This window comes from Salvia splendens, chromosome 22 (genome assembly GCF_004379255.2).
Source record: "Salvia splendens isolate huo1 chromosome 22, SspV2, whole genome shotgun sequence".
Taxonomy (NCBI): domain Eukaryota; kingdom Viridiplantae; phylum Streptophyta; class Magnoliopsida; order Lamiales; family Lamiaceae; genus Salvia; species Salvia splendens.
This window is the reverse complement of record NC_056053.1, coordinates 19,925,676-19,995,720: the sequence shown is the minus strand read 5'-3', so window position 1 is coordinate 19,995,720 and position 70,045 is coordinate 19,925,676. Positions and strand designations below refer to the sequence as shown.

The 70,045-nt window shown below is 39.9% G+C and overlaps 8 protein-coding genes and 1 long non-coding RNA gene across 13 annotated transcripts; 1 reads left to right on the top strand and 8 right to left on the bottom strand.

Moving 5' to 3' along the window:
* Positions 1-662: 662 nt before the first annotated feature.
* LOC121785896 (uncharacterized protein Mb0911c) lies at positions 663-1,901 on the bottom strand. The gene is made up of 3 exons (XM_042184370.1): positions 1,461-1,901; positions 1,226-1,376; positions 663-1,158 (listed from the first exon to the last, which is right to left on the bottom strand). Exons 1-3 carry the CDS (start codon positions 1,583-1,585, stop codon positions 1,030-1,032), a joined length of 405 nt encoding a protein of 134 aa, XP_042040304.1. The 5' UTR covers positions 1,586-1,901; the 3' UTR covers positions 663-1,029.
* A 149-nt stretch (positions 1,902-2,050) lies between these two features.
* Positions 2,051-7,160, bottom strand: LOC121785895 (succinate dehydrogenase [ubiquinone] flavoprotein subunit 1, mitochondrial). The gene is made up of 16 exons (XM_042184369.1): positions 6,918-7,160; positions 6,558-6,725; positions 6,284-6,371; positions 5,576-5,722; positions 5,354-5,494; positions 5,021-5,106; positions 4,825-4,917; positions 4,642-4,705; positions 4,388-4,531; positions 3,579-3,766; positions 3,324-3,498; positions 3,063-3,233; positions 2,897-2,966; positions 2,682-2,802; positions 2,554-2,591; positions 2,051-2,405 (listed from the first exon to the last, which is right to left on the bottom strand). Exons 1-16 carry the CDS (start codon positions 7,002-7,004, stop codon positions 2,303-2,305), a joined length of 1,884 nt encoding a protein of 627 aa, XP_042040303.1. The 5' UTR covers positions 7,005-7,160; the 3' UTR covers positions 2,051-2,302.
* A 3,243-nt stretch (positions 7,161-10,403) lies between these two features.
* Positions 10,404-13,051, bottom strand: LOC121785819. Its single transcript, XR_006047051.1, has 2 exons — positions 12,558-13,051; positions 10,404-10,760 (listed from the first exon to the last, which is right to left on the bottom strand). It is a non-coding gene; the product is annotated as an uncharacterized LOC121785819 (long non-coding RNA).
* A 3,102-nt stretch (positions 13,052-16,153) lies between these two features.
* Positions 16,154-25,463, bottom strand: LOC121786890 (proline-rich receptor-like protein kinase PERK4). Its single transcript, XM_042185490.1, has 6 exons — positions 25,052-25,463; positions 24,907-24,975; positions 17,268-17,285; positions 17,096-17,166; positions 16,939-17,015; positions 16,154-16,655 (listed from the first exon to the last, which is right to left on the bottom strand). Exons 1-6 carry the CDS (start codon positions 25,461-25,463, stop codon positions 16,154-16,156), a joined length of 1,149 nt encoding a protein of 382 aa, XP_042041424.1.
* Positions 25,464-25,470: 7 nt separating this feature from the next.
* LOC121786889 (extensin-like) lies at positions 25,471-26,109 on the bottom strand. The gene has a single exon (XM_042185489.1). The coding sequence runs from the start codon at positions 26,107-26,109 to the stop codon at positions 25,471-25,473; it is 639 nt and encodes a 212-aa protein (XP_042041423.1).
* Positions 26,110-32,818: 6,709 nt separating this feature from the next.
* Positions 32,819-36,985, bottom strand: LOC121787481 (acidic leucine-rich nuclear phosphoprotein 32-related protein-like). Of its 3 annotated transcripts, none has more exons than XR_006047500.1 (3): positions 35,631-36,985; positions 33,174-33,860; positions 32,819-33,107 (listed from the first exon to the last, which is right to left on the bottom strand). XR_006047500.1 is itself a non-coding variant. In XM_042186212.1 (2 exons), the coding sequence occupies exons 1-2, from the start codon at positions 36,747-36,749 to the stop codon at positions 33,597-33,599; spliced, it is 1,383 nt and encodes a 460-aa protein (XP_042042146.1). In that variant the 5' UTR covers positions 36,750-36,985; the 3' UTR covers positions 32,819-33,596. The 3 variants fall into 3 exon arrangements, 1 of the variants encoding a protein (XP_042042146.1); XR_006047501.1 differs by having other exon boundaries at positions 33,189-33,860; XM_042186212.1 differs by having other exon boundaries at positions 32,819-33,860.
* Positions 36,986-48,668: 11,683 nt separating this feature from the next.
* On the bottom strand, positions 48,669-51,416 carry LOC121785697. 3 transcript variants are annotated; one of them, XM_042184102.1, is made up of 4 exons: positions 51,269-51,416; positions 50,049-50,285; positions 49,857-49,983; positions 48,669-49,148 (listed from the first exon to the last, which is right to left on the bottom strand). In XM_042184102.1, exons 2-4 carry the CDS (start codon positions 50,279-50,281, stop codon positions 48,831-48,833), a joined length of 678 nt encoding a protein of 225 aa, XP_042040036.1. In that variant the 5' UTR covers positions 50,282-50,285; positions 51,269-51,416; the 3' UTR covers positions 48,669-48,830. The 3 variants fall into 3 exon arrangements, with proteins under 3 accessions (XP_042040036.1, XP_042040034.1, XP_042040037.1); XM_042184100.1 differs by having other exon boundaries at positions 51,148-51,404; XM_042184103.1 differs by lacking the exon at positions 51,269-51,416 and having other exon boundaries at positions 50,049-51,141.
* An 8,818-nt stretch (positions 51,417-60,234) lies between these two features.
* LOC121787043 (biogenesis of lysosome-related organelles complex 1 subunit 2-like) lies at positions 60,235-62,064 on the bottom strand. The gene is made up of 3 exons (XM_042185644.1): positions 61,923-62,064; positions 61,018-61,125; positions 60,235-60,602 (listed from the first exon to the last, which is right to left on the bottom strand). The coding sequence occupies exons 2-3, from the start codon at positions 61,102-61,104 to the stop codon at positions 60,333-60,335; spliced, it is 357 nt and encodes a 118-aa protein (XP_042041578.1). The 5' UTR covers positions 61,105-61,125; positions 61,923-62,064; the 3' UTR covers positions 60,235-60,332.
* Positions 62,065-62,206: 142 nt separating this feature from the next.
* LOC121787042 lies at positions 62,207-64,202 on the top strand. The gene is made up of 3 exons (XM_042185643.1): positions 62,207-62,613; positions 62,834-63,058; positions 63,977-64,202. Exons 1-3 carry the CDS (start codon positions 62,341-62,343, stop codon positions 64,019-64,021), a joined length of 543 nt encoding a protein of 180 aa, XP_042041577.1. The 5' UTR covers positions 62,207-62,340; the 3' UTR covers positions 64,022-64,202.
* Positions 64,203-70,045: the final 5,843 nt, after the last annotated feature.

Below are 70,045 nucleotides of genomic sequence, written 5' to 3'. Positions count from 1 at the left end.
TCTTCTCCTCTTTCTTACACTTTACCTACTTTTATTTATTTTTTTTACTTTACCAATTTATCAATAAAATTTATTTTTTTTACTTTACCAATTTATCAATAAAACTCGATGCGGTCCACAATTAAGACTATTGACGGCGGAAGTAATTCTACTCAATTAGTACTAACCAGCACGCAGTATTTAGTCCTTTATTCATAAGGCATGAATGTTGTATATTTTTTAGTTTTTGTGACGATTTCAGTGTACTTTATTTTTGAGTTTCACTCTATTGTTTCGAATAAAATAAGTTGGAATGCATTTTTCATTTTTATTTTTCGTGGTTAACTTTAACTTCATGGAATCAATTAATCTAATTTTTTTTGGTTCAGTTTGTTACTTCAGCTTTCTTGTCTGATTGTTCCATAGAAATAGGACTCAGCGTGGCCCTCTTTTCGTGAGGCCCAAATCAAATTTAAGGTGTTATGTTAGAATGTCATTTCCCCTATTTTGTCTTATTATGCTGCTGCTTTTAAAAATACATAAATAAATAATGCAATCATATGTTCCGTAGACAGATGAAACTCTGCATCTCATATGACTTTCACCGATCATAATTGTTGTAAAGATAATGAAAATCATGTTAAAGGCTCCAGTCTTTTGCAACGGGGATATATTTTCTTCGTTCGAAAATAATAAGGAAGAGATCAATTACAGAGATTAAAGGATTAGATTAGGGATCTTTGTAAAATAAATTTACTTACTTCCATAGCTACATTCTTGATTCATGTACACACACGTATTGTGACCCATATTCAAATCTCAAGAGGGACCTCATTCTAAAGAAATCATTAACTTGCACTGATATGAACTTGGTATAGACTATAGGCAACATATTTGAGAGCGAAAGATAGGTTTTAGGCTTAATTTTTGGTATTGGAATTCCCGAATTTCCGCTCACACGTTATTATAAAACTAGTTATATACTTATTTTATTATAAAGCTATTATATAGTATACTTCTTAGCCTTACATTTCTTTGCATTATATAGGTCTAGGATGATCGAACGTGGCTTCCCAATCTGACGACGATACCATCAATATCTTTGACGTACCCCACTTTCTGGCCCCACTCTTTCTCCTCCGGCTTCGCCACCGCCTCCGCCCCATTCTCCACCGCTCTCTGCAAACACCACCACCGTCACTATCAATATTGATGATCATTAATTAGATCTAAAATATGTACATACCTTAAAGGCGACATCAACGTCGGCGTAATCAAAGCAAACCTCGACGGGATTCCTTTGGCGGTTCTTGACGCTCCCGGTGAGATCATCCGTCTCGTGTTGCTTTGCCGGTGTGAACGCTATCGTGGTCGTCCCGGTCTCCAGCTCCCCCCATCTACAGGCCATGAATATGATGAATTTTACAATTATAAGTAGAACAAATTGAGATGAAGAAATAGAGAGAGCATTTGATGATCACCGGTGAGAAGCGTCTAGGCGGCGGACGTTGTAGCCGAAGGCCTTGCAGTAGAATTCAACAGATTTGGCCACATCTTTCACGTACACAACCGTGTATGCAAACGCAGGCAGCAGGTTTGATGCCATTCCCCTCTCTCTCTCTCTTGTGCTAATTAATTAGTAATTGTTATCGGTGGATAGATGGAATTGAGGATGAGATCGGTGAAGAAGCGATGTTAGAGATATTAATATTAATAATTCTAATACGTGGGGAGTAGAATAGTGGATACAGTCTTCGAGTGTATACACGTGTACACCATAGAGGTTGCAAGCTGCGCCACGTCTTTTTCTTTACCTCCTAAATTTACACACCATACCCAAATTGCATTTATATTTGGTCAGGTATGCATGCAATGCTGTACATTTTTCAGAAAGTGAGGAGATAAGAGTGACAAACAAAGATGTGCATGTTAACTTTGTTTCGAAGGCGAATCTAGGAATAGAGACAATTCTCGAAGATAATTACTAGTACTATCATTTTGAAGATTCCTCGCAAACAGAACTTCAAATTTGACGTAGACAACCCAAAACAAGAAAGATCGAAACAAGAAAGATCGAACTATCGTTTTCATATAACTAAAAACTTCACAGGTTAAGCTTCACCACAACAAAGATATTTTCAAAATCAATCAACCTCGTATGTGAATCACGATTTTCTTAACAAATAACCTAACCACCACCAAACCACTGCAAGGCCGAGAGCTATTTATTGACAAAATTCTTGTCATTTTATTTGATTATTGCAAAGCTTAACCTTAGCTATCAGATCTAATTCCCAATATTTCTAACAAATGAGCAACCACACTAGTACACTCGAGCTTTAGGAGGGAATGTTTCAATTTCATCGTCAAGTGTATTCATATGAACTGGCCTGTAATCAAGTCGAACCTTCTCATTTTCCCAGTATCTGCACACCACATACAGACAACAATGTAGAAAGATTGTTTGGCATCAGAAAATATCATAACAAATAAAGAATGTTTTCTGTGAGCTTATCATATATTATTAGATTCCACCATCTCTTAATCCATACAATAGATGGACGGAAAGCTTACCCTAATGTATGTCTCATCCACTTCTCATCATCTCTTTTCTGCAATGGGACCATTGGAATAGTTTAGCAGAAAGATGAAATAAGAGTACATAATATCCTCATCAAAACATGTCAACCAAGGAAACTCACCGTAAAATCTTCCCTTGCATGAGCTCCTCTGCTTTCTTTCCTCGCCTCAGCAGAGTGCATGGTTATACATGCGTTAATCAGAAGGTTCTCCAACTCAATAGTCTCTATCAAGTCTGAGTTCCTAAAAGTGCAGAAATAATAATACTTATCAACCAAAAGAGGAAAAGAAAGCGAATAAACCATGCTAGAATAGTTGTTTTAGAGAAAGAAAATACCATATTAAGCTTCTGTCCTTCAATTTCACATCATGAAAACTTTCCCAGGTTTTATCAATCAGCTGACAGCCTAAAAGTCACAGAAATGGCTTGAATATTTGATGGCACGAAATACTACAGTACTAGTAAAATACTCAAATCAAGGAAGCTCGGTTCTGTCGCATACCTTCCTCCAATGTTTCTTGAGTTCGAAACACAGCAGCATTGTTTTGCATTACCCGTTGCATGTTCAACCGGATATTTGAGGTGGGAAGGGTACCATTTGAGTTACGTAGCTTGTCCAACCATGAAAGTGTCTTCTCTCCAGCATCCTTTTCCAGTGGTCTTTTTTTCTCTCCTGTGACATTAGAATTGCATGTATCAGAAAATAAAATATCATGGACCATCATATGGTGCGAAATTACCATTTCATGAAAGTTTTAGTCACCTGGCTTCTGGATCTCTGCAACCCTATTTGCACAAGCCCGACCAAAGACAACAATGTCAAGGAGTGAGTTGGCTCCAAGACGATTGGCACCATGAACAGATGCACAGGCAGCTTCCCCAGCAGCAAATAAGCCAGGAATAACAGCATCAGGATCATTCCCTTTGATGGTAACCACCTTAACAAAAAACAGAAATCAGTTGTAGAGAAATCCATATTATTCATGATATCAACTCAATGTTATGCCGCCTATTCTACCTCTCCATGATAATTTGTGGGAATACCACCCATGTTATAATGGACAGTTGGTAAAACCGGGATTGGCTCTTTTGTGACATCAACACCGGCAAAAATGGCTGCAGTTTCAGAAATACCAGGAAGTCTCTCCTTCAGAACCTCCGGAGGCAAATGATTCAGGTGAAGGTAGATATGATCTTTCAGGGGTCCTGAAGAACACAGAAGATTTGCATGAGTATTAAGGTCATATTCTTTATATATATGCTTTCACACACTTCCAATGACAACCAACATTGATTCAACGCATCAGTTCTTCTGACCTGTCAAGCAAACATTTCATACTTCATACAGTTATAGGAAAAACATAGGGCATGGTGTGGATCTTCTGGCTGTGATACCTAAAATCAAAATGTGTCTTCTTTATACCACCAATACCATTAGTTCATAAAATGCCAGGGAAACTATATTACTTATAACCCACAGCTCAGAGAGTAGGGTCTCGTGTCGCAGCAGTATATGCTGCAGAAGAGCCTTCATTTACAAAAAAAAGCCTTGAAGTAAAAAACTAGGACTAGCCTCCAAAAGACAATGGATTTTAATGGAAACATTCTATCAAAAAAGATTTACTGATAGTAACCGTAAAGAAACAGTGAGCAGTGTGAAATCAAAGATCTTTGCTTTAGAGCTCTCTTAACATAAAATGAAAAGAGGAAGCACATCTTGCCGTTCTCACAGACTTGAACATCAGATATTTGAAGATAAACATGGAAACAAACAGATAATTTTATTTGAAGTTAAAATCAACATGTCTGTCCTTTAAGTATACATACCAACACCGCGACCTTCCCGGATCTCCATAGTCATCGATCTAGATACTACATCTCTAGATGCCAGATCCTTAGCCGTCGGAGCGTACCGTTCCATAAATCTTTCACCTTCACTGTTTCTAAGAATACCACCTTCACCTCGTGAACCTAGCAGTGGCGTATCACGCGAAGAATAATAAACATAACAGGCTCAATCAAGAGAAACAAAATAAATATGAATTGTAAAGGGGCAACAGAAAGGACTTAAATAGATAAACCTTCAGTGATGAGACACCCAGCACCATATATGCCTGTGGGATGAAATTGAACAAACTCAAGGTCCTGTTAGCAGAAACCAAACATCAGTAGTCAGAGAAAATTCTGCAAACCATAAAATAACTTTGGATCCCCCTAAAACTCCCTCAATCCAACATTATGGCAGTAAATAACATAAAGCAAACCTCAAGTGGCAATCCTGCACGTGCAACCATAGCATTACCATCTCCAGTGCAAGTGTGAGCAGATGTAGCGGAAAAGTATGCTCTACCATAACCCTGAGAGATACAAGAAATTATCAACTTTTATGAGCTCATCAGGTGCAGCAACAAATATTAGAACTTCTGTGAACATAATGCATTCGAAAGATATTTTTTTTACCCCAGTAGCAAGAATTGTTGAGGCAGCACGGAAACGATGTAAGGTTCCATCCTCCATATTCAATGCAATTACACCCTGGCAGCTACCTGGTAGCATCCAGGAGAAACAATTTAGTGTTCTATTAATATATGCATGCATTTCAATATAGACGGTGACATGAGACGGTTTTTGACTCGTAAATATATGGAACAATTAAATGAGGATCTCCACTGCCCCAAGAAACAAGAAAATAATAGACACATCCAGTACTCATCTCATGAGCATTCAAAGAAACAGGTGAATGCATGAAAATGATAAATGAAGAGAGACTGAAGAAACATTGTCAAAACATACCATCGTTTCCCATTAGCAAATCGAGAGCAAAATATTCCACAAAGAACTGAGTATTGTGTTTCATAGCCTGGCCGTACAGTGTGTGCAACAAAGCATGTCCAGTTCGATCAGCGGCACAAGCACAACGGTATGCTTGCCCACCTATAAAAAAGTAGATATCACGTATTTAAATATTCCATCTAAAAACAGGGAACTGTACTTCTGCTGAATGTTACATTATACCTTTTCCAAAGTTCAAGCTTTGGCCACCAAATGCACGCTGATATATCTTCCCATCTTCTGTCCGGGAGAATGGCAGTCCATAATTCTCAAGTTCAATAACTGCTTTTGGTGCTTCCCTGCACATGTACTGAATGGCATCCTGATCCCCTGGGTAAATACAACACCCATCACATAGATTATTAAAGAGACACAAGATTTTAATCACTCGGGATGGATGTTGTATAAATTAATCCCAGATACACTGTTCATCTCAAGAGTTTGGTTAAGTATACAACAGCACCCAAGCCATTTCACAAGGTACTGACAAAATATATGGTAAGAATAGAATGTACACACAAGAAAGTAAAACTTCCTTCAGAGAAAATGTTAGGCAACAATTTCACTATAGTACAGCATTAATCCCAATTCATATAACAGCTGTGCGAGTTGATCAAATTTTGAGGATGCTACAAAAAAAAAAGAACACAAAGAGGTCTATGAATTATGATGTCAAGTTTAACTCAGAAGCTATAAAAACCTTTCAAGTATAAAAAATGTTTTGATGTAATCCAGTTAAAACTTTACATGTCTAAGATCATCATTAAGCATGAATGTCAATTCATCAGAGAAAGAGCACAAAAGAAGTCCTTTCAGAAGATAAGACCATACTAGAGCTTTCAATTAAACAAAGAAAACTTCCTGTTAGAGATAATCCAGGGACCAACATACCTAGCCAATCACTTCCCTTCACTGTGTCATACATGTGCCATCTCCAATCGTCTTCTGTCATATTTCCTAATGCAGCATTTATTCCACCCTGAAAAAAAAATGTTTAGAGATAGATTTAGAGGCAAAACAAATTCTCATAGGAAAAATACAATAAAATTCAAGAAGACAATCTAGAAGGGAGAAACTAAACAGAAGCAGAATGTTAAATCGTAATCCAAATTTTCAAAAACGAATAGCGGCAGACAAATACAGTGGCTTGAAAGTGTTGCATTACCTGAGCTGCAACGGTGTGGGAGCGAGTAGGGAACAGCTTGGTAATGCAAGCGGTGTTGAATCCATGCTCCGATAGCCCAATCGCCGCCCTCAGCCCCGCACCTCCTGCACCAACAACCACCGCATCGTAGGTGTGGTCCACAACGGTGTATGAAGGCGCTGCTCCACTCTGTTAGAAACCACAGGATCAAATACAGTTGCCAAATCCAGCAAGTTACCGTTAAGGCGAGAACAGGATAAGCTAAATTCGAACACTTCCGACTTCAAACCCCCAGCTAATTGATCGAGGGTAAAACCAAATCCAGCAATAAGAAAATGGTGAAAAGCGATGAATTGAAGAAGAGAGAGCAATGAAGCGTACAGATGTTGAGAATAGACGGCGAACGGAATCGGCGGCGGTGGATTTAGAGGAAGGAATGCGGATGCCACGGGAAACGCACCGCCACATCTCGCCTCGATATCGAATACGAAAATGAATGCTGATCTAGTGCGTTTGTGTATGTATTGTATTTGTTGGAGAGAAATGACAATGCTGCTGCCTGCTAGAGAAGACGGTGGAGTCGAATTTGCTTGGGAGTGCTAAACGACTACCATAATACTAATATACCCTTTTTTATCTTCTTAAATACATGAATGCCACTCTATTGTGTTAATTTACCCAATTATCGATCATTTAAGTGAACTCTATTTCTTTTTTTTTTTGAAGAAAACCAATCATTTACCGATGTGTTAAAGGTAGCTTATTAGCCAAATTGTATACTAAATCCAACCAAGACTTTACTTTTTTTTAAAAAAAATTGAATAGTCTGTGTGATAAAACTAAAATCACAACATGATTAAACCAAAATTATTGACTTTATTAATAGCATCCCCAACAGTGCTAGTTAGGGAGGACGTCGTCCGTGCAAATGGCGCGGCACGCTGCTGTCCGACGCTGCACTCTTGCCGACGGCACGCTGCTCGATGTATCGAGCACGTCCGTGCCGCTGAGTAGGGCGACGTGGCGCCCTCTCATTCGCCAACGGCTTAGCCGTTGCAATTTCTTTTCTTTTTTTTTAAAATCAAAAATAATACTCCCTCCGTCCCGCACTACTCGCACTTATTTCCTTTTTGGGTGTCCCAAGTTACTTGCACTTTTTCCATTTTTAGTAAAAATTTTTACCTACAGCCGTCATTTTTTACTTTCCTATACACTCATTCCTTAATCTCCGAGCCGAAAAGGAAATGAGCGAGTAGCCCGGGACGGAGGGAGTATTAAAAATAAAAAAAAATATATTTTTGGATTCCCAAAAATATAGTTGTTTTATTACCGTTTTTTTGAATTTTTTAATTTTTTAAAAAAAAATTTAATCTCAAAATCATCTATAAATACACACATTCAACATCCATTTTTCATATCAAATTATCTCTCATTCATATTTTTTATACAACTCATCTACATCTTCCTCTCTCACTCATACTCTCTCTAAATTCAAAAATGGATTTCAGTGATATCATGGCGGAAGCGAAGCGCGAAGAACAAGAATACTATGAACAATATCATGCCGTCTATGAAGCCTATGTCGCCGCCGCTACCCCCGCCCCTACTCCTCGACCAACTAGATCAAATCGCCGCTACATCCCTCGTGACCGGGAGGGAGCCCACGAAAGGCTCATTGCCGACTATTTTTCCGACGAGCCGCGGTTTCCGGAAGATTACTTACGGCGCCGTTTTCGCATGTCAAAACGGTTGTTTATGCGTATTGTCAACACATTGTCCGCCCGTGTTGAATACTTTCAATCATGTAGAGACGCAACCGGTCGGCAAAGTCTCTAGGCGTTGCAGAAGTGTACTTGTGCCATCCGACAACTTGCTACTGGGCAAATAGCTGACCTCTTCGATGAGTATTTGTATGTGGGTGAGTCAACTGGAATCGAATGCCTCAAATTTTTTTGCGACGACGTTCGTTCTGCTTTCGGTGATGAATTCCTTCGGGCACCTATCACCAAAGATTGTCAACGGTTGCTTCATCTTCACAAAACAGTCCACGGAATTTCCCAGTATGCATGGCACCATTGACTTCATGCATTGGAAGTGGAAGAATTGCCCGAATGCTTGGAGGGGGCAACACTTAAGCGACGACAAAGGCGGCGGCCCAACGCTTATCCTTGAAGCGGTCGCCGACTACCGCCTATGGATTTGGCATGCATATTTCGGTGTGGCCGGATCCAACAACGACTTGAACGTGCTCTATTCTTCACCACTCTTCAATGATGTTTTGAATGGTGTAGCATCGGCGATCGACTTCACCGTCAACGGAAATTCATACCACATGGGTTACTATCTCGCCGATGGTATCTACCCAAGGTGGTCGACTTTCATGAAGACGCTCAACAATCCGCAAGACCCGAGACGAGTTCTTTATGCGCAGCGTCAAGAGGCTGCTCAGAAAGACGTCGAAAGAGCTTTTGGGGTCCTTCAAGGCCGATTTAACATTGTGATGGCCCCGTGTCGGCTGTGGTACGTTAAGAATATTGCCGACATCATGTACACGTGTATTATCTTGCACAATATGATTATAGCTGACGAAGGACCGATGACGGCTAACTTTAACGACGAGGATGAAGCCGGAAGCTCAACCGCAAGGTCTCCCTCACGCCGAGGTATGCATACGACGGTGCGCGAGAGGATCCAAACAAGACACACAATACGCGATACCAAGACCCACACTGAGCTACAAGATGACTTAATCAAACACATTTGGGAGAAATTCGGCAACGAGTAGTGGGTTTTTTAATTTTTATGAATTTAATTATGTAATTTTAAATTTTTAGGATTTAAATTATGTAATTTTTATTTTTTAGACTTTAATTATGAAATTTTTAATTTTTTAGTAACTAGTAATAGTATTGTGGATATTTTCAATGCATTTTAATATTTTAGAAATGTTTTTATTTAAATTGAATAATAGAATGGTGGTATCCTTGAGTATGTCCTTGCGGAAGAGCATGGATGTGGTATTGTGCTCTTGGGGAAGAACAGAGAGTAAAACATTAATAAATGTGGGGTCGGGCCCACAACCATGCTCTTTGATAAGAGCATGGTTGAGGATGCTCTAATTTAGTTAAATCATAGACTATTTCATTAATAATTATAGATAAAATCATATTCTGAATATGAAATACTCCATTTGGAATGAGACGAAAGGAGTATGTACTAGAAGTGGATGATTTAATATATACTCCATCCGTCCATAAAAAATAGACAAGTTTTACTATTTTGACCTTCCACTAAATTAGATTAATTTTAAAAAAATAAAAAGTTTTAAACCAATACTAACACTAATTCCACTATATTTTCCATCCACATCTCTTATTTTCTAATTATGCATTAAAACTCATGTCGTTTACAACTTTACTTATTTTTTATGGACGGAAAGAGTATTTAACTCTAAAGTATCTTAACAAGTAACTTTTTCATTATTGTGAATGAAATAGACAACCAACAAACAACTAAATAGTGTTAATGCCAGGCCCGGCCCTGGGGGGGGTCGAGCAGTGCCCCCGCCCCGGGCCCCCAAAACGTTGGGGCCTCCAAAATCCAAATACATACATGAGTATATACATGCTACTGGACAACTTTTAAGGTAATAATATAAATTGTATGCTATAAATATTGTCTTGGATGTATTGAAGTGTTTTATTACTACTGTTGTTATTGTTACTATTAGTTTATAGTATTATTATGGGGCCCCTCTTTTAGTTCCGCCCCGGGCCAATAAAAACTCAGGACCGGGCCTGGTTAATGCCCGAATTGAAAGGAAATCCCTTCGTCACATTAAGTGAGATACTTTTTTTTAAGCATCAATTTTAGAAAAATGATACTCCATTATTAAATTATTAAAATGATACTCAATTTTAGAAAAATAATTAAATAATTAAAATGGACAGATTAAAAAAGCTGCAAAGTCTGAAGTCAAGAATCCCACTTTTGCTATAGTTATTTTGAGTCTCTCCAACTCACATGGATAGAGGCAGCATCAGTCTTCTGTCTCTCTTTCTAGCAAGTGACTGCCGCAGAATTCTCAAACGTATAGGAAGAAGGATACCGAGGCATAGTACAATGTAGGAAACCCAGTAGCGTTTTAGGTAAAGGGTAATATACGATGAAATTAGGAGGGCAATAAATAATAAGGCCCAAAAAACAGCAAGTGCAACATCACTCCTGCATAATGAGAAATATATGAGTTAGAGAAGAATCTGAATCAATATTAGACATGACAAACTCATATTAGTGACAGAAAAAGAGACATCATATTATTTCTTGCATACATGAATGGAGAAACTAATGGGGCCGTATTGCATTTTGAGATTACAGCAGTCATTATTAACTAATGGGGCTGTTGAACTCAAATATGCAGGCAACTACCTATTGAAAGACGACCTCATATGTCACAACACATTGTATAGTTATGAATCTCCAATGGTTTGCTATTTTGTAATATATAATAGTACGAGTTGGAAACAGCTCCCATCAATTTAGGACTGAAACACAAAACCTTTCGAGCAATGATGTTGGAATAATGAAAAGCAGCAGGCATGGTATGGAGATGGCTATATTCTTAGGGTATAAAATTAGGACCAAAATGCGCGAATGAAATGAAATAGACATGGCTAATTCATGACTATTTTTTCTTAAAATTTTCTTATTCCGAAGCTTTTGTTGAGACCTTGAGGAACTCAAGAAAAGTTTTTAGCCCATTATATGTCTGGGAATAACCCAAATGGAGTTCTACTCAAATATTTCGAGCATAGGTGCATAGACCTATATCTGACATATCAGCATTATACCCCAAAATAGGCTCTGAAATTCTAAATTTTATTTTCTTTACAAATTGACTTCATTTCCAGAGGATAAATAAGTAGCCTAACCTCTTGACATGAGAGTATAATATTGTTCTGTCCTATCTATATAGTTCAACTAAATCAGTTTATAGATGGACAGGTGATTAAACTTCACTAACAAAAGAGATACAGATACAGAGTAGAAGGTAGTATACATGGTTGGCTGGCTGGTTGCTATGTAAGTACTTTTTTTCCATCCTAGGCACCACAGGTCCCCCAAGTTACTGTAATTCGTCCTTCTTAGGATCTTCATTACAAACCCTTGACAATGAGTGGCCCTCTTTATCTTAGTTTTATCAAATTTGAGAAACTCTAAATTTGGAGTTCTTTGCAACCCAATTAAAGAAGCCGTCAATGTTGTCACTATAATCTCCAAATGTCAGCTCACGTACTTATCTACAGGCCAAACTAAATCATAAGGTTTGATGCCTGATAGATCCCCTGTAAAAGAAGATATGATTGCTTCTCTAGAGAAAATGTAGATTGTGTTTTTCCTCTTGATGCTATTCAAGTAATGTAAGTTTGTACATGCACTCTAATAATGTTTTAAATAGGAAAAGTTTTAGAGTGTATAGCTGTGCAAACACAGATTTTTCTAAAAGCAATAAAGCATCCTCACCAAAGTGCATAATTTAGGTAACCTAACCATTGAAACGATATGCACATATCACATTTTTATTTCTTACATTGTTGTAACAACCACAAAGCAATCAAGCCGGCTGAGCAGAAACAAAACTAAGCTTGAGTGCACTAGTTAACCTACACTTCAGGGGAAATTATTCATCCAACTATTCATGGATAGTGAGCTTGTTCTTTTACTTAGCTTCCTCTATTTCTCTTTGATAGGAAGGTATAACAATTTCCCCCTTTTCAGTCATAACCTATTTGTAACATTCAACTGAATTATCAATCATTTCGTTGATAATTGATCCACTTTTTTCATAAACAAGGCTAGCTCATCCTAGGTAAGATACTTTTGGTTACACACCAGAAACAACAAAATGGATCAGAGTAGCTACCAATGTGAAACAGACATAATAAAGCAAATTGTGAGACTGCACAACTGTTTGATCCGCGAGAGAAAGCTAACTAAATTCCGGGCAAAAAAGTAACAAACCAGGTTGAAAGAAGGGGTTTGGGGGAGAAGACGGCAAGAGGGGGACACTTGTGCTGGGATCGGACCTGGTAATCTCTGAGTTGTTCAACGAGTTTCGAGCGAGTTAGCATCGAGCACCGACTCCTGCTCGCTCACCTCACAAATTAACTGAACTGGATTTGAATCAAAATTGCTGGGAATTCTGTGAATCGGACTTACGATGCCACCTAATAACTACTTTAATTTCGAGTGCGATGTTTTGCAGATTCATTCAGCACTGAATCCTGACCTAAATTAGGGTTTTTGGGTTATAGAAAATGTTTCACCTTTGATACACAAAGGCAAAATGACACAATATTTGTTTGAACTTTTTAAATTTTGAGACACCTCAAAAATTTAAATGCTAATATAGGATTTCTCGAGGATTTATTCGATATATGATAGTAGTTAGATAAATTAGCAATTTCTCATTTAATTGAAATTATTTTTTCCTTAATATATTTGAAAGCGGAGCGGATCACCTACTGGTCCGATTTGAAAGTGCCGAGAATTATTGTTGTGGTACTAAGATATTTAACTTCTGAAATATTTTTAAATTACTAGATTGATCTATAAATACATAGAACATATACTTATATTAATTTGAGGCACTGTAGAAATAAAATGTTTTCTTATGGAGTAGAAGATTAAAGAAAAATCTAGAAACAAAAAATACCATATAATACCACTAGTCCAGAGTAATACTCAAAGTAGTTTGTTGCATTTGTAACCAAATATAAAGAAAGAGACTAACATTATTGTTCCTCACATTATTATCAAAATATCTGCAGACATATATACAAGAAAAAAAAGTCAATTCACTTCAAGAAAGACACATTATTATCAAAATATCTGCATACATATATACAAGAAAAAAAAAGTCAATTCACTTCAAGAAAGACATGCTACTCTGAAATAATCTTATGAGTTATCATAAAGATCAAAATTATGACTCAACACACTTATTTTATTTTTTTGAGTCATTTTCTTAAACCTAAAACATACTAACGCAAAAAATTCTAATTTGACTAAAGAAAAGTAAGAACTTACCTAGAACATTTGAACAATGGCGGCACGGAGACGGCGGTGGGGCCGCAGCATTTTGAACTCATGCGCCTACTTCAATCCTAGAATACTGTATTTATCACCTAAGCAGACGTCTCTCTTTCATTTTATGAAATTGTGGTATATATATCCAAGTCTTGAAGATCATAAATATAAAGATACTTCTCTTTCATTTTATAAAATTGTGGTATATATATCCAAGTCTTGAAGAGCATAAATATAAACAAACTCGGAAACATGATTCAAGACTAAAATACCTAGTATTGACAAATATCATTATATTTGCGTGTTTGGATATCAATTAATTGATTTTCTAAGTCTAATAAGAAATAGACTTACCAAACATTTATACTCTGTCTGACATTAAATGTTTCATTTTTTTTCTTTTTCGTTTATACAGTAATACATGACTCATTTCAATTTTACTATTTTTAAGCAAGTGATTCTTAGATTCCACTAATATAAAATGAATACATTAAAGTTGGACTCATATTATATTAACTTTTTCTACCATTTTCTTTTGCAAATTCAAATAATTTCTTAAAGTCTGTCAAAAGGTTTTAAACATAGGTTTTTTGTTGTAGACTAATGATAACACAATAGTCTACAATAAAGTGATATTCAATTGGCATAACTCTCCCCTCTAATTAATAAGTCAAATAAGTCGGAAATTCGAACCATTCAATATTGTAAATGTTGTGGGTGTAAATTGTGACCCAAAGATAGATTAATATTGTGTGCACATATATGTACTCGTATGTCCGTCATTAAATGTCTCATTTTTTTCTTCCGTCCACTAATAAATATCTCATTTTACTTTTACTATTTGTAGTAAATGATCTCATATTGCACTCATATTTTATTATCAACTTTTCTTCATAAAACTAATACTATAAAAGTAGGATCCACCATCCACTAACTTTTATTATCAACTTTTCTTCATAAAGTCAAATAATTTCTTAAAACCCGAGCTGATCAAATATGACACATTTAATCATGGACGGAGGGAATACTACATTTATTATGTGATGCTTGAAGTTGAAAACGGCATCGCTTAGCCTCAATTAATTAGATCATTCATACTCCATCTGTTCCATAGAAATAGGTCATTTAGGATTGGCACAGGTTTTAATTCATAATTGGTAAATTAAGAGAGAACGAGAAAAAGTTGTTGAAATTGTGTAGTGGATGGTGGGGTCCATAAATGATAAAGTAAAATAGGAGGAAACAGTTGTCATAAATAGATATTGACTATATCTATGGGACGTACGAAAAAGAAAATATGACATATTTCTATAGGACGAAGAGGGTATTAAATTTAGAAGAAAAGTTAGTCATTATCAATCTCACAATTTTCTCTTAACATAATCCTTACTCCATATTAAACTACTACCTCCATCCAAAAAAAAAATAGACAAAGTTATAAATACCACAGTTTTAATGCACAATTGGCAAATTAAGAGAGAGATGGAGAAAAAATGATGGAAATAGTGTTAATGGATTGTGGGATGTACATTTAGAGTGATGTGTATGGTTAGTACTTCATCCGTCCTACATTAGGAGTCACTTTGACTTTTCTGCACTCGTTTTATAAAAATGATACTCCCTCCGTCCCACAAAAGATGTCACACTTGTGGGACGGCACGAGATTTTAGGAGATTTTGTTTTATGTGTTAAGGGAGAGAGAAAATATAATATTTATATTAATGTGAGAGAGAATTTTTTTCAAAAATGGAAATTAATGTAATATATTTAATGAGACAAACTAAAAAGGAAAGTAGAACATCTTTTATTGGAGGAAGAGAGTAATAAATAGTTAAAGTGGAGAAATGGTAAATATGAAAAGTATTAAGCAAATACTCTCCCCATCCCATATTAGGAGTCACTTTGACTTTCCTGTACTCTTTTTTATAAAAATGATAATAAATAGTTAAAGTGGAGAAATGGTAAAGTAAGAGAGAAAATACTTTACCATTTCTCCACTTTAACTATTTATTATCATTTTTATAAAACGAGTGCAGGAAAGTCAAAGTGACTCTTACTGTGGGACGTAGGGAGTATTTGCTTAATACTTTTCATATTTAGAATTTGTCTAATTTTCGTCGCCGACCAAAAATGGTAAAATTAATTTATTTTTGGTGGACAGAGATACTCCCTCTGTCCCATAATAGTAGAGTGATTTTGCCATTTTGGTATGTTCCATAGTAGTGGAGTCATTTCCCTTTTTAGAAAAAGTCGCACATTTTTCTGACTTACTTTTCTCTCTCTTACTTTCTTCTCTCTATTTTTCTCTCTTTTATACTTTATTATCTTTTTATTTAATACATTACACATTTTTTTTTAATCTCTGTGCTGAAAAAAAATGTCTACAATACTAAAAAGAGTAAATTTGAAATTTCAAGTGGAATTTAGGTCGAACGGCTTAATATATATATGTGGTTTGGTAATCCGACATGAAGTACATATACATGTATGATACATGTGAGTGGAGGTATAAGATGATGATTTAGACATCAATGGCTATCAACATCGGGGGAGTCAGTAGCGGTGAATTCTCCAGACGCCATGACCATCTTCTTGAACTTTAACATGTCGGCATTGTAGGCGCGCGAGTCGTACACCTCAGTCCCCCCGTTGCTCTGCCCCGGCTTCACCCCCTCGTTCAAGTCCTCCAACGAGGAGTCCCCATCAAGCGCCCGCACTATCTGGCTCATTTTAGGCCGTTTTCTCGCTGAGTGTCGTATGCTTGCAGCAGCACAGCTAGCCATACAAGCTAGCTCGGTGTGGAGGAATTTACCCTCAAGCCGTGGATCCACCAGATCTTCGAAGTTGCCATCTTCCATTGCCTTTGTTAAAAGAGGCCTCGCCCAGTCTACTAGGCTGTCTTCCATCATGTTGTTTGAGAGGTCGATTGGCTTCCGCCCGGTGATGAGTTCCAGCAGCATCACCCCGAATGAGAACACGTCTGATTTCTCCGATAGTTTCCTGCTCGATGCATATTCCGGTGCTAGGTACCTACATTCATTCAAATTATCCATCAATATGTACCACATCGACTTCGTTATGTATCGAGAAAGTTGTGATCGATTGAGAACTGAGAATCATGTCAGCTAGCTGCTGATTCATTAATATCACTTATCATCATAAGATATTTCTGTTGCTAACTTTCAATGGCACATATCCCTACTTATATTAATGAATCAGCATACTCATACTGAATCAAGAACTGATATATGTTACGTAACATGATGTCAACTGATATTAATGATATGTATACTTCAGATGGCTCACTGCTCACCCAAAAGTTCCCCTTACGCGTGTGGAGACATGAGTATTGTTATCAGTAGTGAGTTTAGCCAATCCGAAATCAGCCACCTGCAAAAGTCATAACATGTAGTAATATTAATATATCTAAATTCCATTGATGAATAAGACATAGCAAGTAATTGAGGTACCATTGCTTCATAGTTGTTGTCAATAAGAATGTTTGCGGCTTTGATATCACGGTGGATAATTCGTGGTGAACCTAAATTCACAATAAGCAAAATTACATGATCAATAAATATGAGTAGAGATGGATTGAGAACAGATAGAAAAATGAAAGAAGAAGAAGAAGAAGAATCACACAATCTTCATGTAGGTGTGTGATGGTTCCGCGAAAATTTGATGTTAGTGAATGTAGGAAAATACAGATCACGACACAGAGAATTTACGTGGTTCGATTTACTGAGGTAAATCTACGTCCACGGGAAGAAAAGAAGGCAGAGTTGTATTGCTTGATCTGTTTTCTACAGCTTACAATACAGACTTGCTATTTTGTATTTTATCTCTAGAGATCGAGAGAATGTAACCCTATCTATCAGATCTAGGTTCTATTTATACAAAGGACCAAGATCGTGGCATGCAGCTATTTACTAGGTAGTGGATGTCGTGGAGATCGTGGCGATCTTGCATGGGTCCACTATCCTGCATGAGTTAATGACTGCTTGACACCACTAAATAGATCGTGGGTGTAGTGGAGGTGGAAATCCTGCATGAGTCCACTATCTCCTAGTTCGGTCAAATACTGAGACCGAACTGCTGAATTATGGCCGAGCAGCTTTTGCCGATCTGAGAGTAGAGCTTGATGCCGACCTGAGAGCAGAGTTTGATTGGTTGGCTTTTACCGAGCTGTAGGCTGGGGCCGAACTCTTTGGTTGTGTTGTGCCGAACTGAACTCTGATACTCTTTAGTCATGCCGAACTGATACTCTTTCTTGGGCTTTAGGCTGATGGGCTTTACTGCTGTTGGGCTTGTTTAGTACCTTGTTTAGTACGTACTCCATCACTACCCCCCCCGGAAAGCGAAGTGAATTACTTCGGCATTCTGGATAAAGGTACGGGGTAAGTCGATGTTTGTCCTTGGTCTTATGAAGTGAACTCTTTTTTGACCGGACTCGTCTTTGGTCTGATGAAATAAACATCTTTGACCGGACTCGTCTTTGGTCTGATGAAATAAACATCTTTGACCGGACTAAGCTTGTGTCCTAATTTGGCGAGTTTTATCGCTCGGATCGGACTTTCCGTTGTCCTAATTTGGGGATCGGACTTTCCCTTGTCCTAATTCGGCGAGTTTTATCGCGTGGATCGGACTTTCCCTTGTCCTAATTCAGGCAAGTTTTATCGCGAGAATCGGACTTTCGTTGCAGTTCGTTTCAGACGAAGTGCTTGATTTTTAAGCCGAATTGTGGTCTGGTATCCTCTTTAGAAGCTTGGACTTCACAATCGTTGGCTTATTGCAGCTCGTTTCAGACGAACTGCTTGTTTAAGCTGAATTGTGGTCTTGTATCTTCTGTAGAAGCTTTGACTCACAATCGTTGGCTTGTTGCAGCTCGTTTCAGACGAACTGCTTGTTTAAGCTGAATTGTGGTCTTGTATCTTCTGTAGAAGCTTTGACTCACAATCGTTGGCTTGTATATGTTCTAAGAAGGGGATCAGCCTTCGAAGAACAAGATACCTCAGTACCATTTGTAAGAGACGACACGCACAGAGACAGACAAAACACACAAAAACGCACAGAGACAAATAAAGACCAAGTAAACCAAATAAAGCACATTGACTGAACAGGACTCGAGACTGACTGACCGGACTGTCTCTTACAAATGGAACTTTTTGAGGTTGGAAATGTGCCATGTTCGGGGTACCTGTTCTCCTGACATGTGAGCCAATTTGTAAGACCCTTTGCCGAGGACTTCTGACACCCGATACGGACCTTCCCATGTGGGTTCGAGCTTGCCCAGCTTTTCTGCTCGGCTTACTTCGTTGTTTCTCAAGACGAGATCTCCCACTTGAAATAGCAGCTTCTTCACCCTTTGGTTGTAATACCGGGCTACTTGCTCCTTGTACTTGGCTGCTTTTATGCATGCCAATTCTCTTCTTTCTTCGGCAAGATCTAGCTCGGCTCTCAGTCCGTCGTCATTCATTTCTGAGGAGAAATTTAGAGTTCGGGGACTGGGTACGCCGATCTCCACCGGAATTACGGCTTCAGTGCCGTACACCAGACTGTACGGAGTTTCACCGTTGGAGGTTGTGGGTGTAGTTCGGTAGGACCATAGGACTTGAGGGAGATTTTCTACCCATTGTCCTTTGGCTTGTTCTAACCGAGCTTTTAACCCTTTCACCAGGATACGATTTGTTACCTCCGTTTGTCCGTTTGCTTGTGGATGAGAGACTGAAGTGAACCGCTGTTGAATATTCAGCTCTTGGCACCAATTCTTGAACGTCTTGTCGGTGAACTGAGTCCCGTTATCCGAGATGAGGATGTGGGGTATGCCAAATCGGCACACTATGTTCTTCCAGACGAAGTCCAATGCCTTTGAGCTCGTTATCGCAGCTAATGGTTCAGCTTCCACCCACTTCGTGAAGTAGTCCACGGCAACGATTAGGAATTTCATTTGCCGAGGAGCTTGAGGAAGTGGTCCCACTATGTCTATGCCCCATTGCATGAAAGGCCAAGGGCTTTGCATAGTGGATAGATCGGTCTGCGGCATCCTTGGGATATTTGCATGGATTTGGCACTTCGGGCATGTCTTGACGAGCTGCACTGCTTCTTGTACCAAGGTTGGCCAGTAATATCCCCATCTTAGAACTTTTTTAGCTAAAGCTCTAGCTCCGATGTGGCTGCCGCACGATCCTTCATGAACTTCTCTGAGGATGTAGTCCGTCTCTTCTGGTCCTACGCACCGCAATAACGGCTGGAGGTAAGACTTTCTAAAGAGGACTCCTTCATGAAGTTCGTACCGGAGTGCTCGGCACGTGATCTTCCGAGCTTCTCTCTTATCCTCGGGCAATTGTCCTTGATCCAGATACTGCAAGATTGGCGTCATCCAGTTCGGCGAGCTGGACACTGAATGTACCTCGGCTTCATCAATGCTTCGATGCATTAATTCTTCCGCCTTTGAGCTCGGATCTGAGGCCAACTTACTTAAAGTATCTGCTCGGCTATTTTCCGCCCTGGGAACGCGGATTATCCGAAAATAGGAGAAACTTCGGCTGATGCTTTGCGCTTTGTCCAAATACTTCTTCATTCTCTCGTCACGGGCTTCACTTGTACCCAACATGTGATTTACTATGACTTGTGAATCACAATGGACTTTGAGAGATTTGACGAGCAGACTTTGCGCTAACTGGAGTCCGGCAAGGAGGGCTTCGTACTCGGCTTCATTATTAGTAGTGGGGAATAGGAACCGAAGTGAGTAGGTTACCTCGTGTCCGTCGGGAGCGACGAGTAAAATACCAGCTCCACTTCCCATCTTGTTTGAAGCTCCATCTACGAATCCGCTCCAGCAGTCTGGCGGCTCTACTTCGGATTCCAAGGGCTGTGCTAGTTCGGCATTGGCAGAATTTTTCTGTTCGGCAATGACAGGGATTGCTTGATCGAACTTGGCCTCTGCAAGAAAATCTGCCAAGGCTTGTCCCTTGATGGCTTTTCGAGGTAGGTACTCGATTGAGTGTTCTCCCAGCTCTATGGCCCATTTGGCGATTCTGCCTGATGCTTCTGGCTTGGTCAAAACTTGCCGAAGAGGCAGATCGGTTAAGACGCATACCTTGTGAGCATAGAAGTATGGCCGCAGTCTCCTTGCTGCATTTACTAATGCCAGAGCAATTTTTTCCAGAGGTTGATACCTTGTTTCTGGACCTCTTAATGCTCGGCTTGTAAAGTAGATGGGAAACTGCTTTAGGCCTTCTTCTCGTACAAGCACCGCGCTAATGGTTTGATCGGATGCCGCTAAGTATAAGAATATTACTTCGGCTTCGGTTGGAGCAGAGAGAATAGGAAGCTCGGCTAGATAACTTTTGAGCTCGTCAAAGGCCTTTTTCTGCTCGGCTCCCCACTCGAACTTTGGTGCCTTTTTCAACACCTTGAAGAACGGCAGTTGCTTTTCGGCTGCTTGGGAAAGGAATCGATTCAGTGCGGCTAGACATCCGGTTAGCCTTTGCACGTCATGTATGGACTTCGGCATTGCCATGTTCTGAACGACTTGAACTTTTGAGGGGTTTGCCTTGAGTCCGTCCTTTGAAACCCAACAACCCAGAAACTTTCCCGAATCTACCAAAAAGGTACACTTTTGGGGATTAAGTTTGAGGTTGGCTTTCTTGAGCACGTTGAGAGTGGACTTAAGGTTGTGCTCGTACTCCGAAGTGCTTTTGCTTTTGACGACTATATCGTCAACATACACTTCGACCTCCTTTCCAATCAGGTGCCGAAAAAGCTTGTCTACCATCCTTTGATAAGTGGCTCCGGCATTCTTTAAACCGAATGGCATCTTTTTATAAGCGAAAATGCCGAAATCGGTAATGAAAGCTGTTTTCGGAGCGTCACTCTCATCCATCAACACTTGGTGATATCCTTTGTATAAATCAAGAAAACAGAAAATTTCGAAGCCGATCAAAGCTTCTACTTTTTTTATCTATATTCGGAAGGGGATAGCAATCTTTGGGACAATGCTTATTTAGATCGGTGAAATCTATGCACATCCGCCATCCTCCTTCCTTTTTCTTGATCATGACAGGATTGGCCACCCACGAAGGATACTTCACTTCGAATAACACATCCGCCTTCAATAATTGACGGACTTCGTCATGGATGACTTGACTTCGTTCTGCCGCAAAGAGTCTTTGCTTCTGTTTTATCGGCCGGACCGAAGGATCAATATTTAACCGATGAGTGATTACCTCGGGGGGCACTCCGGTCATGTCCAACGGAGACCATGCAAAGACGTCTTTATACTCCTTGAGGAGCTGGATGGTTTTTTCCCGAAGTAGAGGCGTTCCCGCGAAGCCGATCTTAACCGTTCTGGATGGATCGTCTTCGTACAGCTGAACTGTCATCGAGTTCGGCTCCGGTATGACTTCGGTCATCGCCTCTGACTCCGGCTGCTGTGATTGCTATGCTTGATGGTGCCGATCTGACTGCTCGGCACTTCTAAGCGCAATTTGTAGACATTCCTTTGCTCTCTTTTGGTCACCTCGGATGACCGCTATCCCTCCTTTAGTAGGGATCTTGATGGTGAGGTGATAAGTAGAGCAAACGGCCCGAACTGTGTTGAGCCAGTCTCTCCCCAGGATGATGTTGTACGGGGACCGAGCTTTCACCACAAAGAACTCGATCATCGTATTGGAGCTTGTAGGCGCTTTTCCCACCGTGATCGGAAGGCTGATAATGCCTTCAGGGCGGGTGTCCTCCTGGGCAAAACTTTTCAGAGGAAGTGGAGCCGGACTAAGCCGAGCTGGATCCACTTCCATTTTATCGAAACATTCTTTAAAAAGAATGCTGACTGATGCTCCTGTATCCACAAATACTCTGTGGATCAGTTTGTTTGCCACTCCGGCTTGAATGACAATAGCGTCTTGGTGAGGAGAGATGGCTGGGACGGGATCGGCATCTGAAAATGTAATCACTTCGTCTTTCTTCAGCCTTTTATGTGTTGGCTCCTCTTGATTGGAACCTCTGCGTTCTGCTTTTAGGGACGACTTAGTCTTCCCGGCAGGGAGAGCATCAATAGTCTGGATTACTCCATCATATTGCGGCTCGTCGTCGTCTTCGGGATCCTCATGCCTTTTCGGATCCTGAGGATTGCAGTTCGCACCTCTCTGCCTTTTGTTCTTTTTCGGCTGCTTGCTTTGGTATTTTTTTAACGTTCCTGTTTTCACAAGAACATCAATACCTGCAGCCAAATCTCGGCACTCCTCGGTATCGTGTCCGTGGGCTTGATGGAAGGAGCAATATTGATCCTGAGGTCGCCGCACGGCTGATTTCGTCATCCGCTTTGGTCTTTCGAACATATCGGAATGTAGTTCGAAAATTTCCGCTCTTGACTTGTTCAGCGGTACGAACTGAGCAGACGGCTTCTCAGGGTTGAGACGGGGTCCCAATCTGTCTCGCACCGGAGCCCTTTGAATTCTTTCAAATGGAGTCCGGCGAGGATGCCCCTGATCGCTATGATCGGGCTTCCTTCTGTCTCCTCGGGACGATGAGCTGTCTAACGACCGTTTGCGACGGTCTGCCTCATCGGCCCGGGAGTACTGGTCCACAATGTCCCACATTTCCTGAGCTGTCTGCGGACCGCACTCAACGAGCTTCCTGTAGAGAGCTCCAGGCAGGATTCCATTTTGGAATGCCGAGATGACAAGCAGATCGTTGAGATCGTCTACTTGCAGGCATTCCTTGTGGAATCTTGTCATAAAGTCGCTGATTTTTTCGTCGCGACCTTGACGAATAGAAAGCAGCTGAGCCGAAGTGATCCGGGCTTCCGCTTTCTGAAAGAACCTCCTGTGGAAAGCATCCATTAGATCTCGGTAGGATCTAATGCTGCCTTGAGGAAGGCTGTCGAACCACCTTCTGGCGTTCCCGATGAGCAGTTCGGGGAACAGCTTGCACATGTGGACCTCGTTGAGACCCTGGTTCGCCATGTTATATTGATAGCGTCCCAAGAAATCATGAGGATCCACGAGTCCGTCATAGGTTATCGACGGAGTTCGGTAGTTCCGCGGCAAAGGAGTTCGGGTGATATCGTCCGAGAACGGAGTCTTTAATGCTCCGTACATGGCGAACCCGACATCTCTTCGGTACGGAGGAGATGGAGTTCTCCTGTGGTTCCGGTACCGAGGAGGAACAGGAACATGTCGGGGTTGAGGATTCTTTCTCCTGGAAGACACGTCACTACTGCGGTAGTGACTTTCATGCCTAGATGAGGAGGGAGAATCCGTCGTTGTCTTCTCCGGCTGTTGGCTCTTCTGCAGGAAGGTTAAGAACTCCTCCTGCTTCTCGGCCAAGAACAGCTTGACAGCTTCATTTAAATCGGGCTGCTGGGAAGACTCGGTGCGATGACTCCTGGAGTGGCTTGTTCCTTCTTCGTGAGAACCGGAGGTAGATGTCTCCCGAGGCCGTTTTTCAGACCTGCGAGCTGGACTAGCTTCCTCACGGTTATCACGAACGGTATTATGGGTGTTATGTGATCTGGTATGCATTTTTTTTGGGGTGGAAAAAGGGTCAAAAATTCGCTTTATCACAAATTTGGTTCTCTGTTTCCCACAGACGGCGCCAGTGATGGTTCCGCGAAAATTTGATGTTAGTGAATGTAGGAAAATACAGATCACGACACAGAGAATTTACGTGGTTCGATTTACTGAGGTAAATCTACGTCCACGGGAAGAAAAGAAGGCAGAGTTGTATTGCTTGATCTGTTTTCTACAGCTTACAATACAGACTTGCTATTTTGTATTTTATCTCTAGAGATCGAGAGAATGTAACCCTATCTATCAGATCTAGGTTCTATTTATACAAAGGACCAAGATCGTGGCATGCAGCTATTTACTAGGTAGTGGATGTCGTGGAGATCGTGGCGATCTTGCATGGGTCCACTATCCTGCATGAGTTAATGACTGCTTGACACCACTAAATAGATCGTGGGTGTAGTGGAGGTGGAAATCCTGCATGAGTCCACTATCTCCTAGTTCGGTCAAATACTGAGACCGAACTGCTGAATTATGGCCGAGCAGCTTTTGCCGATCTGAGAGTAGAGCTTGATGCCGACCTGAGAGCAGAGTTTGATTGGTTGGCTTTTACCGAGCTGTAGGCTGGGGCCGAACTCTTTGGTTGTGCCGAACTGAACTCTGATACTCTTTAGTCATGCCGAACTGATACTCTTTCTTGGGCTTTAGGCTGATGGGCTTTACTGCTGTTGGGCTTGTTTAGTACCTTGTTTAGTACGTACTCCATCAGTGTGCAAGTCCCTTGGCCATGCCAACTGCAATACGAAGCCTCGTCGCCCAATCAAGCACAGGTTTGCCTTTCCCTGCAAGTCAACAATCAGGGAAGGGGCAGTTTGATAGGGAAGATAAGTATGAGACAAAATTGGAGGATGTAACAACCATGGAGATGGAACTCAAGCGTCTTATTAGGAACAAACTCGTAGACGAGGAGTTTGTTCCCACTAGCGATGGAGTATCCAACAAGGGGGACAAGATGGCGGTGGTGGACGCGGCTGATGATCTCAACCTCAGCCTGGAACTCTCGCTCGCCCTGGCCGCTTCCGCTCTTGAGGCTCTTGACGGCAACATCTCTCCCATCGGGCAAAACACCCTTGTGCACGGGGCCGAAGCCGCCTTGCCCCAACAGGTTGGTCTGAGAGAATCCGTTGGTGGCTGCGGCAAGCTCCTCGTACCTGAACTGGTACATACCACCCATATTTTGGCCGGAATTATAACCCAAGCTATATTCGTTGGTTGAATTCGGGGCCCACCCGCCGCCCATGAAGCTTCCGGCGGGAGGATGGAGCTTCATAGTTGGATTAATAGGTTGCTGACCATGCCATTGCAATGGTTCGATTACAAGCGAGGCAGAAGATGACCAAGAGAAGTGCGATAATCACTGTACCTCCCGCGCCAACTCTGGCGATGATAAATCCGTTCACATTCTGAGAATTTTGAGGCGGTGGAGGAGTCGGGGGTGAGCCAACGGAGGCTGGGAGTGGAGGGTTATGAGAGAAATTAAAAGGCAAGGTAGGAAGTTCTGGAGAAACAGGTATTGGTTGGGGTGGAGGAATAGCAGGCAATGGAGATGAATTAGCTACTTGTGTGGGAGGATTTTGCGAGGCAGCCAAGGGGGATGTCGGAGATGGGGGCGTTTGGGTGGGAGGAGTGGCGGTGAAAGCTGGCGGCTGAGGAGATTCGGAGTTTGTTGTTGCGGGAGGCGAAGGGGGAGGGGAATTGGATGTTGCGGGAAGGGTGGTAGGGGGAGGGGTGCCTGCTGGGGGCGGGAGTGATGATGACGGAGAGGGCGGAGGAGGCGTTGATGCGGGAGGAGTGGGCGGAGGCGGTGTTGGTTCTGATGGAGGTGATGTTGAAGAAGGAGATGGAGGAGAATCTGTTGAAGTTAAAGATGAAGAAGATGCTGGGGGATTAGCCTCAGATGTCGATGACGACGACATAATGATATGTAACTAAGCCGAAACTCAAAGCTCCAGCTTCATTAATCTCTACAGCATTACATGAAGATCACATGCATGAATTCACCGTTTTCTAAAAGATCATTCCTTGAATCTTGATGATGATACTATTATTATTTAGTTTAGATATATTAGGGATTTGCATATCTTTTTCTATATCTTTGTTTTCTTGTTCATTAAGTCATTAGCATTATAAATAGGATAGACTGTTATCTTTTTTATTCATTCAATCAATATATGAAATTATTATTCTTTTGGCTCAATTGAGTAGCAAACAAGAAACATCTCATAAGGTTGCCGACGAGGCTGATCTCGCGCTCAACCGCCCCTTTTTGCCATCCAAGTCACGACCCAACGTTGGGCGCTCGACAACGACGACATCTCGTTTCTTGTTTTTGTGTGGAAATCGACGTTAAGGATTTAGGTCCTTAACAACTGGTGCTTTCATTGAGAGCTGACCCTCCCACCATCTCGAACCGAAGCTACACCGTTGTCCGACGGAAAATATTCCGCGCACAGCAACTGCTTTGGTTGTCGAGTCCCGCCTGTCCGCCGAGCTCTAGCCGCAGGACAACACTACTTCTGCAACGCCCGGCGGGAAGGATTCCCGCGTGCCGCGTCGAAGTCAGACGATCATCATCCACCACAGCCACGCCTCAGTCCGTCAACATGTCATACGACTACGCCGGCTATCGCCGTCGTCAATACGACTTCCCTTAGGCCACACATCCATTCCGTTCCTACCATCCGGCCCAAAATCACCGTGTAACCAGTTGAGACCCTCCGAGCATCCGGGTGGAAGTACTCCGCTCGCCGTCGTGGCCTGATCCAGAATCACCCTACGTCTCACACCACTTGGATCCACCTAATCGTCGCCCACGGCCGAGATACCAGCCCATCAGGTACCGCGATCGCGCACAAGAGGCTTGGCCCCGACACCGCGGTGGCTACGTCGAGAGGGGTGGCCACCTATCTGATCGCGGAGAGCATCAGACTCAATTAGGGTTTGATCGCTACCCGACAACCGCAACGCAACGGCACCGCCCAACTTGTTGGGACCCACCGGCGCAACAGCAGGACCGCAGCTACCCGACCGTTGACCGGGCCGACGCTCGGAGACGTGCTGGGACCGACCTCGCCCTCGGGAGGAGGTGAGAGCGCGAGTCCAGCCCGCCTCCCAACAGCCCCCGCTACTCCACTGAAAAGCCAACACGGGACCTGTACAGTCAGCCCGCGCGTGTGACCAGTCAAACTCCAGAGTAGCCACGCCTGCCGCTAATACGGGTCTCCCAAGTGGAGAAGTCAGAACGGTCCAGGTTGGGTCTCTGCTGGCACTGTCCCGAGAAATGGGTGATGGGACATGTGTGTAAACAACGCATTCTCTGTTATGCGGATGATGGGGAGGAGTTTGAGGAGAACATTAGCCGAAGAGAAAACTGATAATACTCCCACGATAGTATTCGGTGATGATGTTCCCCATGACATTACCGATGTTCACAATGATGGCGCTCCTCTTGATGTTCAAAACAACGAGTCCCCTGGAGAGTTCGTCAAGAACAAAGGGATTGTCAAGAACGACAATGAGTCACCGCAAGTGCTCGTTGGGGTATATGATGAGAAGATTGGTGAAAAGGAGGAGACATTGCTAGAAGATAAAGAGGAGGATGGTTCTATTGGTGATTACACTGTTTTCCACGAAAGTGTTTGTGTCTATAAGGATTTGAATGTTGGTGATGTTACAAGTCTGAATCAACTTTCAACATCACTCGATGTCGATCTAAGGTTGATTCCTCTGCGAAATAACACGCCGTGTTTGAGCATTCATGACTGTGTGGCAGAACTTTCCATTTTAGCGTTAATTTGGACGACCACATTAGTCTACCTTTGTTGATTTTTTATAGAGGTGTAGAAGGGAGACGGTCAGCTGTTCGATGTGTGTTTGATCCAGGAGGAGTTGCCACGCCGAAGCTTCTGATTTCAACTCTCCTTTTTGCTTCGTGGTTCACACCTTGAGGACAAGGTGGATTTTAACCGTGGGGGAGTTGATACGAGTCTTATACTATTATTATTTAGTTTAGATATATTAGGGATTTACATATCTTTTTCTATATCTTTGTTTTCTTGTTCATTAAGTCAGTAGCATTATAAATAGGATAGACTGTTATCTTTTTTATTCATTCAATCAATATATGAAATTATCATTCTTTTGGCTCAATTGAGTAGCAAACAATAAACATCTCCTAAGGTTGCCGATGAGGCTGATCTCGCGCTCAACCGCCCCTTTTTGCCGTCCAAGTCACGACCCAACGTTGGGCGCTCGACAACGACGACATCTCGTTTCTTGATTTTGTGTGGAAATCGACGTTAAGAATTTAGGTCCTTAACACGTGACCAACTTGGTTAATTAATTTGATTGTGCTCTGTCTCTCTCTATCTTACGAGGACTGCCCTCTTCGTTTGCCTTCCTATAAAACAGCCTCTCTATCTTCTCTCTCGTAAGAGCATCCACAACCGTGCTCTTGCCAGCGGCACGGTTGTGGGCCCGGGCGGTACTATTCATGCCTGCTCTCTGGCAAGAGCACAACACCCACAACTGTGCTCTTCCGCAAGGACGAGCACAATTAATATAAAATTCAATTACACAAAAACATTTCCATAATATTAAAATTCATTTAAAACCCACAATAAATATTACAAATGACAAATAAAATTAAACATTGCATAATTAAAATCCTAAAAATTAAAAATTACATAATTAAAATCCTAAAAATTAAAAATTACATAATTAAAATCCTAAAAATTAAAAATGACACTACTCGTTGCCGAATTTCGCCCACATGTGGTTGATTAGGTCTTCTTGTAGTTGATTGTGGATTCGAGTATCGCGCATTGTGTGTCTTGTCTCAATCCTCTGGCCAACCGTCGTATGCTCGCCTCGGCGTAGGGGAGACCTCGCTGTTGAGCTTCCGGCTTCGTCCTCGTCGTAGAAGCTAGCCGCCCTCGGCCCTTCGTCGGCTATAATCATGTTGTGTAATATAATACACGTGAACATGATGTCGGCGATATTATTCACGTACCACAGCCGAGCCGGGGCCTTCACAATGTTGAATCGAGCTTGAAGGACCCCGAAGGCTCTTTCGACATCTTTCCGCGCTGACTCTTGACGCTGCGCAAAAAGAACCCGTCTCGGGTCGTGCGGGTTGTGGAGCGTCTTCACGAACGTCGACCACCTTGGGTAGATACCATCGGCGAGATAGTAACCCATGCGGTATATATTTCCGTTGATGGTGAAGTCGATCGCCGGTGCTACACCATTCATCACATCATTGAAGAGTGGTGACGAATATAGCACATTCAAGTCGTTGTTGGATCCAGCAACGCCGAAATATGCATGCCAAATCCATAGGCGGTAGTCGGCGACCGCCTCAAGGATAAGCGTTGGGCCGCCGCCTTTGTGACCGCTCAAGTGTTGCCCCCTCCAAGCAGTCGGACAATTCTTCCACCTCCAATGCATGCAGTCAATGCTGCCAAGCATTCCGGGAAAGCCATGGACTGATTCATGAAGACGAAGCAACCGTTGGCAATCATCAGTGGTGGGTGCTCGAAGGAATTCATCCCCAAAAGCAGAACGAACGCCCTCGCAAAAATTCTTTAAACATAGGATTCCAGTGGACTCACCGATATGCAAATACTCGTCGAACATGTCGGCCGTTTGCCTAGTAGCGAGTTGTCGGATGGCACACGTACACTTCTGCAACGCCGTGATACTTTGCCGGCCGGCTGCATCTACACCTGTTTGAAAGTATTCAACACGTGCGGACAATGTGTTGACAATTCGCATGAACAAGCGCTTTGACATGCGAAAACGGCGCCTGAAGTAATCTGCCGGAAACCGCGGCTGGTCGGCAAAGTAGTCGGCAACGAGCCTTTCGTGGGCTCCCTCCCGGTCACGATGGATGTACCGTCGATTTGATCTGGTTCGTTGAGGAGGAGGAGCAGGGGTATTCGCCGCGACATATGCTTCGTAAGCGGCACGATGTTGTTCGTAGTATTCTTGTTCTTCGCGTTCCGCTTCCGCCATAATATGGGTAAAATCCATTTGAGATTTTGAGTGGGTGATGAATGTGTTGATAGTTTGTATGAGAATTATGAATGAGAGATGAATGAGAGATGATTTGATGTGATAAATGGATGATGAATGTGTGTATTTATAGATGATTTTGGGGAAAAAAAATAAAAAAAAATCAAAAAAATTCAGAAAAAACGGGAAAAAAACGGCCATATTTTTGGGATTTGGAAAATATTTTTTTTTTATTTTTTAGCATTATTTATAATTAAATACCGATTTTTAAAAAAAAAATAAAAAAAAAGTTTAAACACAACGGCTATGCCGTTGACGAATGGGAGCGCGCCACGTGTCCGTCCGCTGGCACGGACGTGCTCGATACATCGAGCAGCGCCGTGCCAGCGGCGCGGCTGCAGCGGCGGCGGTCCTGCGCCTTGCCAACGGCGCGGACGGCGGTGGCGTCTTTCGCCACCGCTGCGGATGCTCTAATGATAGGAGGTTAGTTATTCAAAATATTTCAATTCTTAAGTCAAACTCAACAAGTGGATGACACAAATATTTATGAATATAAAGTGTAATTTCATAATTTGTCCATTTTATTACTTTGCTAGTTTGCTTAGTTATAAAAACCATATGGAGCAACTTTTTATTTTAGTTATGTATATTTTTTGTTCGATTGTTATTTTTTGAAACTTTAATAAATTTCGTATATTTGTTTTTATCATTTTCAATTAATAGCAATTTAGTTAATATATTTACAAACATTTCAATTTAAATAATTACTCCACACATATTAAATAAAATACTCTCTTCTTCCCTATTAATTTTCCACTTTTGTCATTTTTGTCCGTCCTTTATTAATTGTCCACTTTCACTTTTTACAATAAATGGTAAGTAGGTCTCACATTATACTAACTCATTTCACCTAGGCTTGCACAAGGGTCGGAACCCGTCGGTTCCGGGCCCGAACCGGCGGGTCAAGGGTCGGAAAATTCGCGAACCTGAACCGGCCCGCCTAGCTCCCGGCGGTTCCGGTTCCGGTTCAGGTTCAAAAAACCGGCGGGTTACGCGCCGGTTCAAAACCGGCGGTTTTCGGCTCGAACCGCCGGTTCCGGGCCCGAACCGGCGGGTTGACGATTTTTTTTTTTATTATTTTTTTGCATTTTTCAACTTTTCAATTTTAATCAAATTACATTACACTTTTCAAGTTTGCTTTTGTATGCAATGTGAGTAAATAAAATTGAAAAAAATACGGCTAAAGTTGCAATTTTATTGAAATTGCATATTTACAAATTACACGTTACAAGTTACAACAATTACAAATTGAAAACATATGGCGGTCTTGAAGTCTTAAACAAAATTTAAATACAAATGAGACTACTAGTGAAGAACTAATTACAAATGACAAGAAACGACGTTGAAGTTCTTAAACGTATAAGTGTATTATATATATATTCTTAACCGGCGAAGAAGATCTTTCTACATAACTAAATTAAGGACACCTTTAGCAATTCAACTTTAAATGTTGAGTTTCGTCTAACAATCAACAATTATAGTAGAATTGTCAAAAGTTTCCCTCATTAAGCTGTATAGAGAAATATACTTCATCGACTAGAGTATATACAAATACAATTATGCAATTGTATTTGCATATTTTTAAAGTAGGAATTAATGGGAAAAAAAAAAGAAATAAAAGAAAAAGGACTTGAGCTCAACTTAAATTAAAAAATTAAGTTGAGGTGCCTACGTATCCCAATTGCTCATTTGCATTAGGGAATCAAAGTCCACGTAGTTCTCTTACCTTACATACCTATTTGAGAATGAAATCCTTGTTAACACAAGAATGAGGTAAGGAAATATGAAGGAGAAGTGAGGTATTTATAGGAGTAAAATTGGAAGAAATAAAAAAAAAATTCAAATTTCAAACTTTCAAATTTTCGGCCGAACCGCCGGTTTACCGCCTGAACCGGCGGTTCAACCTCAAAACCGGCGGTTTTTCCACGAAACCGGCGGGTTGGTCCACGGTTTTCCGACACAAACCGCCGGTTTCTGACCTCACCTAGCCCCCTACGCCTGAAAAGCTTCCGGAACCGGCGGAAACCGGTCGGAACCGCCGGTTCAAACCGGCGGTTTTCCTCCAAAACCGGCGAACCGCCGGTTCATACCTATCCCTACTTTGAACCCCTACGAACCCCTACGAACCCTAGCCGTTCGACCCTTTGAACCGGCGGTTCGAACCGCCGAACCGCCGGTTCACGGTTCAAGTTATGCCCGAACCTGAACCGGCCCTTATGACCCTCCGACCCTTCAGCCGGTTCAACCCGCCGGTTCCGGGCCCGGTTCATGAACCGGCGGGCCCGAACCGGCGGTTAACCGGCGGGCCGGGCCGGATTGTGCATGCCTAATTTCACCCATATTTTATTATAATACTAATATACAAAAGTGAGTTTTATATTCCATTAACTTTTTCAATCCAATCTCCTTTACATTTTTTTTCAAAATCTGTGTCAAAATCAAAGTAGACAATTAATAAGGGACGAAGGGAGTATAAAATAATGAATTAGAAAAAAAGTAAATTTGTGACAGATAAACTAGAAATTGCATTATAAAGGGGCTAATCCAAAATTAGTGTATATCAAGTATATTATTCATGTAATTAGTCCATAAGATATTATTAATATTGATCAACAATACATAAAAATATAAGATGATGTAACGTCAAAGTTGATACGAGAGACAATGGCCATCTGATCTGATCTGATCTGATCTGATCTGTGGGTCCCCTAGCCACCCACCTACATTATTTACAACTGCATAAAAGCAAAGGGAACGGAAAGGCTTGGGCTGATTGACGCAACATATACAAAAGCCCATCATGGTAATTGGTAATGGATCCACTCAGCTCGAGTGCCACCTGCAAAAAATAAAAATAAGTTTAAGAAGCTATTAGTTGATAGGATAAAAAAACCCATTATATAACCTTGATCCGACCCACATGCTGCCTGCACGTGGAACCAAATCTCACAAAACGACGCCGCCTCGGAATTCTTTTAACTGATCCAATAGAATCAATACACTCCCGTTTGTACAATCTCATTTTCTGTTTTTCTTTTTCCATTTTCGTCCAAAAAAATGAGTATTTCCTTTTCTGCCGTCGCCACTACTGAGTTGCGGAGCGAGTTGAACTTGGATTCGAATCAAGGCATAACACCACAACTGAAGGGAAGCGGGAAACAAACCACTTTTTAAACACTCATTTTCATGCTGTCCAGTTCCAGCCATAACATAATTTCCCTCCAAAATATTGTCTAGGACAGGACAGACTCTTTCAAACCCCATTTTTACTAATTTCAAGTTTTCCATCCTCCTTCCATATAAACATAACCAGTCCCCCCCCCCATCTCTATCGCTGCTTTGATGATGGCTGCACCATGTCTTCTTCTTCTTCCTCACCATCATCCCCATCGTCGTCACTGTCACCATTTCTCTTCCTTTTATGGGAAGAAGACGCGGCCGGCAATTCCTGAACCTCGCCATCTTCATCATCTTCATCTTCAACATCTTCCTCCAATTCAAGGTCTTCACCTTCTCCACCACCACCATTATCTTCTGCTTCCACCCGCTCAACTGGTTGAAACAGGTACCCAGCAGACCCACAATCGTCTTCCTGCAATCAACCAACACAACAATTTTACCATTAGCTATCAAACTCTAATTACAGACAACTAAAATCTATACAGAGAAAGCAATCAACCAACACAACAAATGAACCAGTAGCTATCAAACTCAAATTACAGACAAACTAAATCTATACAGAGAAAGCAATCAAACAGCACAACAAATTAACCAGTAGCTATCAAACTCAAATTACAGACAACTAAATCTAAACATAGAAAACATACTGTAAACATACATGGAAAAGGATAATTGAACATGGTTAAAAAACGCACACAAAGAAGAACACTCAACATTAATCAAAGGGTATTACATACACAATTAGATTCACATAAATAAAAGAAAACCTAATGCAAATCTCAAAATGTAAAACTAATAGTTAGCACTTCACCTTCACCTGATACTGAGAAGCTCAACCGCAAGCCATAAACCAAATTTGACCAATAATACTCGGTATGTAAATGAATACAAAGCGCAGCATTTACCGCAGAACACTATAGGTCCAACAGTTTGTCATTCCATCATGACATCTTAAAGGGGTTCAAATTTTGGGTTCAGAGGCACAATTTTCATGAAACCAGAGAAATTTGGAAATCATTTTTCTATAAAAACAAGTATGGCCTCCTGCACTTATGCTACATAAATGAATCAAAAAAAACATGGGCAAATACATTTAAATTTAGAGCACCAAAACAGTTTTAGTATTGCAATCATTTATTTTTTTCATTTTTTGTGTTGCAAGAACAAGCTAATGGTAACCACCATTTCTAAAGAATAAAAGCCAATTCAAATCATTCATAGATAAGGAGCAAATGGTTTTACCATTTAATGAAAATTGATTGTTTTTACCTGGAAAACAAAAAACTTGAATAAAATCACAAATTCTAAATCAGGCTATGCAAAAATAATGATTTTCCATTAAAAATATTAAAAGACAGGTCTCTCCGTGAGTAATCATTGGGAGGGGGGATTTGATGGTTTTCCAGTAAGTTGAACATCAACAATATTAAAACAATATTTACCAGAGTTAGAAGCAACGTGATTACAACTACAACTCACTGTCACCACTAGTTTTTTACCAGAAGTTCATATCAAAGTATGGCTACTTAAACAGTATGACAAATTTTCAAAATTTTGATATACCAATACAGCAGGCACAGATGAAGATTTAAATAACTTTTTTTAGTCAATAATTCAGAAACACAAGTTTACCGAAAAAGATGAAGTCAAATCTCTAGAACCAGATACACATGCAATTTTCTTTACAACATCAGGTCATTTTGGCAAAGATTTTCATATAAACATAATAACCAAAAACCTTTTAGGTGCCACTGTCAAATAAAAACCACAAAAAAAAATTGGTCTTCCACTGTATTGCTTAAGAAACCACTGACAAATAAGGCAAAGCAAGTTCTGAAATACACAAATACAAATTCAGCAAGGATGTCCAAGAAAGGCAAAGCATGATCATTAACTAAAACCGCTAGGCAGAATAGAAAAACTTATTGTAGTTAAAAATTAATAATGATTGAAAAAACTGGTGAATTCTTAATACACAGAAAAACTGCAACCAGATTGGCAAACCACAGTAATACTATAAGACTTTCAAGCTAAAAAGTGCATTTGCATTTAATTAGGCATAATGTGAGATTAAAGTGGTTAAATATGCATTCATCTCCAAACTCAACTGCCAAAGGAAAATTACCCAACACAATTCAACAGCACAAAAGAAACAAGATGTCAATTATAGAAAAATTTATACCTCATCGTCAGCCTCTTCTTCATCCTCATACTCCCCATCCTCCTCAACTGCCTGCTCTTCCTCTCCCGTCTCCCCATCATCATCCTCATCGGCATCGTCCTCTCCCTGCTCATGTCCATCAATTTCCCCCTCCGTGCTTGTGAGCCTATCAGTACTCTCGGCCTCCCTCAAATCCCTATAATCATTATCGACTTCTTCTTCCTCCCCATCCTCATCATCGTCGTCTTCATCCTCGTCCTCAACACCATCCTCCCCATCATCACTGTCATCAATCTCGTGGACTTCCACCACATCCTCATCATCACCTTCGTCGTCTTCAAAAACTTCCTCCGCCGAATCATCTTCATCATCTCCTTCCTCCTCATCATCTTCCCCATCCACAACGTCTACTCTAAACCCATTGGTACGGTTATGAGAACTGCCAGCATGACTCAAGCCGTTGATCGCCCTTGACGTCTCGGCTTCCTCCTCGTCGGCGTCGCTCTCCTCATCTTCATCAACATCCACAACCCCATCGCTCCCCGCTATCTGCCCATTGCTCAGCCTAAACGGATTGTCCCCGCCGTCTATCTCTCCACTGCCAGGATCATCATCCTCCTCCTCATCGTCATCATCGTCCTCGTCGTCCGACTCCGGGCGCTCATTCTCCTCCGCATCCATCTTGTCCAAATATTTCAATGACCTAATCAAACCGAAAACACGAGATCGGTAGTCCTTAATCCGCGTAACAGGGCACTCGTAGAGATCCAATGAGACCAGCCTCAGCTCGGCCAACGGTCTCAAGTCGTTAATATCTGAAATCCTGTTATTCGACAAATCGAGGTCGCGCAACGATTCAGGTCCGGCTGCGACGAGGAATTCGAGCCCACCGGCTATCCGATTATCCGATAAAATAAGTTTCTGCAAATTCCGGAGGCGTGGGAACTGCTCCAGCGACGAGGCGCCGATGTTGGCCATAGACAGGTGCTGGAGATTGTGGAACTTCTCGAAGAGCGACGGCGGCGGCAAACGGCCGTGGACGCACTTCACCGCGCCGTCGAGCGTTAACGTCCGGACCAAATCGACGTCCGTTTGGCCGTCCAAGGCCATTTCCACTGCCCTCTCCCAGATCTCATCCATTGTTCTATCAATCCCTATTTTCCCACTGCATAAAAACCCGTGCGGATTCCTATATCCAATATCCAATTCCTAAAACGATATCGATTCGAAAAAGGTTTAAACCCTAGAATTTGGCTTTGTAGAAATTCTCTCTCTAAAATTCTGTGTGTATGTTTCTCAGAGCTGGTTTGCTATAAGATATTGGAGGAGGTGAGTCGCCTCCGAGTTAGATGAGTTAGGGTTGGTTGGATTTGAGTTAAGTTTGACCGCGGTAGGGTTAGAAGAGGAGGCAGAGGGAGTTTGACGAGTAAGTGAATTTAAACCGTCAGATTAGAAAAGCGGGGATCAATGACGTGGTGGAATTTTGAACGGTTGTGATGGATGGATAGTGTGTTTCTTTTGAAGAAAAAGTCCGAGACTAGAGAGCGAGAAAGTCACGCGCTCGGCAAGTCTGATACGTCTCCTTGGGCGGTGTAAATATGGCAAGCCTCAGAGGAATATGCCCTTTGGATTCCTTGTATTACGAGATTGCCATTGTCAAAATTCATGGTTCGAGAGTGCTCCATGCTACTACTCTTAGGTGACGTTCGGTCGCCATGACTAATATCATGAGACTATCCATTTAGGATTAAGTTTTGAGATTATTTTAGTTGGAGGGGAGGCTATGATTAATTATCATGAGACTTTTATGTAGGATTACGTTGAAGGGTTCAATCTTATGAACCAAACATGATACATATTTATTCATGAGATTTAATCTTGCCAACCGAACACCCCCTTATTAATTTAAAATGAGATATTGGTTCCTAAAATTATGAATTTTGTTCAAATTTTTATACTATTTCCTATAAATTTAAAATTGGTCAAAAAATTATAAATTTTTCATTTTGTTTGTTATTTTTCATGGCTGCCTAAATAAGAAATCTTCGACTAAAATTGTATTATACGTGGATATGTAGAAAATCACTTTGATTTAGTAGTGCCAAGTAGGATAAAAAATGCACGGAAGTTGGTTGAATATGGTGATTGACCCGCCTTGGGAAATAACAAACAAAATGTAAAGTTTGTGATTTTTAGACCAATTTTAGAGTTCATGGGAAATACCAAAATTTGAGCAAAGTTTATGATTTTAGAGACCAATATCTCATTTAATATCTACTCCATCCCTCCGTGTGAATAGGAGTTCCGTTTTTTTCATTTTAATCTGTTCGCGAATAGGAGTCTCGATTCACTTTTTCTGTTAATGGTAATAGGGTCACACATTCCACTAACTCATTCCACTCATATTCTACTAACTTTCTTCCACTCACTTTTCTTAATATTTCTTAAAACTCGTGCCGCCATGAAATATGACTCATAATGAAGTACTCGATATTATTGCAAAATTTATTCGTGATAGGGTGGGTTAAATAGTTGTGAGCTTTGATACTCGTTCGTCCCATTTTAGTATGAGATTTTATGCAATGAGTTTTTGTGATAAAGTGGAGGGAATATAGTAAGAAAGAGGAAAAAAGTAGAGAAATTGTAGTTTGATATCGAATACAATCCTAATGTATATTCGCAATGATTATGATCAAAACAAGCATGCGTATTATTGCTTAACATGGAATTATCATCGTTTAGTAACACAAAGGTTATTGATAGTTAGTTTTTGGGTTATTTTATAGACAATATTCGAAAAACAAAAGAAAAATGACTTCCGTAATATCTAAACATAACCCCCATGTTCTATTTCCGTGTTTTACAATAAGATTGATTTTGCATATATATATGGAGTAATAGAAATGTAGTATGATGACGTTAGAGTGTCCATAATAGTTAGCCCAAGCCCAAGCCACAAAAATTTATCCAGAGTCACAAAAAAACGTTTCCAACCTAATAGTGGACAAGCCACACCCACAAATCTATTTTTTAAAGTAGAATAGAGATAAATTTAAAAGAGTGGAGATTGGAATGTGGTGAAAAAATGGGTATATTTATAGGAAATAAATAAATAAAAAAGTTGGGCAGAGCCGCGGTTCTCGGCCGCTGCAATAGGGCGTCGCGGCCTGCGTCCAAGGGCCGTGTCCGCGCCAACTAGGTGGCGCTCCCATGGTCGGCCCCCGGCCTTCGGTGTCCTCAGCTATAGGGTGTCGCGGCCCGGCCAAGCCTCTGCCCGGGAGCCGCGTCTCCCTATTATGGATACTCTTAGATTTAGAAGCATATTCAACCTTAGTCTGCTACGTGGCAAGCTTGCCTATTTATCGTAGATTACTTGATTATCTTTGCTTTCGTATCACAGATTGCTTGGAACCATATGCCGAGTTGCTTGTCTATGTATCGCAGATTACTTGCATAGGTGGTCATTTTAACTATGATGTCATCATACTGTTCTTATTTAGTATCGCAGATTGTTTGCCTATTTATCACAGATTGTTTGTCTATGCATCGTAGATTGTTTGTCTTGGTTGTCATTATAACTATGATGTCACCATATAAAGTGCACCCCCGGAGTATATATATATATATATATAGGATTGTGATCAAGATAGAACCATTCTTAAACGTAGAACCATTCTTAAACGTAGAACAAATGCCAAACGGAGGTCGTTAGATCTTTTAATCCAATGGTGTTGATTTGCACAGCAACTTCCCATTACAACCAAAACTATTATTAATGTGTGAATGCAGAGAAGTGAAAAAATAAAGCATGCATGGACTCTTCTTCGTTTCATTCATTCTTCCATCAACATGTGAGTTTTTTCACATGTTGAGTCCGGAATGTCGTGAAAACATAGTCTAATATGTATGATTTTTAATCTTGATCGTCATTTTTTCCTCATCCAATGAATGAAATATGTAGAGTTCTAGGTTCTACACTTAAGAATGGTTCTATCTTTAACACAAGGTGTTTGATCAAAACAAGTATCTCCTTAAACAAAGAAATGCAGACCGTTTTTCAGCCTTTGGATTTGATTAGATCATCTGTTTTTAATAAGATATGGCGGCTTAGTTAATTCCAGGTTTTTTTTATTTTAATCAACTATAATACGGTAAGGTTAATTAAGTAATTATATATTTTTTGTTGGTTAATTGATCTCCTATAATCTAGCAATCTATATTACCACTATCAAAGAATACACGTCAATTCTGGTTTATATCTATTTCAACTGCATCTTCTCCGTGATTCATCATTTGTAGCCATTCTTACCCCAAATTTGCAGTGTAATACTTCCAGAGTATTATTTTCAAGCGTCAAAAATATATCATCATCATTTGAAGAATAAATCTCCATTTGCGTTCTAGTTTAATCTGTTCAATTTGTGATTATATTTAATCATAGTTTGCAGTTTCCATACTGTAAAAATGGAATCCGAAACTCTTCCTACTTCGCATGTAGATAATCAATCATACACCGATGACGATGTTGGGAATGCAGGTTATGGTCATTGTCTTTATTTTCATTTGTTCGCTATGCTCCGTTTCACATCTTTTAATCTGTTTATTTCTCCGTAGGCGTTTCCGTGAAACTTTGCAAATATATTATCTGATCGTTTTGTCCGATATGCTTCTATTTGTGTATAGTATGACACATTTTCATATTTTATTTATTTTTAGTTATGTGCCAATATATAAGCCTATTATGACCTAATATCATCCTACCCCCAGTGTATGATGGTTTTTTGTTAATATCCATCATACTATGTTGACGTTTTTGGGAATACTGTTATCGTCATATTTTTTATTTTCATTAGGTTGCTATGCTACTATTCATATTTTCTAATATGTTTATGTCGTCGTCATTGTTTGAGTGAATTTTTTCAAATGGCTTTTTTGAGCATTTTTCTCACTATGCTTTGATTTTAGTATAGTATGACTCGTATAAGATAGTTGTATGAGTTGTATGCCACGATTTCTTCATATTATGACCTATTATCATTCTACATCAAGTAGATGGAAACTTGTCTTTTCTTAATCGTTAGTTTTTTGGTGTTTTCTGATTATGAATTATTACAGATTTAAATGCACCATAATGCCATATAGAAGAAAGTAATTGAGGAATTTTATGGGGCTGAGGCACCCCAGGAAGTAGATGTTCAACCACCCGAAGTCGTCAGCACGAAGGGATGTGGTAGTAGACTCCCCTCAAGAGTGGAGAAGGCTTTGAAGCTTAAGAGGAAGCCTTTGCGTCAATGCAAGAAATGTCAGGAGTGGGGTCACCACGATTCAAGGATTGGGACAAATTCAAAGAGAAAGAAAAACGACGGTCTAGAAGAAATTCTGAAGTTTGATACAATGTATTCTGTTTTTTGAAGTAACGTCAGCCTAAGTTTTTTTTGGAGACCATTTTATTTGCAATGTCACGTTGTTAGAAATTACTGAGTTCATTCATATTTGTATTAGGCATTCTGATTCTCGGTTGTTTTATGTCATGACTGGAACATTAGATTATTATGACTCAGTTTACCATTAAGTTTTCATGACCCATATATTCATCTAGTATGACCCAAAAGAATAGATTAAGTTTTTGGCATATAAAACAGTAGTTTTACGTCATGACTCTAATATTGCATTATTATGACCCAATATACCCACATACTTTTATGACACATAAAATCGTTTAGTATGACCCAAAAGCATAACTTTTGTTTTTAATAATTGTTTTTGCATGCTTCAATCGTACTAGCTTTATTAATATGTTTAAAACATGAGTAGAATCGCGTATTTGGTTTTTTAATATGTTCAAAACACGAGAATATTCTTCGTTCGTACTACTAATTAGTTTGTTTCATGCAAACATATCTATCAAATTGTATGAGGCATTCTGGTATTCAGTAGTTTTACTCCATGCCTCGACTGTTGGTATATTATGACATAAATTAACCTAACAATTCTATGACACACATATTCATTTATTATGACCCAGTGTATCGAGTAATGTTCATCGCATGGGCTATCGTCTACAAGAAACAAGAGGAAAGCATTCAAAGGTCATTGTAATGGAATTTTTTCTCATCTTATAGATGAAACAGTATATAGTACCAATGACATCCAGCCGCCGTATAAACATGATTCAAAAACAAGAGAAATACTATCTTTAAAGAAATGAACAAAATGTTTCACTAATTTAAGTTACGACATAACCATTTAGCGAGATCCATAGTTAGCTATCATATTTTCTACGTTGATCTTTTTTTTCTTGTTCTCCTTCGCATAATGTTTAGATGCCGCCTCTTTATTCAGTAACGCGCTATGATTATTTCATGTCACCATCAACACACGGTTGTATTTAGCTCTTAAATACTGAAGCACACCTTTGTTTTTAGTCGATAGTCCACAATTCCATTGACCCTCTCTTTCACTCATGTAGACTTCAAGGTGTCTAAGCAAATAAACCCCGTTGTCATCAACATTGTTTGTCATTCTCAAACTCATCTTCAACCTCTGAATAGGTACGTTGATCACTGATTTGCATTGATTGTGACAACCAATCATTGCTAAATACTTACAAAAGAACGTCCTATGTAAAACATGCAATGTGTTAGATCTGTTTACGTATGTCATAGATCTGCAATAATAATATCTACACATCGTACGATAAATACCATTATAGAACCCTATTTATAGCATTAATCAATAAACGTAAAGAATTATTACACAAGAATTACCTTGTTTCCTCCTGCCTGTGGTGTAACAACACAATTTTGTAATTCATTTATGTTAGTTCTGTTTCCTTGTTTCACACTGATTCTTCTTGCGAGACCACTCTGCAATTCACTATGTTTGTCGAACCGAATACTTTGGATAATGGTATCAACATCAAACTAAAAGAGCAATTATATGAAATATATCAGATAAGTTGGTCATGGGTTCCAAATAGTAGTACGACCGAAGAATACACTAACAATAACCACAAACATAAAATATGCTTTTGGGTCATACTAATCGAACATTTGAGTCATGGAAACATATGGTTAAATCGGGTCATAACAAGCTGGAACTGGGTCATATGACCAAAGCATACATCCAAAAACTGGAAGGTGAAATCTATTTACCCGTCTGAGCTTTAGGGATCCGCAGTGGTTTTTTTGCAGTGTTTGTTCTCTAATACACTAGGTCAACAAAAAAAACGAAGTTAAAATTTTGATTGATTTTGTGGGATGTAGGTCATGGTTACAACATAGAACTAACCTTTTCCGTCATGAGTTGAACTTCCAGATGCTCTAGTATTCACCATTGTTGAATTTGATTGTTGGCTCCCTTTGTTCGTCGCCTTCAACAAACGGGATAGGTTTACTGGGATGAACCGATTTTTGTGAGTGGGCGATTTTATGTGAAGGACTCTATGAATCTGTGGTCGATACGATTAATTGTTGGAGTTTTGTAGATTTTTGGCGATTCGGATGCCCAGATTTTGTGGGTGATTTAGTGCCTAGGGTTTTTGTTTTTGAGTGAATATTTTGGGGAGAGAGATATATTCAATGGAGCGGGAGCCAAAGAATCAAGTTGATGGCGTGTGGAGTAATGATCCCAGGAATTCCGCGATTAAAAACGAAACGGCGGTTTCATTACTTTTTCTGTTCCTAAATTACCCTTGTATGCCTCAAATTGACCTTATTATGACCCATAAAAATCGTTGACAAGCTCAAATCGTGGCCGTTCAGAACCAGATCGTACGGTCCAATATTGGTTTGTATTTTTATACTTAAGGGCTTCCTTTGGTAGATGAAGACCCTATATATATATATATATATATATATATATATATATATATATATATATATATATATATATAGGGTAGTGATCTAGGGCAAGTGCCCACTAACTACATAACTAGAGAACAAATCACAGCCACAAGATCAAGAAAATCAAGGGCTAGTATTAATACATGTAATTTTAGAATTTAAAGGAGAAATTAGTTCCATTTCTCATAAATTTACTCCACCATAACCAAGAAGGGTATAATGGTCATTGGCAACCAAAATTAGGTTACGTCATTCAAATTCAATTCAATTCAATTCATTTGAAAGAAACCGCGTGTCTTCTCCTCTTCTTCTCTTCTCCTCTTCTTCAAAATCAATTAGTATCACACAAAATGGCGGTGAATTGCTGCTGCAGCTCTTCCTTCGCAGCCACCACCGCCATTTACGCCGCCGCCAGAGCTGGAGCTCCATCTTTCTGTCTCTTGTGGCGGCGATCTGTTGGTCTTTGTGGAGGAGGAGAGCGTTTGCTCTGCTTTCGTATCGCTGCATTGTTATCTCTCTGCCGCGCCTCCTCTTCCATGATTGCTATTCGCAGCCTGCTTCTCTGTTTCAAACATTTTCAGATTTTTTTTTAATTTTGACTCTCAAAAAGATAAGGATTTTGATTGAGTTAGATTTTGACCTGCAGCAGGTGGAGGAAATGATTCATCTCCGCATTCTGATTGAGGATGTCGGAAGAGAGGGAAGATGAAGCAACATCTAGATCTGGAAGTTGTGGTGCATGAAACCAAACAAGGGAGAAATCTTGAGCATCAAAATCCATGTGGTATTTTGGAAGAAATGTGGAGGGATTTTAGATATAGAGAGGAAAGAGGAAAAGGGTGAAAAATGAGATTACTATGATGGAAAAGTGTATTGGGAAAAGTAGAGATGGGAATGAAGGTCGCAAGTTTAGACATGCAGAAGAGATTAGGTAGTAAAGACACAAAATGGCGGTGAAGTTCTGTGTAGTTCTATAGTGATGTATTTTATTAACAACAGTGAAGTAAAATCATACATATAGTGATGTGTTGCAGGATAGAGTGAAGTTTCTTTGATTCTCTGTTATAATGATGTATTTTGTTAACAACAGTGAAGTAAAATCATTCTAATAGTGATGTGTTTTGTTAACAACAGTGAAGTAAAATCACAGTAAGAATGATGTGTTTTGTGAACAAGAGTGAAGTAAAAGCAGAGTAAGAATGATGTGTTTTGTGAACAAGAGTGAAGTAAAATCAGAATAAGAGTGATGTGTTTTGTGAACAAGAGTGAAGTAAAATCAGAGTAAGAATGATGTGTTTTGTGAACAAGAGTGAAGTAAAATCAGAATAAGAGTGATGTGTTTTGTGAACAAGAGTGAAGTAAAATCATAATAAGAGTGATGTGTTTTGTGAACAAGAGTGAAGTAAAATCACAGTAAGAGTGATGTGTTTTGTGAACAAGAGTGAACTAAAATCACAGTAAGAGTGATGTGTTTTGTGAACAAGAGTGAAGTAAAATCACAGTAAGAGTGATGTGTTTTGTGAACAAGAGTGAAGTAAAATCAGAATAAGAGTGATGTGTTTTGTGAACAAGAGTGAAGTAAAATCAGAATAAGAGTGATGTGTTTTGTGAACAAGAGTGAAGTAAAACCAGAATAAGAGTGATGTGTTTTGTGAACAAGAGTGAAGTAAAATCACAGTAAGAGTGATGCGTTTTGTGAACAAGAGTGAAGTAAAATCAGAATAAGAGTGATGTGTTTTGTGAACAAGAGTGAAGTAAAATCAGAATAAGAGTGATGTGTTTTGTGAACAAGAGTGAAGTAAAATCAGAATAAGAGTGATGTGTTTTGTGAACAAGAGTGAAGTAAAATCAGAATAAGAGTGATGTGTTTTGTGAACAAGAGTGAAGTAAAATCATACTAATAGTGATGTGTTTTGTTAACAACAGTAAAGTAAAATCACAGTGAAGTAAAATCATGCTAATAGTGATGTGTTTTGTTAACAACAGTGAAGTAAAAACATGGTTATAGTGATGTATTTCAATAAAATTCAATTATGAATATTTTCCGAAAAACATTAAAATGTCCATTATTTATTTGATTATAAACATTTATGTTTTACATTGAAGCCGTTGCTCGACAAACATTCTTCCAAATGTCATACAAACATTACTGTACATTAATATTGTTTAATAAATAAAAGCATCAGTATTGACACGTCGGCATTTTCCCTTTGGTAGTCACATGAAATTCGTGATCAGAATATTGTAAACACTTCAAATTTGCAATTAAAAAAAATAAAAAGTGAAAAATAAGAACGAAACTCGTATAATGAATTTATTGAAATTAGCCAGCACACAAGATGGGCCCTAGCTCTAACGGCTTCAATGTAAAACATCAGAGGAGCGGCGACACCGCGACACGACTGATTGACTACGAGATGGCGCTGCTGTGCCAGCCGTGGCTGCTGCTGGGCGTGAGCTGCGGGGTGGTGCTGAATGTCGTGTTCCCGGAGTGGCTGATCATGCTTATGTCCGTGGTCTTCGTCGCCGGATGCACCTTCAAGATACAGTTGGGGAGGCAGCCGTGAGAGGCAGGCAGACCGGAGGAGGGTGTTGCCGGAGAGGAGGTGCAAGCTGCTCCGCCACCTCTTTCGTGAGAGAAGAAGAGAGTGTGTGTTTGTGTGTGAGCGTGAATAGTGTGTGTATATGAAAATATGAGAATAAAGTTGATTTCCTAAAATACCCCTATGCAGTTTTTATTAACTAAAAATGTTTACTTATTTTGGTCATTGGATTAAGATAATGAGTGGCTGAGATTTGTTCTCTAGTTATACCCTTAATATTAGTTAAACTTTGATCACTACCCTATATATATATGACGGATGCAAATAGAATAAATGTCAATTTTGGTCCTAAACATATTACTAAAATACGAATTTGGTCCAAAACATTCACTTTTTGAAAAATATGTCCATAACAAATGAAAACGTCGCCGAAGTAGTCCTTTTTTTTACGGTTCCGTAAAAAAACTAACGGTCAATACTAATAATTGCACAGTGGCATGACCGTCAGAAAAAGGACCACTCCGACAAGGATTTCATTTGTTATGAACCTATTTTTTAAAAAGTGAATGTTTTGGATTTTTGGCCATATGTTTAGAATCAAAATTGAACTTTACTCGTGCAAATATCAATTTCTTAATTAATAATATCAGAAGTAGAAACAAAGAGGTGAAAAGAAAATAATCGAGTGGAAATCATAGATAGCAATTTCTTGGAAATTACAGGAAGGAAGAAAATGTGGAAATATTACAAGAAAGAAAAGAGACAACGGAATGAATGAAAGTGTGTGTTCGATAAATAAAGGAATTTTGCATGACTCCTGAGAGTGAAAATAGTTCCCCGTAGACATCAAATTGGCGATTACAAGTAAGTTGTGGTTCCTGCAATCAAACACTATACTATATGTTAGGGTGATATAGGCTTTGGCAATAATATGTGAATTAGATGGTTTCTAGTAAATGTGCGTTTGTACCTGTTTCTGGCCAACGACACCTAGTTCGTCACGGGTGGCGATGGTAGATCTCATCGCGTTCAAGATACTCCCGTAGGTACCACTTTGTCCATTCTGTAGTGCTTGTATGAATGCATATGTCATTGCTCCCGCAGGAATCTTCGCCTTAGATAGAGTCTGTCAATTGTTAATTACTTGTGTTAACTGGAGAAAAAGTTAGTCCATTCTGTGAGAAAACAAGTAAAGTTGGTTACATTGGTATCATCAGAATATTGGTGATCCGCACAGCTACTGATAGATATGACTTGTCCTCCGCTTATGCCTTTCCACGCGCCTGATTTAGGACTATGATCTTCCCATGATGAGTACCTTCCACTTCAATAGAGATGTAGCAAGCATGTTGTGTTGTGTTGTGTTGTGTTGTATTGTAGTAGTAACTTCTGATTGCTATATGTATGGAGTATCCTACTTGAACTAACCTGTCCATTCTGCAGAGATAGGGCAAATTAAGCACTGTACCGCTGTGACATGCATCTGTTATTGCGTGCAGCTTCACACCGGATGGTAGAGGCCTCACAATTGTGTCATTCATCTCATTGTCGACGATTATCCCCTGTGTTTCATGGTCCAGGGGGAGTAGTGTTTCCACTGCCGGTCCCCGTGGCACGAAAAATAGAATACCAGTGAGTCCCCTAACTTGCAACCGTCGACAAGCCGGGACATGGCTGTCAAAATATTGTGTTTTATTGGTATTTTGCAGGGATAAGTTTCCTCCTCTGAAAATATATTCCCATTAGATTATTCATATATACTCCAGTTATTGTTTATAAATTTATTATAATAAAAAACACTAGAAAAAGAAAACTGCTGTGAGATCCCATTTTCAAATATCATTGTCAAAAGCTAAATCGATCCAGCATTACACTGTTTATGACTATAGATTTGTTACAACTGAATCAAACCCATACAGTGGGACAACATAACATCATTTTATCAAATTCACTATATACATCATTTCATTATAGTGAAATTCCTGAATAGAAGAGAATTTTCCAACAGGAAAGGCACACATGCTTTCTTTTACCTCATGTCTTGCAAGTCAATAAGTTTCATATGTACACAAAAACATACTATATTTTTTCAACTCTAAAATGTGTGTACAAATCTTAGATTAGATTGCAGGTTGGCATGAAGAAGATTACCAGTAAGCATGAGGATTGATCGGAGGAGGGGCGCTGCGAGTTTCAGCTACGCGGGTGGTGGCATGACAATCTGCGCAGCAAATGGTTGTGGCGCCCGGCACTACAAAAAAAACATTGATTTGCAAACACCAAAGTGCTTGCAAATAAGTATATATGCTCGCAAAACTTCATTTTGCAAGCACTCTGCGAGTAGATAAAGTGCTACCCATTTCGCTTGTCGCAAAATTTGCGAGAAAAAATAGCAAGCACATTTTGAAATTTGCAAGCACATTTACCTGTGCTCGCAAAATGGCTTGCAAAATCTGGGGGCCGTTGCAAGAACTTTTTGCTCGCAAATGCTGTAGCAAATTCAAAATGCTCGCAAAAATAATTCCATTTTCTGACTTCATTTTGCAAGCACCCCTTGTGCTTGCTGTTCAGCATTTATTTTAAAATACTTTCTACTAAATATTTGTATTTTTTTTAAAAATTAATATTATGATTTATTTTTTCAAATCATAGTATGAAATAACTCAATTGAATGATGAAAATTCAAATTTTACATAGATACAAAATATTGTTTCTCACATCAATTCAATCAAATCACAAATTAAGTTCTAATACTACTAGTTTCCACAATTTAGTTCAACAATGCTTTCCACATATTTCCACAAGTTCTAATATTCTTTTCTACAAATCACAATTTAGTTTCCACAACTTGCTTGAACTTGCTGACTGAGGACTTTTACTAGCTCCCGCAATTCTTCGATCTCTTGATGCAAAGGCTGTACTCGTCGCTCGAGAAGCTCATCAACCTGCTCAGTGCTGAGGCATGACAAGCCGGAAGATGCAGAGCCCGCAGCTGAGCTGGTAGCAAATGGAAAATACAAGCTTGTCGCTTGCCCAGCTCCAGGAACCTGTTTCCTTTTCTTAACCCTCCCAAAAAGCTCGAGAAAGATTGCATCGTAATCTGGATCTTCCCCTTCAGCACGCAACTCTTCAGCCCTTTCCAAAACCCTCTCCTTCAAACAAACAAACAAACGTTAAATTATGTTGATGATTTCAGCTTGAGCTTTGGCTACTTCAGCTTGAAGCTCACTGATCTGCTTCTGCAGCTGGCAAATTGTCCACATAATGGTCCATCATTCATTGGAGGAGGAGATTGGAGGAGAGATTGGAGGAGAGATTATAAGGAGTATTAAACAATAATGGTTCATCATTCATTTATGTGGCTTGCAGAACTCTAACAGTAAGAGCATGCAAGTAGGACTATTGTGATTCCAAGTTCTGACTTATTAATTAATGGTTCATCATTCATTTATGCTACTCACTCTTCTGAAAACAGAACTTACAGAACTTACTCTTCTGAAAAGTTACAAAAGCATACTATCCTAAAACAGAACTTACAGCAGTATGATAATAAGCTAAAGATGTGATTGACAGAATCTATAGAAAAATGGCAGATCAAACGGCATAAAAAGCACATAATTTGCATGTCACAACATCAAGCTGAGCACATAACTCAAGCTGCAACTCAAGATTAACTTGCATAAAAATGGCAGATTCAAACTGAAGTTATAGTATTCTTTTTAAAAAGCACATAACTTGCATTTCATAAAATGGCAGATCAAACGGCATAAAAATGGCAGATTCAAACTAGCACCTATTTGAAGTACAATCTTCTACATGTTTTAACCAATCAATGATGATAAAAAAAAGATGCATATTACCTTGAATTCTAGCCAATAAACTTCAATGTGGTGTTGCTTAAGACTTTTTTGAAAGAAGGCGTCCGGGAGAACAATCTTATGAAAAACATCAAGACAAATATTAGCTACATCTTTGGTAGGGTAGAGCCTGCACATCAATCAATGCATAGTTAGTAAATTATAAAAATTCGGTTAACATAATCATCCACTTACATTCCATCCTCCCTAAGATGTATGATTTTTCTTCCGTATCGATCAGGGAGATCAGGTGCTGTTGGTGAATGTACTCCAACTGTTTCTTCATCCCCTTCTTCTTCTGGTGACACTTCTACGTCAAAAAGTGTGAATATATTCTCTAGCTCAGGAGGAACGTCCTCTAGTTCCTTAAGCTGAGTGCCACGGGATGAGGCTTCTCTAAGTCGTCCGGTAAATCCTCCTCTAGGCATTTAACTATAAGTTCAAACATTATGTAATATCCAAATAGAAACATAAAACATAACTTAATCTTCACAAAATGTGCTATTCTTGGTGCTATTCTACATGTTAAATAACATTTTGATGAATGAATAAAATGATGTTCATGAACATATTTCTTTTCCTCGAGTCTCTGATTTTGTTCTACAATCAGTTCTTTATTTAGTGTTTTTACATATATGTTTGCTGCTAATCAACTAAAACCTATTCTGCATTGATCAACCAAATATAGCTACAAATAAATGACATTCCAAAACATGAAGATAAACATCAAGGATGGAGCACGGGTGCATCAGAAGAAACTCTGTTGATAATGGCAATTTGCATTACAGTATCATTAACTATATATCCATTAAACTGTAACTGCTAAAAAATAGTAATATTACTCCATTTACCCAACTGCTCATTCTGTGAAAGTTTTTGGACATACTACTTTTTCAAATCTACCAATACTCCATGACACTTTCTGACATTTTCACCTCCAGAAAGACAATAGCATGAAAATGAAAAATTATATCTTAAGCATTTCTCGAGACATTCAGAAGTCCGGCTAAATATCGCAGCATGAGGAATACATATCAGCACTAAATGAATGATTGTGATGAATAACATGTCAATAATGATAAGATACATGCACTTTCAACATTTTAAGTTAATATCACAACACATTCAACATTCACATAGTTCTCATATCGAATTCCACACGAATCGAAGAACAATAAAATGAAATGACATTAAATGATTTCAGAGAAGATCAATTCCAACATTTAGAAATACATAAAGCAAACATGTTTCTGCATTGAAATTCAGAGTTACATATAGAATCACAAAAACTCACGGATCTGCCGATGAAATCATGGAACTCGCGCTTCAAAATCAAAAAATTAAACAGAATTCCCGATGAAAACACTTGTGGATCTACCAAATCGAAGACGAAACAAACCGGAAGAGAAAAGCACCTTAGATTTTGGCAACTATGCGGGATTCATGGCCGAGATTTAGGTTGGCAGCGGAAATGAATGGAGAAAAGAGTGGCGGAAGGGTTTTGTGTAGCGGGAGTGTAGGTTTTTCGGGCCTTTTGTTTTCGGGCCTTCGTCTTCAGACTAATAAATTGTTACTCAGACTAATAAATTCTAATTTAACTTTGTATTCAGTAACTTTTGATTATATTCAGTAACTTTGCTTCTGAATTGTGAATCAATTGATTGTAAAAATCAATAAAATAATAAACGATGGCATCAAGAGACGATAATTTACTGGTCGTGTACAAATATTAAAATGCATCTTGAATTTAATAATGAATAAACAATTGCGTCGGTTCATAAATCACAAATATTAGATCTAATATTTGCGAGCACCAAAAATTGTGCTAGCACATTTTCGAGCACAACTTATTGTTGCTAGCAAAATAGCGACCAAATTGCAAGCACAATATTTGCTAGCACCGTGTGCTCGCAAATTAGCAAGCATAATTAATTTGCTCGAAGTAGTTGTCGCAAAATTATTTGCAACCATCTATTTTGCATTTTGGTCGCTTTTTTGGTCGAAATTCTTCCAAAAATTGCAAGCACAACATGTGCTTGAAAATATGTGCTCGCAAACAAGCATTTTTTTTGTAGTGCGGGGGCAGCTGGAGGGAAGTACGGCAGACGGAGCAATAGACTAGCATCGACATATTTATGCTTGCCCAACTTTGCAACAAGTCACAACTGATTGATCAAATGTTGTCTGGGGATTTAAATGTGCAAAGATGAGAAAGAGTGAGGTCAACAGAGATGGGGAGGGTGAGGATTGGAGTAGTATATAGAGGAACCAGGTAGGAACCTGAATTCCCATTTCCTACTGCTTAAGTCTTTAACCTTATGCAATTATGTGTACTAGTCAAATTTGATATTTGCGCCTATGTATTGTGGTCCTTCTGTTTGATGGAATCATGGAATAGAGTATTGTTTGCTCAATAATCAATATGGTTGATAGTGTTTTTTAATCTCACCTTTTTCCTTCACTCCAATTTCTAATATAGTTGACACTCCTTTCCATATTTTCATCAGAACAAAAGATTCGAAAAATATACTACGGAGAGACCAAATGGCAAATATATGAGAATTTAATATATACTACGGGTATGTTATATTGCTAACTAATTCCTAAATTACTAACTATAATTAAATAATAGACATTGGATTATAAAATCAATGTACAAGATCATTCATTCATGAGTATCAATACAGTACACATAAAATGTCAATTAGGGGTATTAATTTGACTAAAACTTAGTTATAACTAACTTTAAAAAATTATCTAGAAATTTTAAATTATTATAATTATTTCAATTTAAATTATTTTTTTATTCAACTTATATCAAATTAAAGATAATTTTATTAGGATTCTAACGAGACCTCACTTGCATATGTTTCGATGTCAAAATTTGATAAAATTTTCGTAAATGTTCATAAATTTTCGTAAATCAATACAACAACTTTATATCAATGCAGCTTATATAATATGTCAATATAGTGTTTGTACAATGTCAACATGAAATTGTGTTTACATGTCATATATTTAATACACTTTATTGACATTGTTTTCTTAAACCCTAAATTTGATAGTTGTTATTATCTTTTTAATATTAAAAAATAAAAACAAAATTACACATGCCAATTTATAGACCATTAGATCTCTAAAATCATATGGTCTTAAATTAGTTGTAGTTAGCAATTAAAAGAATAGTTAGAGCATCCACAGTGGGACGGATGTTCCGACGGACATCCCGACGGACTTCCCAAAAACACTGCACTGCCACTTCATAAGGACATCTCACTGCACTACAACGTCATAAGAACATCCCACTGCACAAAGACGGACATCCTGACGGACATCCACAATAATAAAAATTCACAAATTCACCAAATTAAACAATTTACAGAATTAAAATTTTGACATGAATGCGGAGAAAATGCAACCACTTTATTTAAAACAAAAACATACATAATTATTAAAAAAATACATAGTTAAAAAAACAACCTCAAGCTTCGACAAATGCGGCCTCTGTCTCACTCCTCGCCGTCCTCGCCGCCAGTCCCGTAGTCCCAGTCGCCAGTCCCGGCGCCACTATCGGGCTGGGGTGCCATCCCCAAATCGCTTCTCATAGTGTCGATGGCATCCTTCAACATGATATTGTATAAGGGATCAGTTGTTGCATACCACTTGTCCATGTTGTCTAGCATACTTTGCGTTAGATGCACACAGGCGAGATTGTTGAGCTCGGGAGTGACCTGGGACAGAGATTCCGATTGGACCTCGTGGGACTCGCTGCGCTTCCCCTAGACATCCACATCGCGGTCTTTTTCCCAACCGGGCGACGGCGGCGGGAAGACGATTGAGGGGTCGGTAACCCTGCCTCGGCGTCAAGAAGTTCGTGAGAACCGGCACTACTGCTGTACTCCCCGGAGGCGTTGATCTTCGTCCGCTTAGGCCACCCAGCTTCAATACCCGCACTAAACTTGGCGTAAGTCTGCACCACAAGATAGACATATCAATATTTGAACTCCCTGAAACCCAATTCACTGTCGGGGTACTGCTGATGAGACAGAAGCTTCACATCATCGGCGGACATGCCGCTTGATGCCGTGCGGAGGTTGTTTTGGTAGATGCCGGCAAATCGGCTGAGCTGCATCTTCAGCCGCTCCCACTATTTCCGGCATTACTCTCCATCGTGAGGCTTCCCACTTTGTGGTTTGAATTGGAGGTAGCTTTGGCTAATGCTCCACCACATTGTGTCGATGAGCTGGTTAGCCCCGACGTAAGGATCCTCGACTACACCGACCCAGGCCTTCGCCAGCGCGACTCACCCCCTATGCTCCAGATGGTCCTCTTTCTCCCGTCGGCTTCCTCCCCCACCCCCTCGGCCCCCGCCCACCCTCGTTCCCTGCACGCGAGGATGAGGTAGTGCCCTTGCCCTTGCCCTTCCCTCTCCACTGCTTCCGTGTCCTCCATGCCGCCGGTTGCATCTCAGTGGGAGACTCCCTGACCAAAGATAGTCCCAACTCCTCAAAAGAGAACGTCTCGATGCCGGTGAACTGAGTCTCCAGATGAGTACTCTGGGGGAATCACTCGACAATAAATCCATGTAGGGGCGATAGACATTGTCCCCAGGTGATAGGGGGACCCCTTGCCTGCTCCCTCGCAGCGACAGACATGCCTTGCATCATCCCGGGTGTCACGCCCGCATTTCCTAAGGATAGGAAGTACGGTGGACCGCGACTAGGGGAGGAATAAAGAAGCGGGGAAGAAAGGGGAGAACAGGAATATTTGACCCAAAAACATTTATTAAAAAGAGGGAGTTCACTTCAAACATTGTACTAAGAAGACATTACTAAAGTTAATGTAAACAGAGTTAAATAAAAACAATGTATCGGATTACAAAGCAGCGGAAAAGACCAAAAGACAGATGATGCCGGGTATGACGACACGACACCATCCAAAAGACCAAGTAAAACACTCATTTGGCTTTCACTGCTCAACATCCGTCATCCCCATCGCCGCTCAACCTGCACATTAAGAAAACAACATGCAGGGCTGAGTACTTATTGCACTCAGTGGACACACGCCAAAATCATAGTTTGTCATGCCACATCAGTGTAACCTTGGGGTTTTAAGTGTAAGAAAAATAACCCAAGTACACAAAATATATTTCATAAATTCGACTGCGCAGTCATTTTCAGATATTGCCACCCTTATTCCCACCATCATACACTATCTGATCCAACGGTGACAAGGGGCGTGGCCACACCCCAGGTCAACTAGACCGGCCAACTTGCTCTCAGATGGCTCCCAGTCTCGTGTACACTAGCCTGAGGGTTCGCAGCCCAACAGACCCGAATTCGATTAAACATATGTGGTAAACCACTTCAGATAGGTTTCAAAGCAAAACAGTTGGCAAGACAAACAATTCACCTCCGTAAACATTTCCGGAACATAGTCCGTATTAAAGATAACCCACAAAATAGTAGGGTAGAAAAGCCCACCTCGATTGCTTAGCCTTTAAAATAGTTCCCTTCAACCACACTTTCCTCGTAAAAGATCACCCTTTTGAAAGATAAATAAATATCATAATTAGAGTCAGGGTAGACGATGTTTAACGACAATGCATGATTCCTACTTGGATGACTTCAACATCTAGCACGTTACACGTATACACACTTAACAACATGTTATAACAAACACACAAAAAAAAACACGTCCGAAACACACCACGCACGCACCCGACACGCATACCACGTACCCAAGACGCGCACACGACACAAACACAACACTCAAACTCCCGGAACACCCACACTGCACAAACGGCTCACCTGGCTCGGAACAGGTTCGGGAAAAAGGCTCGGCGTCTCGGCCTGGCTCGGTACCTCGGCCGGCTGTCTCGGCCGCCTGTGTCTCGGCACCTCGGCCGACCATCTCGGCCGCCTGCTCGGCACCTCGGCCGACCGTCTCGGCCGTCCGGCTCGGCACCTCGGCCGACCATCTCGGCCGTCCGGCTCGGCACCTCGGCCGACCGTCTCGGCCGCCTGTTCGGCACCTCGGCCGACCATCTCGGCCGTCCGGCTCGGCACCTCGGCCGACCATCTCGGCCGCCTGCTCGGCACCTCGGCCGACCATCTCGGCCGTCCGGCTCGGCACCTTGGCCGACCGTCTCGGCCGCCTGTTCGGCACCTCGGCCGACGATCTCGGCCGTCCGGCTCGGCACCTCGGCCGACCATCTCGGCCGTCTGCTCGGCACCTAGTTTACACCCCTTTTCCTCTGACCCCCGATTCTCAAACCCTATACGACAAACACACCACGCATTCTACATCCCAAAACACACCCAAACACCTGGGATCATCCCTTCCAGACTCTCCACAAAACTGCCCTAGGCTGAACCCTAAAACTCTCGGCCAACACACACGAAAACTCTCGAACCAAACACTGATTTTCCCGAGCCATCTCTTGGCCAAACACACCCACATACTTCACAAAACACAACACTCAGAAACACACCCAAAGCACATGAAAACATCTCCCAAAAACATACAATTCGTGAATCTGCGCAGTCTACTTGCAAAAATCATAATAAAATCATACGACATCCAATGAAGCTGAAATTTACACACCACACCGAAGACGCATCCAAGTTTATACGGTTAAAAATTTCATACCAAAAGGAGATCGTTTGCTCAGTCAAAACGGGGTCGGAACCCACTGTCAGTTACTATCAAAACATGCTTGACAACAACACATAATCACAAAACCTATTCAGCATCTAAACCTTCCCAAAAACGTCCTACATGCATGTTTTTTCGAATTTAACAAGGGTTAGGGTTTGGGTTACCTTTCCCGGATAGTTCAAACGTAATTCGAGCGGTTTACTTCTTCCTCCGACTCCGATTCACAACGAGCGAGCGTAACACCTTGAAGAATTCAAGATGATGATGAGGGGGAATGAATGGGGAAAGGTAAACCGAGAGGGAGGAGGAGAGAGGGAGCTTACCGGTGAGAGAACACTTCGAGAGAGAGATGAGAGATTGAGAGAGACCGAAGAGAGAAAAAGATTGGAAAAAGGGGAATGAATCGGTTAAGAGGGAGTGGGGGAGGTTGAGAAATTAGTGGGGAGAGATGGAGGGTTTTCGAAAAAGAGAGAGGGAGAGGGAGAGAAAAACCGAGAGAGGGGGGGGGGTTTAATTTATTAATTAAGATATTAATTTGCTTTTCAAATAACCATAAAACTAAAGATTCACACCCATAAATAATATAAAACAAATAAAACATACCACACCATATCTTAAACAAGATATTCACAAAAGCAAACACCCCTTAAATAAAAAAAAAACGGACATTACACCGGGCATCATCATCCCGAGCATTTGCGGCATCATCCCGGGCATTTGGGGCATCATCCCCGTCATCGCGGCACTCAACCCGGGCATTTGGGGCATCATCCCCGTCATCGCGGCATTTGGGGCATCATCCCACCCATCCCTGCACACCACGAGGGGTACATATTGTAGTACCCCTGCATCATCCCCGCCATTTGAGGTTGGGGCATCATCGGCGTCATTCCGGGCATCATCCCGGACATCGGTGCACTTCCGCCGGCGTTTCCCCCAACTCTAACGGAAAACGTCGGCGTTTATGACTCGCTCGTGGCGGGGGAATCACTATCGTAGTGCTCCATTTATCTTCAAAAGAAATGAAAGTATAGAGAGAGAAACTCGTTAAAACTAGTGGTGCGAATGAAATAAAGTTCAGCGAGCCGTATACATAGAATTTTTTTTTAAAAAAAATTTAAAAATCGGGACGTCCGCCGGGAACCCGCAATGGCGAAAGTCACGACGGACGTCCCGACGGACGTCGTCGGAAATCCGCGGAACTCTGGTGTTCCCAAGAGACGTCTGCATCCGCCTCGCGCTCGCCTAATGGCGGACGTCCGCCGCTGAGGATGTTCTTAGCAATTGATCATATTCCTACTCCTATAATTTATTTATATTTATTTTAATAAATATATTTGCGACTATGTGTTGTGGTCCTTAATTCACATATTTTCATAGTGGGACGAATCGAAATGACAAAATGTGATACTTAATATGAGATGAAGGTAGTATTATTTGAAATTTACCTAGTAAGTTACTAAGTAGTGCTACTATTAATATTGTCACTAAAATTAAATTAAGGCAGTGAAAAAACGAGATCAGAAACACTATTTAATTTTCATGTAAAAGTATTCGCACCTAAAATCCCAATACTCGTGAGTTAATTAATACTCCCATTAAATTTGCTAAAGTTTTTTAATGAGTAGTTAAAATCGGAAAAAATAGCCAATGTATAGTGACTTGCCTACTCTAGTCTCTAAGAATAATAGTACTTCCTCCGTCTCTCAAAATTTGTCACCTATTTTCATTTTCGTCCGCCTTAAAAATTTGTCACCTTTCACTTTTCTAATTTTGGTAATGGACCTACATTCTACTAACTCATTTACACTCACATTTTATTATAAAACTTATATATAAAAGTAGGACACACATGCCACTAACTTTTTCAACCCACTTTCTATTATCTTTTTTAAAACTTATGACGGGTCAAATGGTGATGAATTATTAGGGACGGAGGGAGTATATTTTATGCATAAGATAAAAAGTATAATTGATAACTAAATTCTTTGAAAATTTTGGTGGCTGAGAATGCGACATAATGTACTTATATAAAATTAACATAAGTGGATGTAGCTCCAAAAAGGTACTACTCCAACATTGGTTAATGCATTAATTCGAGCTTGTCTGTTTATTGAGCTCTCACCTATATTCAACGCACTTAGAGTGTCCACAATGGTGGCCTTTGAAGGCCACCAAAGTTGGCCCGGTCATCATTTGTGGCTCTCTTGTTGCCCTCCACAATGGTAAATGAACAAAATTAACAATAACAACAAGGGCCACGAAATGTGGCCCTCTAAAAAAATTTGTTTGCTTTTTTTAATGATATTTTTTAATTTAACTATATTAAATTTTATTAGACTAATAATTTGGAAAATAAACATAATTTAATAAAGTTACGAATTAAAGACAAATTTTCGTCGTACTATAGATAGAGGAAAATTCTACAACGAAAATTTTTAAAAAACACAACATCAAAAGATAAAAAAACGCCACCGCCTCCTACTCGGTGGCGTCATCGGAATCCGGCACATCTTCTTCACCACCTTCTCGCCCGTCGCCACCGCCCCCACTGCCGCTAGCTTCGCCCGTCTCCGACCCATCGGTCCACCCCAACTTCGAGACGGGTTGTTGATCGCGTCCATATTCGGTCGATAGTCACCGAACCCCGATTGTTGGCGAACCATGTTCCTCTGCTGGGATGATTGGACCCGGTATTGGGGCGATTGCGGACTTCACATCTGATTGGGGAAGTTGCCGTATCCCGAGTCTCCGTACCCCGGGGAATCACCATCTCCACCTTGCGTTTCGTGGCTCGCTGCAGTGGAGGGCCGCGGCTCTCTCGGGCTCTCGGCCCTCAGCCGCAAAACGTGGCTCTCTGCAGTGGGGGCCGCGCACCGAGCCGCGGGCCGCGGCTCCCCAACTGTGGACACTCTTAGCTTTCTTACAGCTATAGGGCTTGCTTAATAGTAGTGCTAGGATATGTCTAGATAAATGTTGATATCATAAATTAATTGATTGGTACACACGTAAAATCAAACCTTCAAACAACGTCACTTGTCCTTGGCATTCTCTTCCCCCCTACCAGCAAGAACACCATCGTAGTTGACAGTTGTAGAGCCAAATATTTGCCATAACCAAATGATTCCTCCAAATTTACTACTACATGTACAAAAACAATACTAGTATTAATTTCATCATCGAATCTCATAGAACAACTTCTGGAACTGCTCCATGTGATCATGACGAGCAAGCATCCGGGTTAAACATTATTCGTCAATTGAAAAATTATAGATTTCAATTCGTGAGAAAAAACTTAAAAAATTAAAAATATGATGTGTATTACGTTTTTTTAAACAAAAACTTGAGCATCCTTTAGGATATTCACTTAGGATAGGAGGCTTATGACGAGGCAGCAGTTTAACACATTTTTAGAATCCAAAAGTACACATAATAGTCATGTATTTGATATACAGTATATCAATAAAAAAAGATTGTGATTAAAGAATATAATTTAGGATTGAAATGAATATTTAGCCATTTTTAATGTCATCAATCCATCTCGAGTTCTTGCATATTCAATGTAGGTTCATTGCCATATCATTTTTCTGATTTTTCACCTTGTATAAGATTTTGAAGTTGAATACAGCCATTAATTGTGAGATTAATTAATTTTGAAGCTTATGTTAATGCAGCTGAATAAGGTTTAAGCACAAAACATAATTTGACGCCTTCTCAAATATATCTCCAACCTGTATATCGATCTTTTTAAATTTATTTATCACTGTGCAGATACATTATGCATTAATGTGAAGAGTTTATCAGCTCAATGAAACCAGCCTAGCTTGCAGGAGGAATTTGGTAAACATTTTGCATCTCTGACTCCAATAAGGAAACATATCTGTCAAGCATAGCGATTACAGCTTCGAACTCCATCACATGTTGCTCAATCGCATCAAGCTGCTGAATGCAGTCGTCGAATGTGCCGCTTTTCAACTTCAATTGCTCCACAAAAACTCTTAATCCTGAGGCCACATCACCAAAGCCTTTGTATTCTTCCCCCACTCTTACATTCATTTTCTCCAAAAGCTCTAGCACATTATTTGTTCCCTATCACATTAGATAATTGAGTTGAGTTGAGTATCATAAAGAAAATGGATCATACAGTTAGGCAAACAAACAGTGGATTATACAATCCAGTTCTTCAACCAAATATATTAAAAGATGGAAGATAATATATCTCAAAATGCAAAACAATTTTCACATCAAGCAATGTCAAAGATGATAAGTAGAACAGAGGAAAACTATGGCATGGTGGTCAGATGGTCTATTCAGTTCAAAGATTATTCTTACAAGCAGCATACTGAAAAGGTTGGAAACCAACAACAGCCATGTAACAAAGGGTTAGACATCCTGTGCAACGATGCGTCACTAAAGTAAGATTGTCTAGTCTGCATTCAGTTACCAACATCGCCTCTCCAGTATCTGTTCAGTCAAATTTAGCCAGAGTAAAGTCTCCAATTACCTGGAGCTCGCCTTTAATCATGTCGGAGACATTGGTAAAAAGACCATTTAGCGAAGCAGCGAGTTGGTCCTTCTCTGTATCCGCCATTCTAGATCAGAGCGGATTTGCCTGCCAACCAGGAGCTGATAGTTAGCAGCTTTGCTCAATGCTGTTTGTAATTTCAATTTCTTAAATTTCATTTGGCCACAGTTTCTTCTTCTTGGATACAAGGAAAAATGACAATAACTCCTAAATGACATGTCATGACAACTTCTCACACATAGCATATTTCTACCATACAAATCTACTTAAAACAATCTATTCTCATGTTCACATAATGCATTGTCAATCAGCAATGAGAAAAAAACAAGTGTTGGGAATGATAAAAATTAAAAACATGAACAATTAATAATGCAGAATTCATGCAACTTAAAATTTTTCTTTTTCTCCCCTCCCTCAGTTAAGTCTCTTTCATCCTAATCTCTTATTCTCAGCCTAATCACCCTTTCCATTTCCTTCTCTCTTATAACATTACCGCTTAATATTTTGACCTAAACTGGAGCGGTGTTGTGCGTTGCAAGTGTATACTCACGGATTAAGTAACAAATGTTTGTTTTTGTTGCAAGCCAAGGTGCACACCGAAATCACCATCGATACCATACTTCCAATAGCTACTTTAGGATTTATGAGACTGCAATTCAGTCAAAAGGCTGGTAAAAATATGATCAATTCTTTATCTATGAAGGAAATTTTTCTCACGATTTCTCAAAAACCTTATTGTTTCTCACAATTTCTCAAAAACCTTATTGAGTTGAGGATTCACATGAGAAGGAGAGTGACAACGGCAGGAGCAGACGTCAAAAAGAAACACAATGAAAGTTACATATCCAGCCAAAATCAAAATTGCAAACAGAGAAATACCATACCTTCTCAGCTGCAAAAGAGCATATCCACTAAGAAGAAATCCCAGAGAGAAAGGTCCGTCTCCGTCCCATTAATTCTCCAATTTCTGTTTTTCGATTCCAATTAAACAGCTAAATTTTGGGCGGCTTTAGCCGAACCTAATCTTCATTAGGGTACAGGGCCGCTAGCTTAGCCTTCAGAAGCCCACAAAACGAAAACGGCCCATCGATCTAATATTAATTCTACTTAATAAATAAAAAAAAACTTTTAAAAAAAGGAGGACAAGAGAAAATCGAATAGTTGCAGAGGCAGACCCCGCCGGCTGAGCCGTTTTCCTATTTGAAAAATAAAAAAAGAGACCCTCACCCTATCTCTACATGATTGAGATCGATGTATGATCTGAAATCTTCCAATATTTTTGTGCATTCAATTTAAATAGTTATGAGAGACGATGACGTCCTACCCGTATCCACGCCCACTTCTTCATCAGTATCTTATGTATCATCGTCTTCGTCTAGGAAGGAATCTTCCTCGGATTCCTCCATCATCTTCGGCCGCGGCCGCTACAAGTTTTGGGCTTTCGCCGTAATTCTGATGCTCGCATTCTGGTCCATGCTCACCGGCACCGTCTCCCTCCGCTGGTCCGCCGGAGATCTCGATGACAGCTTCACACAAGACTACCACTCCCCCTCCGCCGATGATCTCGACGTTCTCGTAACTTCTCTTTCCCTTATGCAATCAAACATTAATCAAATCTATTAGTTAAATAAAATCGAGTGAGTAGCAATCTATCCATTTAGTTTGAAATTAGGGTTGTGGAGAATTAGTACATTGCGATTTATCATGTTAGTTGGAGAGTAGGATTGTGGAGAATTAATATGATGCAGAGGTAGTTCACTATCAAATTGAACGCGTTTTTAAATGTTGTGTTTAGGATATGGAGGAGAGGGAGAAAATGGTGAGGCACATGTGGGATGTGTACACCAACAGCCAGAGGATGAAACTGGCAGGTTTTTGGCAGGAAGCCTTTGTGGCTGCCTATGAGGATTTGACGAGCGAGGTACCTGAAGTTAGGGAGGATGCCATTTCGGAGATTGCTAGGATGTCGGCTCACTACTTGGATCTCACCCCGCCTCCACGATATTCTTCGTTATCATTGGTAAGCTCATTGCTGTAAAGTATTTTATCATCAAACATTGGTTATTTGCTTTTGTTGGATATGATCTTTTGGTGTTTTTCAACTCTAGTTATACTAGGATACCAAGGACCACCTTGGCTTATTATTGACTTGACTTGCTAAAGAAAATTGCATGTGATAGTCATCTAAACTCCAGGCTTTTTTTAGCAGTAAATTGTTTATTAGTTAGAATGTACTACTACTATTTGCTATTATTGTTTTGGCCTTTTCTTGTAAATAGCATTTTTTATTGTTGGTATCTTGAATTGGTGAATGCTTTTAGCTATATTTATCTACACTTAACTACATGTTACAATATATACTGGAATAGCTCACAGCCTTGGCTACTTAGATTAAGCTTCACTAGAGTTCTGAAGCTAACTTTCTAAACAGCAGTTCTGGGTTATGAAGAAATGAATGCTTCATTCACTTACTAGGAAAGCAACTAACATACTTTTCCATGCTCTGTATGGCATACCTGATTTGTTGATCAGCTGTTCTACTTTTCATTGAGTGTTTATTTCCCTTTTCACTCTGGGGAACAATTGAGATTTTTGGTCACAATGCTCATGTTATTTATTAGACTGTGTTAGTTAATCCACTGTGTGATGAAAACAAAGAATGGCAGAAGATGAAAAAGATTAATATAAAGCCTTTTGCAGAGTAATTACTGAAATGTGGATCAATACTCTCCACCCTGTTTCTGGATTGCTACCGATTATTATTTCCATTAGCAGCACAGTTTTGCTTGTAAGGGGGATAAGAGTAGTAAATGTTTTCAATACTCTTCCCAAACAAGTTTCTTGATGATGATTGATGGATATGTTTCACAATTGTGTGAATTTGGTAAAAAGTTTCAAACAAGTTTGTTGATGTGGTTTTATTTCGTATTTTTTTCAGGGGTTACGGAATTTGAATATAAAGGATAAAGAAAAGCAAGTGTAGGGAAACCCAGCACAAGCAGCAGGTAAATTAGACTTGAAAATCACTGAGGAATGGAATCAGTGACTGTAACTTGCTTCGGGAAGAATGTGTGCTGTGTGGATACTGCTTCCTTGTTTTGGAAATACAAATTACATTCTAGGTGTTCTTTATCTTATTTATTTCTACATTTTATGTTTCTGTATGATTTGAGGAAAGATCTCTTCATTCTTTAATTCATGTGAAAAGTTGAACATATCTTAAAGAGGGAAATTGTAAGTTTTATTGAGGAAAAAAGAAAAAAGAAAAAAAACATAAACCTATAGAGCGTATTAATTAGGGGTGGGTAGGTACGGTATACCTTACCGAAACCACCATACCGTATACCTTACCGTAAATACGGTATGCGAAAAAATCATACCTTTACCTTACCAAAGTTTTCGGTATACCGAACTTCGATATACCTTATTTTCGGTATGACGAATTTCCATACTGATACCGTACCTCCTTTTCGGTATACCATACGGAAGTTCAGTATACCTGACTTTCAACATCAATTAAAATAGAAAATTAGAGTTTTTAGAATATTCTTTATATTTTATAATTTTAAAAATAAATTAAATATAATTTATTTATAATTATATTTATATTTCACAATAGATTTTATAATTTAAAAATATATAAAAGGGGAGCGTTATTCTCCTTTTCACATCTTAGATCCTTTTTCCTTCTTAATATTACGCGTTATATCTAAGGCATCAACGGATCAGATTGATTTTATAAAACTGGTTCCGTGTTGCATTATAGAAGGTGTTTGTATGCATTACAGGGTTATTATTGACATTTGACGGAAAAGTAACTGCCACATTTTGGTATCTGCGAATAATGCACCACATGGTCACGAGTAATGCATATAATTGACTATATAATGCACAATATGTGAACTGCAATGCATACGAATAAGATGTACCATGTTATGATGTTTGGACACACGTTTCTTGTTTCCCCTAAGGGTTTAATAAGCTTAGGGGCTAGGGTATAGTACGTAGACACGTATGTAATCTTCACATGGTAACGAGTAATGGATATAATTGACTATATAATGCACAATTTGTGAACTGCAATGCATACGAACAAGATGTGTTGTGTTATGATGTTTGACACACGTTTCTTGTTTCCCCTAAGGGTTTAATAAGCTTAGGGGCTATGGTATAGTACGTACGCATTAATAACAAATTATAAAACGATACGAATAATTCACCAAATTGTCACGAGTAATGGATGTTATTAACTATATAATGCACAATATGTGAACTGCAATGCATACGAATAAGATGTACCATGTTATGATGTTTGACACACGTTTTTTGTTTCCCCTAAGGGTTTAATAAGCTTAGGGGCTAGGGTATAGTACGTAGACATTACTAACAAATTGTTGTTATTGGAATATACGTATGTGCATTATTTGGTTTAGGTAGTGCATTATGTAGCTGTTAATTGTCATTATATCAGTATATTATGCATTATTAGAGGTATTGTGTATATGGATTAATCAACGGATTGAAGATTACATACGTGCATTTAGTAATGTCTACGTACTATACCCTAGCCCCTAAGCTTATTAAACCCTTAGGGGAAACAAGAAACGTGTGTCAAACATCATAACATGGTACATCTTATTCGTATGCATTGCAGTTCACATATTGTGCATTATATAGTTAATAACATCCATTACTCGTGACAATTTGGTGAATTATTCGTATCGTTTTATAATTTGTTATTAATGCGTACGTACTATACCCTAGCCCCTAAGCTTATTAAACCCTTAGGGGAAACAAGAAGCGTGTGTCAAACATCATAACACCGTACATCTTGTTCGTATGCATTGCAGTTCACAAATTGTGCATTATATAGTCAATTATATTCATTACTCGTTACCATGTGAAGATTACATACATGTCTACGTACTATACCCTAGCCCCTAAGCTTATTAAACCCTTAGGGGAAACAAGAAACGTGTGTCAAACATCATAACACAGCACATCTTGTTCGTATGCATTGCAGTTCACATATTGTGCATTATATAGGCAATTATATGCATTACTCGTGACCATGTGGTGCATTATTCGTAGCGGTTTCCAGGCATTATTAGATTACTATTGTACCCTCATAATGCACAAAATAGGACAAATAATGCAACACGGGATTAATTACCCAATGTTGATCTTGACCGTCCATTTCTCTAATCTAATGGCTGATATTAAGAAGGAAAAAGGAGGAAATATAGGAAAAGGAAATGAATACATCCCTATATTGTGTTTATATTTTTTTGGTATATACCTTAGTTTACGGTATATACCTTAATTTACGGTATATACCGAATTTCGGTATGCAACGGTATACCGCGGTATTTGAAAATCCATACCGTTACCTTACCGAAATTTTTCGGTAAGGTATCATACCGTACCGAAAGTCACGGTATACCAAAAATTCGGTATTTTCGATATTTTTCGGTACGATAAGGCCGGTATTTCGGTATTTCGGTATTTTTCCCCAGCCCTAGTATTAATAGAAAAGAGAAAAAAAATAACTCATACTTCTTATTTGAGACATATAGCAAAAATACGTGATGGCGTAATGTACCTAGAAAAGGCACAGATACTATAACAATTTCATATGGGATCTACACAAACCAAATAAAATTGAAAAGAGTGGCGCATATAAGCTTTTATTGATAACACTTGTACATGTTTTTTTAAATCTAAATACTTCTATAAAATTAATTTATTTTCATTTATTAAGCAATATATTAGTCTCAATATATGAACTTCACATAGCGAGTTGATTAGGCTATTTATATAATTTTCTTATTATTTTCATTGGACTAGCTTCTGTTGTCAAAACGAGTGATTTTCTAGTATCCATACAATATCTATAAATTCTTCACCATCTTCTGTTGAAAATATATATACATTTGAAAAACATGAAGTCGCGGATATGTAAAATGATGGAAGTATATCTCTGGTAGAGAAATTTGGGCGTTTCTCAAACAGCAACAACCAATATTTTGCCCTGCATATATGACGAATAACATGAGCACTGATATGTTATGATATCCTGCCAAAGAAATGATTGAGAGATAATACTATAAGATGTTTATGAAGGAGTTGGTTGATAGGGAAAACAATGAAAATGGAGATGGGTGGGCCCAGTGTTGTCAAAAATGCGCCTGGGGCGCGCTCGGGGCGCGGGTTGCCATGATCGAGGCCGGCTTTACCCCAACATGGGTGAGCCGAGCGAGATACGTGGCGCGCTCTGGGCGGTTGGGGCGCGCTCGGAGCGGTCGGGGCGACTGGAGCGACTGCTGGGGCGACGATGGCCGTGAATCTGTTTTGTGTAGAGGGAGGAGAAATATGGCTTGTTTTCCTTCTTTAATACTAGTACTTTTAGTATGGAGTAATCTTTTGATAAAATCGAGGCATTCGACCGCTCTTTGCCCATTAAATCATTCAAACTTTTTACTTTTCCTCTTTTCTATACTTCAACTTTTTACTTTTCCTTCTTTCTATACTGCTATTAATTTATTATTTCTTCCAATCTTTTATCTTTTTCCAAAATAACTCTATTATAAAATCCATTAATTAAATATTATAATAAGTAAATTGATTATAATTCCTTCAATAATTCTTTTCTACCCAATGTCAAAATTGAACTTTAAAAATATTTTTTTCCGTAAATATAGGTATTTATATTATAGTGAATTATCTTTAATCATTATTATTACTAATATATAAATAATAAATAATTTTGCGCTCCGATTCGTGGGTCCCTCGCCCCTGGGGTCCAGCCTCATCGCACCGGACCGACCCGCGACCCTAACAACACTGGGTGGGCCTGAAAACGGGGAAAAGGCAAAAATGTAGGGGGAGGAGGATATAGTAGTAGGGATTTCCCTCCCGAATATGACTGTTGCGCCATTTGCTTCGATGACTTCAACTTTCCATCCAAGACTGTCAAACTGCATCAATGGAAACATCTACGGAAGGAAAAGATTGCAAGAATTATGGAATTATGTAAATCATATTATGTCCTAGAATAGATTGGTATAGTTTCCATAGATGGTGGCAAATCATCCCTATATCATGAGGGCTGTAATTCTTCAGAAATAACAACGAAAATACAATCACCTTCTCTACTCCTAAATCCTTTGTGTTCCCAATGCCTAGCAAGAGGAATTCCGCCTCTCTCGATTACCATCTTTAAGATGGTATCAGAGCAGGTTTGGTCTTGCTTGGGACTCAGAAAATTATCATCATTGTCCCGAAAATACCTTTCCCGACCTTTGTAAACCTGCAAAAACCAGCAACAAACAATGTCAGAAACCGACAGAACCGAAACCGACTCAAACAACACCGTAGCCATCGTCAATAACAGCCCCATCAATCTGTCAGCCGCGCAATTTGCGGAACTTATGCGGATGATAACAACCAACTCCAAAACACCAACCCGACCGCCCAAATTTCAGGCGAATCGAAAGGATGAAGACAAGAGCAAACTTGTATGCTCAAATCGAGGAGGAAGCGGAGGCCGGGCATCCATGGCCAACGGGGACAGAGCTACCTACGCCGGAGATCAACCGGTGGGCAGCATCATCCCTCTGTCAGCCGTGAATGGAGAGGTCAGACCCCGCGGAGGAGACGACGAACCGAAGACCGTGGCGTCGGCATCGGTGGTCAAATCCTGGTCAGAAGGCACAAAACCGGCACCCCTCGGCGGCTACCGGATGGCGGCAGCTGAGACGCCCCCCGGAGGACAGGAAGACGGCGCTAGGGTCCTCCCGAAATTGGGAGATGCGGCTGGGGTTTCAAATCTTGGGGGGGGGGGGGTCTTCGATCAATTACCCAAATTCCCCCACTACCAAAATTAAACCCCTCCAATTTCCCTATATTACAAACCTCACCCCATTCTCATACTCAATCCAAAAATCCACCCAGTAAAAATAAAAAACCCAAAAACCGACCCCATTCATCCCAAATATATCAAAAACCACCCCAGACTTTCCATAAACCCCACAATACCCCACGAATTTTGTTAAAACCTCACAATGACCCCAAAACTGCCAAAACTTTGCAGATTGCCCCCCAACTGCCAAAACCGCCTCAAATTCAGCCATTTATTCCGTGTAAAAATTCTTTTGAATCCTTAGCATGTTCTTCAACCTCACAATCACATACCAAAGACACCCAATGGATATTTGATTGCGGGGCTACCGACACAATGTCATTTGATGCCTCAGATTTTGTATCCATTTCAAAATCGGAAAAAACCTATGTCCAAACTGCCAGTGGCGACCTAGCGCAAGTCCGGGGGGCGGGAACAATCAATATTTCTCCTACTTTACGCCTGTCTAACTGCCTTTATGTTCCGTCATTATCACATAAGCTCTTATCCATTAGTCATGTGACTAAGGAACTGCACTGCAAATTACTTATGCAACCGGAATTTTGTATGTTGCAGGATATCAAGACGGGGACGATAGTTGGGCATGGCACTGAACGATGCGGACTGTACTATGTGGATGAGATAGCCCAACAGAGTACTGCGATGCTGACTCACGGACTGACAGACAGGCAGGCTTGGCTTTGGCATCGACGGTTAGGACACCCATCTATAGGATATCTTCGTCTACTTTATCCTAAATTAGCTACTTCTATGCAGTCTTTTCATTGTGAAACGTGTTTGTTGGCCAAAAGCCATAGACACTCGTTTAAGTTGAATAATACTAGAATGAAAAAACCTTTTGCGTTGATTCACTCTGATGTGTGGGGCCCTGCACCTGTTACTGGGGGTCAAGGATTTCGTTATTTCGTACTATTTGTGGATGATCACTCTCGTATGACGTGGGTCTATTTTTTGAAAAACAAGTCTGAAGTTTTTGAAAAATTCACAAATTTCTATACACTTATCCAAACTCAATACAATCACAACATCCAAATCCTTAGGTCAGATAATGGGGGAGAGTTTGTGAATGGAAAAATGCAAGACTTT

Bases quoted from the DNA above. Each gene is read 5' to 3' on its own strand.
- LOC121785896 (XM_042184370.1), bottom strand. From the start codon at position 1,585: ATGGCATCAAACCTGCTGCCTGCGTTTGCATACACGGTTGTGTACGTG. The intron at 1,377-1,460 runs GTGATCATCAAA...CATGGCCTGTAG, and splicing joins CGCCTAGACGCTTCTCACCG to ATGGGGGGAGCTGGAGACCG. The intron at 1,159-1,225 runs GTATGTACATAT...TGGTGTTTGCAG, and splicing joins ACGTTGATGTCGCCTTTAAG to AGAGCGGTGGAGAATGGGGC.
- LOC121785895 (XM_042184369.1), bottom strand. From the start codon at position 7,004: ATGTGGCGGTGCGTTTCCCGTGGCATCCGCATTCCTTCCTCTAAATCC. The intron at 5,107-5,353 runs GTATGTTTTGAC...GGATGCTACCAG, and splicing joins TTTGCTAATGGGAAACGATG to GTAGCTGCCAGGGTGTAATT. The intron at 4,706-4,824 runs GTTTGCTTTATG...TTCTGCTAACAG, and splicing joins GTGCAGGATTGCCACTTGAG to GACCTTGAGTTTGTTCAATT.
- LOC121786890 (XM_042185490.1), bottom strand. From the start codon at position 25,463: ATGAAGCTCCATCCTCCCGCCGGAAGCTTCATGGGCGGCGGGTGGGCC. The intron at 24,976-25,051 runs GTTGTTACATCC...GTTGACTTGCAG, and splicing joins GCTTGAGTTCCATCTCCATG to GGAAAGGCAAACCTGTGCTT. The intron at 16,656-16,938 runs GTGAGCAGTGAG...GAATGAATGTAG, and splicing joins CGCGTAAGGGGAACTTTTGG to GTACCTAGCACCGGAATATG.
- LOC121786889 (XM_042185489.1), bottom strand. From the start codon at position 26,109: ATGTCGTCGTCATCGACATCTGAGGCTAATCCCCCAGCATCTTCTTCA.
- LOC121787481 (XM_042186212.1), bottom strand. From the start codon at position 36,749: ATGGATGAGATCTGGGAGAGGGCAGTGGAAATGGCCTTGGACGGCCAA. The intron at 33,861-35,630 runs GTATAAATTTTT...GGTTGATTGCAG, and splicing joins AAGAAGAGGCTGACGATGAG to GAAGACGATTGTGGGTCTGC.
- LOC121785697 (XM_042184102.1), bottom strand. From the start codon at position 50,281: ATGCCTAGAGGAGGATTTACCGGACGACTTAGAGAAGCCTCATCCCGT. The intron at 49,984-50,048 runs GTAAGTGGATGA...ATTGATGTGCAG, and splicing joins CATCTTAGGGAGGATGGAAT to GCTCTACCCTACCAAAGATG. The intron at 49,149-49,856 runs GTAATATGCATC...GTTTGTTTGAAG, and splicing joins TTTATTGGCTAGAATTCAAG to GAGAGGGTTTTGGAAAGGGC.
- LOC121787043 (XM_042185644.1), bottom strand. From the start codon at position 61,104: ATGGCGGATACAGAGAAGGACCAACTCGCTGCTTCGCTAAATGGTCTT. The intron at 60,603-61,017 runs GTAATTGGAGAC...CTAATGTGATAG, and splicing joins TGATTAAAGGCGAGCTCCAG to GGAACAAATAATGTGCTAGA.
- LOC121787042 (XM_042185643.1), top strand. From the start codon at position 62,341: ATGAGAGACGATGACGTCCTACCCGTATCCACGCCCACTTCTTCATCA. The intron at 62,614-62,833 runs GTAACTTCTCTT...TGTTGTGTTTAG, and splicing joins CCGATGATCTCGACGTTCTC to GATATGGAGGAGAGGGAGAA. The intron at 63,059-63,976 runs GTAAGCTCATTG...TATTTTTTTCAG, and splicing joins GATATTCTTCGTTATCATTG to GGGTTACGGAATTTGAATAT.